The sequence below is a fragment of the Lissotriton vulgaris genome, chromosome 5 (genome assembly GCF_964263255.1).
Source record: "Lissotriton vulgaris chromosome 5, aLisVul1.2, whole genome shotgun sequence".
NCBI lineage: Eukaryota > Metazoa > Chordata > Amphibia > Caudata > Salamandridae > Lissotriton > Lissotriton vulgaris.
Genome location: NC_141693.1, coordinates 1,812,761,674 through 1,812,833,762, shown reverse-complemented (window position 1 = coordinate 1,812,833,762; position 72,089 = coordinate 1,812,761,674).

The following is a 72,089-nucleotide window of genomic DNA, read 5'->3' as shown; positions in this document are numbered from 1 at the left end:
AAGTGAAAGGATGGCTGGATTGGTGAAAGGGTTAATGGCTGAATGCATGAGTGAATGGATGGATGGGATGAAGAGTGGATGGATAAGTGTACAGATGGATAGGGTGAAAGGATGGATGGATTGATAATGGAGGATGAGTGAAAGGATGGATGAGGGGATGGATGAAGGGATGGATGAGTGAAATGATAGATGGAAGGATACATGATGGATAGGTTTGCAAACGGTTGAATATGTTTGGAAATGGCTGGGCTTACTTATATACTATTGCGCGACCTCTGATGTGTCTGTAAAACGTACTTATTGTCCTAAAGTTTTGTCCTGAATTTTGACCTCCTGTCCTGAATTTGTGTCCTGAATTTTGACCCTTTGTCCTGAATTTTTACACTCACTGTCCTGAATTTGCACCTATGCCAGTTGGTCACCCTATGTGCCACGCTAGGGGAAACTCTGGGGTGTGCCGTATTCTTGTGAATATGGCGCATCCCTGCATTTAAAAAATGACGGAGCGTTGTGTTGCCAAATTTGGCTTAGCACCCACTCCGACATTTTTGGGGAAATATGCCCTATGTACGCTGCATGCTAGCAAAAGCCACAAATGGAAACTGTGCTGATAAAAACATTTCGCTTGCTCCGAAGCAGGACTCTGTCTAAGACTACACAAGCCATTTCATGGCACAACATAAAATCATTAAGATAATTCGCTTGTAGGTGTACAGGGCCCGTGCTGTGTTGGAGCAGGGCTTGTTGGCGGCCATGTTGGAGCAGGGAAAAGCTTGACATGTGAAATGAATGGCTTGATGGATTAGTCCAGAGGGGATTTTTGAAACGTAAAATGCTCATTTCCTTCCGAACTCCTAAGGAATTCTGAAAACTCAAGGTGCATGCCAACGTTCTCGTTTGGTCTGACAACTGGCAATGTTTGAGGGGGGGGCGGGGGAGGTTGGGGGGTATATCCGGGCTGGCATTGCTGCCTCGAGGGTTGAGGTGGAGCGGTTGATGAGCGATGGGCTCGGCTCAATTGCTCCTAAATTGGTGGCATGTGGGGCATCAAAGCTCATTAGCCCTAAGCCCCCAACAGGCATCTTCATAAGGCAGGTCTCTCCTGCGCTGATGCTGCCCCGAGAACTCGGCATTTTAATCTCGCTCCATTATCTTGGAAGGAACTTTAATACGGTCTGCATGTCGGAGCCACTCGGCTGATTCAAACCATACGGCGCTGCTCCCCAACACGCGATTTTATTTCTTGAGGATTTTTTTTTTACTTTTCATGTAAACATTTTGAATGCTCTGAGAGTACTTTGCCTGAATTATCGAGGAGAGGGGGGGCTACAGAAGTGGTGCCAGAACTTGTTCTCCTGCTCGGGAATGCAGATTAGAGCTGCTGATATAAGAAGGTGGTATAAAGGTTTTTTGGCGACCGTCCAGGCATGCGACCGGATTTTGCGCACCAGTCTCCGCAGCCGAGGGGCATGTCTGCATCTGCCCGGTCCGTTTGTGATGAGAGACTCAGGAGGTAGCTATTTATTTAGGGCGGTCAAAAGCACTTTTACAAATCGGAAAATTCGTTCCCACTAGTAAAACAACTTTTGCAATCCTTCCAAATAAGTTGCAAATAGGAGAGGGGCACTACGTATTTTCAATTTACAGAGGAATGTGTCACAGCTTAATGGCCGCAATTGTGGTAACAAACCATTGATGAATTTCCGACCCTTGTATAGGGTTGGTAACTGATTTTCAAAGTGGTTCTTTCAGGACCACACCCCCTTTGGGAATAGTTTTGGCATTCTTTGGGGAATGTCTGCCCCACCTGAAGTTTTCCAAAACTGAAAACGTTTTTTGTTGTTGTTCAAAAATGCATCACTGATTCCTTTAAACAACAAGGGCTGGTTTGAAAAAAAAGCGTTCTGTGTGGGAAGGCAGTCATAGATATGGTAGGCCCACATCCCTATTATTGCAACCAGTCACAGGGGTTTGCAAATTGTGACCTGCCTAATGAATATTATTTTGGCAGGTCGCTGCAACCCTCTGCGATTCGATATTCAGGTCAGTTCACAAAATACTATTCCATTGGCAAATATTTTGAGAACAATTTGCCACCACTTTTTGCAAATGGAATAATAGCAGATCTGGCTTTTTTGTGTGTTTGAATCTTCTATCATGAGAAGGGCGGAGTTGTTGCATTGTGAATTTTGGCTAGAAATGGCCAGGTGGACATGAGAAGGTTACAGTGGGAAGTACTAACAGAGCTATGGCCTGAAGTGCCACCAGTGTGCCAAAGGGGGCCTACGTTTATCGGTGCCAAAGTAGGGCACTAGGGCTTGACAGTCTGACCATCTGACTCTGCACTTCTTTGCAACATTTAAACTTCACTTTATCCTGCCCACCTTGCAGATCTCTAGTCACTAGGTACACACTATTCCCAGTATCTTAAACAAATATTGTGAGATCTTCTCGCAGCTTTGTCATCATCAATCACCACATCACAGAAATCACACCTTTCAGCCAGCCCTCTACACCACACCTACATCATCAAGCAAGTACGCTTTCCTCATATCTGACCCTGTAACACCCACGCACTATACACATCACCTAATTCCCCTTTTATGTATGTTCATTCATACTACCCATTGCACACATCTCCTAGCAGGCATTCCACTCCCTCAGCACAGGTAAACAATTCTGGCAATAGTAAACCACAATTCACCTACTATGACACACACACACAATGCCTATGGCAGACAACTTCCGGGCTGCAGCGCAAAACAGAATAGGTTTACGGCGGCGAGTCGTTGTGCACTAAACGGAGCGCGACGTGAAGATTGTGCCCCGCTGCGAGTCCATGCGGCACACTTGACTTACGTGTGTTAGTTGGCTCCTGGTGATCTCTGGGAGTGTTTTATACGGGTAAAACCGTGAGTTTTTGTAATAATTTTGGGGAGGGCTTTCGCAGAACTATTGCCTTGCTCTATCGAGCCCCTTCGGCTAGGCTGCTGATTAATGAGATTTTGACAGAACCCTTTAAGATTACTAGAGGTACGAGGCAGGGTTGTCCGCTCTCTCCCCTCCTTTTTATTTTATACATTGAGCCGTTTGCCCAGGTTTTGCGAGCAGACGAAAATATACCATCATTCAAGTTTAAGGAGTGGGAGAGGCGGACGGCATTATATGCCGATGATATCTTAATCTTTACCTCGGATCCGGTGTTGTCCTTCCCTGCCGTGATTCAGAAGGCCGTAGAGTTCGGCAAGATCTCGGGCTACAATATCAATTCAAGTAAGACCGAGGTCATGGTGTGGAATATTCCGGACCCACGGTTAGGCATAAACATCACCACCTCTATGCGCTATCTCGGGATCCGAATCACCAAAGACATTGGAACCATTGCCCAAACTAACTTAGATCAAGTCTCCAGGGAATGTAAGGGCCTATTGAAATCTTGGACTCACTTGCCACTTTCTATAATGGGTAGGGTCAACTTAATAAAAATGTCTATCCTTCCCAAGTTTATATTTATTTTTGGTGCCATTCCTTTGGGGTTTGATGTGAAGATGTTGGACAGATGTCAGCGAGAGCTTAACTCCTTTATTTGGAATTATAAGTCGACTAGAATCGCGTGGAAGAAGTTGAGGAGGAGAAGGGAGAAGGGGGGTCTCGCCCTACCGGATTTAGTGTATTACGCATGGGCCTTTCAGTTGTCCTACTCCAGGATGTTATTAAAAACACCATCGAGTCTTCTGGAGGTGACAATGTATAAAGCCATGTTAACCGGAGCAAATCTACCAGCTGACGGATTTTTATATAAATTTGGGAGCCAGAAATATTTTAAGAAAATAAGACTGAAAATCATACAGTCATGGGCTAAGGGCTGGCTAGCCATTAGAAGAAGATTGGGGCTGTCTTACTACTCCAATTTCGCTCCCATATGGGACTCCCCGGGTTTACCGGAGTGTCTTAGGGACAGTTTATCTTCTCCACTAGAGGAAGCTGGAATTGCTAGATGGGGAGAGCTATTGGTGGACGGATCGATACTTCCTTGGGATGAATTACATGAGCGTATAGGTCCAGCATTTTCTAGATTTAAATTCATCCAGCTGGAAAGCTGGGGGAGAGCCCAGCGGTGCAAAGATGTATTATTTGGGAAATCAAGCTCCCTGGAGCAGCTGCTACTAGAAAGACCTAGGGGTGGTAAGGAGGTGGCCTTCTGGTATAGGCAGCTTCTGGAGGAAACCGATGGGGATTTCACCCTTCCAGATGAATTGTGGGGAGAGACAATGGGCTTTCAATGTGAGGAGATATGGTTAAGATCTATTGCGCTCCTCTATAAAGTGGTGAAGCCATCATGGCTGAGGCGCAACCATCTGTTCACAGCACATCGGGCTTATATAACACCGCTGAGACTTTCCAAATTTCTCCCAGACAAGAAGTGTAATAAATGTAATTTACCAGAAGCTTCAGATATTCACATGTTCATGGAATGCCCCAACATCGGTCAGTTTTGGGAGGAAGTGGTGTCTACCTTAAATTCCATTTTGAATACATCATTAGTAATTTCATTGCCACTTATCATCTTTGGATTAGAGGACAGTATTTCTGGTAAAGCAAGATCTTTTCTGTTTTATGCCATTCTGTTGGCTAGAAGGCAGATTTGCATACGGTGGGTGGAAAAACTGCTCCAATATATTCGGACTGGCTCACGTCTTTATATGAAACATCAAAGGTGGACATGGCTAGAGCTTGCAATAACCGTAATCTGGCCTTTTGGGATCTGTTGATACAGTGGAGATAGTGTTCCGGGGTTTTTTTTTTCTTTTTTTTTTTTTTTTTTTGCCCCGGGTCCTATGATTATGCCACCAACACTCCTTGGACCGGGTCTGGCCTCGATACGGTTTTTTGGTCCTTCAGGTTGAGACATACCTAGATGGAGTCAGCGTAAGAACTTAAAATCCCCTTCTTCTTGGGACTTCTCTGCCACCAGTAAAATATCTCGGAGTCCAGTTCCAGAGATGGGTATCACATTCTTGGTTCCCTCTCTTGGTCGGGGACACGCAAGGTGGTTGGCATTTCCTAAGCAGGGGGTAAGGCAAATGAGGACAAAAAAATAAAATAATAATAATAATTTTTTTAACCTTTTCACATATATATCCTCACGGAGTGTACGCGCCTTAGCGTGCGCGGACCCCCCGGGGGATTTCACCTTATCGTCCTGATGAAAGCTGAGCCGAATGACGCAATAAGCAGCAGAAACATGTCGACCTTTTGCTACTAGGACATAGTGGTTTTAAATAAAACCACTGCGTAGTCCACACTTGTTTTTAATGTGAACAGCTGGCCCATTAATAAAGTTTTTTTAGGCACAGCTGGGATCTTTTAAACCTTGCACTCACAACACTTGAGCACACACAACCTGACTTCAGAAAAAACCAGCTCCGCTGCAATTGCAGGCGTTGTAGCACACGGGGGGGACACTCGGTCTCCCCTGTGGGAACCCCATGATGAAGCATGTCACCACTAGGGTGAGTGAGGGTTCTTTTAAGAAATAGAGTTTTTCCTTCCCGTTCCCTTTATTTTCTTTGATTCTTTATCTCCTTTTTTGAATACTGTGTAGATCACAAGAAATTGATAGTTATCACTTTAACAGTCGCAGTTGCAGTCACTCTTTAGTTGTTTTATTATAATTGATAGGGGTAGAAGAGTGGCTTCATAACCCTAACTCTCTCGTTGGTTAGATACACACACACAATGTGCACACTAGGTCCTTTTCCAACTGATTACCACATCGTATCCAGTCACCACATACATCAACACTTTAACACTACCAATACCATCTCCAACCAGAAATACCGTAAACTGTATATATGCCCCAGAAATCAATGCAATGATTCCTCTCTACAGACAATGTACCATCGAACACATGAAGCCTTGTGCATCTCCTACCATTACACAGTGCCACCACACTAACAAAATAGCCATGCCCCACCACCCATTCCACACCTTCACACATGGAATCAACCACTGACACCCACACCAGAACACAGACACCATACACCTCCTAATAAACCCCACTGCCTCTTAATCATCAGTGTCTGAAAGCTCACTGAGTTAACAACACCCTATCTACTTTGATACATAGCCATGTCCCAGAGGCTTCCTCCATTTTCTACCAAAACCCCCGTGCATATCACACATCTGTCCATATATTCAGCCCCCCACACCAAAAGGCGAACTTTCCACACAATGAACTTCTAGAAAATGTTCCACATCCCTTCCTTGCAGAAACCACTTCAGTCCATCTGCATATGGGAGCCTTTACCAAACACAAGGACAATATCCACTTAACATCACTTCCTCATAGCAACATTATCCACCACACTCATTCTCTCCACTTACCAGAAAGATAAATCCAACTAAAATTCACCACTCCTAACACACATTTAACCCTTATCTCCAAAATAATATATTTCCTTCAATAGTGAGCCATTCCAACACACACACACATATGCACACAGACACACACACAGCAAAATATTAGTGCCCTCTCCTCACAATCATATAACCAAACCTGAGAATCTAGAATGCCCCTCACCCACTATGATATACACCATCTGGGCATAGGTACATTCCCTCCTCAAATGGAATAACCCACTCAGTGTTACAACCCATTCAATTCACACATGTAAGGAAAACATGAAGCTCCAACACTCCCTGTCAAAGTTGCAGCATCCTGCAACGTTTTGCCTTTTGTCTTTAAATGTTCCTGTTTGTAAGGATTTGAACATGGCAGGCTCAGATCTAGGGACCACCCAAGTGCCAGTAGTTGGGAGTTACAAGGTATCATTCATCTCTGCCTGGATCCCTTACCTCCTAAGCAGGCTATAGGAGTCTGACCGGCTGGTGTCAGCATACTACAGTTTTGTTGGGTACTAATGGGTTACAGCCTCTTTCTGTGCCCATGGAGTGAGGCTGATCATCTTTACAAATTAGATGTGCTCATCCATACCTTAACATTTTCCTTATAAGGGATCTGTATGTCTGTGTGTTGGGTAATTGATTCTCATTCATTGCTGAGATCTCTGTTACCAGTAGAGATACATGAGACAGTGGTTTCACAACTACAAGTACAACTCTTAGTATGTATCCATATGCAATGGCTCAGTTGCCACGGTTCCTCCATGGAGAGTCACTGCTATATGTGACCTTCATCATTAAACACTGGGTATGCCTCTTTTGGTCTAGTGCCCCTATGTCATTCACCCACACCCTGCCTTAGGAAGAAGCTGTTGTATTGATTGGTGGCTCAGTGTGGGAACTAATATTGCGTCTTCTGGTAGTTCAGCCCAGAGAAAAGTCAAACATTCTGGGTTTCTGCTGGCGGAATCCAAACAGAAATGTATAATGCAGCTCAGGCTCTGATTCAATACTGAATATATACTGAACCTCCTGACCCAGTTCTTCAGGAATTGTGTTATGTTATGTTAAGTAGAATTTATAGAGCGCACTGACACCGTGGGTTTCCTGGCGCTATAAGACAGAGGTGAGTCTGGGGTCAGAGGAGGCAGAGTTTAGACGAATGGGGGAAAGAGGAACGTTTTGAGCAGTTTTCTGAAATGAAGGAGGGAGATATTGGATTTGATGGTCAGGGGAAGAGGATTCCAAAATTTGGGGGCAAGGTGGGTGAACCGACGGCCGCCAAATTTGTTGGTTTTGGGGACAGCAAGCAGATTGAGGAGAGCTGAACGAAGATTGCGAGTTGGACGGTGTGGATTGATGAGTATAGTCAGGAAGGCGGGGCTGGAACAGTGGAGGGATTTGAACGTGAGGCAGCCCAGCTTGAAGGCCGCCCTTTGTTCTATAGGTAGCCAGTGCAGTTTGTGTAGCAGAGGTTTGGCCGACTGCCATTTGGGAGTTTTGTAGATGAGACGGGCTGCTTGGTTCTGCACGATGCAGCAGTGATTTTGGGAGTCCGTATTACAGGGAAGTTGGAAAAGTCCAGGCTGGATAGTACCAGGGAGATGATAACCTGGATCAGAGCGGCTGGTGGTAGTAGGTGACTGACTTTACGGATTTTGCGAAGCTGGAACGTACATGAGGAGATCACAGCGCCCACATGAGATCTGAGGGAGAGTTCGGCATCGATGGTCACACCAAGACTTTTTACTGATTTCACAGGGACCGGGGGGGGGCCTAGTTTATTAGGCCAGAACTGCAGACCCCAGTGGGAGGGGCTGGAGCCGGGGAGAAGGAGCTCCGTTTTAGCAGGATTTAATTTTAATTGGTTGTATTTCATCCACTCCTGGATGTGTATCATGGCGGAATGGAAGTTGTTCACAGCGTTCGAGGAGTTGAGTGGGAAGATGATCTGCAGGTCGTCAGTGTAGTTGTACACTGTGATGTCCCAGCTCTGAAGCGAGTGAATCAGGGAATGGAGGTAGAGATTGAATAATAGGGGTGACAGGGAAGAACCCCGAGGGACTCCACAGGTCGTGGGGGTTTTGGACACTGTGTAGGGGCCCAAGCGGACGGCTTGTGTTCTGCCGGTCAGAAAGGACTGGGTCCATTTGAAGGCAGGGCCCTGGATGCTTGCCCGCTTGACACGGTGAAGGAGGATGTTGTGGTCAACCGTGTCGAACGCGGCCGACAGATCCAGGAGTACGAGGGCCTGGGGATCCCTGTGTCAGCGTTCCTCCTCAGCGTGTCCAAGACTGCTAGGATGACGGCCTCGGTGGAATGGGCTGGCCTAAAGCCGGCCTGGTTAGGCTCCAGGTGGCAGGAGGTCTCGATGAAGTTGGAGAGACACCGGGCGACGTGGGCCTCCATTAATTTGTGTAACCTCTATTTTCCCTGCAGGTCTCAGTGGTGGGACTCCTCAAGCTGTGTGGCACCTTATGATGTAGTACAAATATTGGTGATTGTCAGTTCAGCTGAGACAAGTCTCTAGTAAAGGTCTGGGATAGACTACCTGTCTGCTTTAATTTATGTACAAAAACAGCATATAGGAAGAAAGGTAATCCCAGCATGAATAGCCAGAGAAATGCTACAAGCCCAACAACCAGGGTTGGATTGGGAATACAGGCAGTCGGGCATTGGCTGGTGGTCAGGAGCTTCAGGGGCACCTATTGCCTGATTTTTTGGGACCTCTGTAAACCGGACCGAGAGACTTACTGTCTTCCCCAGTCCCCGCCAGGCCTCTGTAATGCGGCATGAGCATCACAGGCTCTCTCCTGACCTGCTGTAATTTGAGACTGGGGGCCTGGTGTTGCTCTAGCCTTTAGGGCATTCTCGACTCAGTCTCCTGCCTCGTGGAGACTGCCTGTCAAGAAGCCGTGGCATCCTCTAACAGGCCATGATCTTATATTATGGGGAGGGTGTGAATATGCAGGGGCCTCCATGGGGGGGTCGAGGGAGGAGGTGATTTTGTGGCCATAGTACCATTCTCACCTCAGTCTATGGTGGGCTGGTAGGGAGGAGGAGAAGCAGCCAGGTGTTGTCACCACAGCCCCAGCTTCTTTTAGGCCTTGTTGGGAGCGCCAGGCTTAAATAATTGGATATGGCATTAAGGGCAGTTCTTAAGCGCCGCACAAAATGTGTGCCTGCAAAAGTACAGAAAGCACTGAGTGGACCAATGTCAGTGCTGTAAACGAGCATTTACAACAATACTTAAAATAAATGAACAGTACAGTACATGAAGATGTCAGCGAGGCCTAAAATAAGGGCACTCATGTGGCAAAACCAGATGGGCCCCTGATTGGGGCTAACCGAGTAAAGCTGAACTATATCATGAATCAATCAATCAATCAATGCATTTATATAGCGCGCTACTCACCCGGAGGGTCTCAAGGCGCTTGGGGAGGGGGGTCCACTACTGCTCGAACAGCCAGGTCTTGAGCTGCTTCCTGAAGGCGAGGTGGTCTTGAGTCAGGCGGAGGTGGGTCGGGAGGGAGTTCCACGTCTTGGCGGCCAGGTAGGAGAAGGACCTTCCTCCTGTGGTGGCTCTTCGGATGCGGGGGACGGCGGCGAGGGCGTGGTTGGTCGATCGAAGCTGGCGTGTGGGAGTGTAGAAGTTGAGGCGGTTGTTGAGGTATCTTGGGCCTTGTTTGTGTAGGGCTTTGTGTGCGTGGGTGAGGAGTCGAAACGTGATTCTCTTGTTGACCGGGAGCCAGTGCAGGCCTCTCAGGTGTCCGGAGATGTGGCTGTGTCGGGGGAAGTCGAGGATGAGTCTTGCTGAGGCGGTCTGGATCTGCTGGAGTCTCTTCTGGAGTTTGACAGTGGTTCCGGCGTAGAGGGAGTTGCCGTAGTCCAGTCGGCTGGTGACGAGGGCCTGGGTGACCATCTTCCTCGTCTCGGTGGGGATCCATCGGAAGATCTTACGTAGCATGCACAGGATATTGAAGCACGACGAGGAGACGGCGTTGACTTGTCTGGTCATGGAGAGGGAGGAGTCCAGGATGAAGCCCAGGTTGCGTGCGTGGTCTGTTGGTTTGGGTGCGCTGCCCAGGGCGGGGGGCCACCAGGAGTCGTCCCAGGCGGAGGGCGACGAGCCCAGGATCAGGACTTCCGTCTTATCTGAGTTCAGTTTCAGGCGGCTGTTCATCATCCACTCGGCTACGTCTGTCATCCCTTCGTGTAGGTTGGCTCTGGCGGTGGCGGGGTCATTGGTGAGGGAGAGGATCAGCTGGGTGTCGTCGGCGTAAGAGATGATGTTGAGGTTGTGTTGGCGTGCGATGGCCGCAAGGGGGCTCATGTAGACATTGAAGAGGGTGGGGCTGATCGAGGAGCCTTGAGGAATGCCGCAGCTGACTTTGGTGGCTTCTGATCTGAACGGGGGGATGCGGACTCTCTGTGTCCTTCCGGCGAGGAAGGAGATGATCCATTCTAGTGCCTTCTCTAGGATTCCGCTGTCTCCGCAGTTGCTGATCCACTTTGTGAGGTTGTTGGCGGCCTGGCTGGGGTTCGCTGAGCTGGCGGGGGGGTCCTGGCTCAGGAATGTGGCGAGCTGGTCGGCTGTAATCTTGTTCCAGCTTCTGCGTGCAACCTGTTGCTGGTGGTGGTGGATCGTGTTCTTTCTGAAGCTGAAGTGGACACAGCTGTGGTCCGTCCAGTGGAGTCCAGTGGCATGGCTGAAGGCGATGTCCTTGCTTTAGGGAAAGACGGGGTCGAGTGTGTGTCCAGCGTAGTGGGTGGGGGTGGTCACCAGCTGCTTGAGACCGAGGTTGGCGAGGTTGTCCAGCAGGGTGGTGGTGTTGCAGTCGTTGTTGTTCTCCAGGTGGAAGTTGAGGTCCCCGAGGAGGATGTAGTCAGCGGAGGGGAGGGCGTGCGGGCTGATGAAGTCGGCGATGTCTTCGCTGAATTGTGTGCCTGGTCCCGGGGGTCTGTAGATGAGGGTGCCTCTGAGGGTGGTCGTGGGGTCGATGTGGATCTGGAAGTGCAGGTGTTCGGCGGCTGTGAGGGTGTCGTCGGTGTTGGTCGTGATGCGGATGGTGTTTCGTGGATGATGGCGATGCCTCCTCCGGTCTGATTGCCGCGCTCCCTCCGGGTGATCTTGTATCCGTCCGGGATGGCGATGGCGATGTCGAGTGCTGAGGAGGCGTTCATCCATGTTTCCGTGAGGAAGGCGACATCTGGTGATGTTGTGTCGAGCAGGTTCCAGAGCTCCACGGCGTGTCTGTGGACGGAGCGGGTGTTGAGCAGGATGCACTTCAGGTGGTTGCTGCTGGATCGCGGCTTCGTGGGTGCGGGTGCAGTGCAGGTCCGGATGCAGGAGAACTTGCAGGAGTGGCAGCTGAAGGGTCCGTGGGTGCGTCTCGGGGTGGCTCGGTAGCATCCTGGGATCCGGCCGGTGTTGAGTGCGTTGAGGTCGGTGGGGTCGTAGGTCCGGCGGGTGGGCTGGTGTCTGCGGGGGCCAGGCGCGGACGGGCGCAGACGGGCTTACCTTTGGCGCGCCCACTGCGCGTCAACGCTGCGCGTTTGCCACTCTGCCATATGAGGAGAGTGGGGGGCGGAGCGAGGGAGGAGCAGCTGGGAGGCGGGAGCGGGGCGGCAAATGGGAAGGGCGGCAGAGGGAAGGGGGCGGGTCCAAAGTCGGGCAGTGGCGGGGAGCGGGGAGGTGGCAGGAAACGCGGCAGGGGCTGGGCACAGCAAGGGGCACCAGGGGACAAAAACAACAAACTACGTAGAGCTAAATAACACAGGGAAGAAATACAATCACAGAAATACAAAGCAGAAACAGCACACTAAAGCGGAACGAAATAAACACAGGAAAAAGTACAATACAAGGCAGCGCAAGCAGCAGCGGTCGGGGACCAGGAGCACAGCTGTGGGCAGCGGCGGCACTCGGCGGGAACGGGGGCAGCCTGGGCTCACACACGGAGGAGTGAGCGCGGTGCGTTGGGTGACCGGCCAAGAGGAACTAAACGTCACCTGAAAGCCTTGAGCAAAAAGACAAGCTTCGTAGATCTAATGATCAGAGGTTCCCATGCTGCCAGACAGGACAGATGTTATGCAGCATAGAAAAAGGTTCCTGGACCAGTGTGCCTCTAGAAGCTTTAAAATATTTAATTTTGCAATAATTTCTAAAAAACATTAGTCTAATGAGACTAACTAGATGGTGATCAATGAAAGGGACCACTTTTTTGGCGAGTGCCCGGGCCGAATTGTGATCCCAATCCGACCCTGCCAACAACACATAGATGGCCAGTGCTGTGAGTGAAATACAAGCAACAGTGGAAAAAGCAGATTTAGAAATCACAAGACAATCCCATTAAAGACATTAGGAAATATAGGCTTGCCATCTCTTGAACAATGACCCTGTCTAGTATTTGCTTACACCCACAGTGGAAGATATTTTTGTTCCTCAAGGAGGGACATGTCTTAATCCACAGCTCCAGATCCATATTTGTACTGTAGGATGTAGAACATCATACACCTGAGCAACGCAGGTATTCAGAGACTCCTGGAAGTCCCAAAACATATTTCAGAATAAAGTTGCGAATGTAATGGTCACACACACATGCATGCACGTGTGTACACATACACACTTAAACACATATATATAAATATGAATATATATATATATATACAAAATCAAAACTGCCCTTTCCAGGGCGAGAGGGCTTTGTGAAGAGTGGCGTACACGCAGGCAGAGCGTGCCGGCAAATAATGTTCTACAAAAAGCACCAATATCGTATGCTCTCTGGACGAATAAACAGGTCACCATTGTATGATCGAAGTGTCTATTACACAACGTGTTTCGACTGTTGACACAGCCTTGTTCACGTGTAATGTGCACAGCAAGTTGAGTAACTAATAAAGTTTACAGTAAGTCATCATCTGTGAAAAGGGACTCCACTTTCCAAAGTGGATACCCAATGGCGGGTAATGGTAGACACACAGTTCATGAACATATGAAATGTAAAATCACAAATACGCAGTCTCAATACTGCACGTAATCGAGTATACATGGCATCAAATAACCGATAAAAAATCGGGAAAATAGTCCACACTCAGACTAACACCGGGCCTGTCTGTAGTTTGTAAAGAGTGGAAAAAATCAGTGAGCACAATGCCCGCCCGTCCATAATCACATCGAGGACATACATCATGGAGCAGCAAAAGTATAGTGCAAAATACTATGTGTGTATCGGAGCCTGCTATTGGCATGTGCCAACTGCTCTCACTCGAACATGACCCGTTTTGCTAATAGCTTTGGTGCAGTAATGGGGGCTTCAACATTTCTGAAACTGTATCAGCTAGTCAGTCAGAGCCCGAGCTCCCACAGGTCTGTTTTGCTCCTGAAGGAGCAAGAGGCTTTTGGGAATAAATAGCTCACATGGACAATAGGAATTTATTTATTTTATTTATTTATTATATTTGCATTGCAGTTTTTCAGTTTTTAACGTCTTTATTTCGAAGATTTCTTCATAAAAGACAACAGATAAGAATGCATACAAAAATACAACATGGTTAATACAAATCTTAAAAAAGGTTCTATGTAACCATCGATACACTTTAAAAAATTGATTAAATAGCATCATAAGACGTTTTTAGAGGTCATTCAAAAAAGATGTACAATTCACAATTCATTCATTCAATCAATGAGTGACTACACTGGGTGTATTCCCTCTTATACAGTTATCATATTGATCTCAGTTATCTTCCTGAAAGGTGCCTAACTCTGATGGTCCACGCCCATCCAAGGTATTTCGCCATACCTATGGAAATCCACTCAGCTGTATTAAATCTCAGTATAAGCAACGCTTCTTCCCACACCCGTGTATTGACCCTTCCACAGATGGGTTTTAGCCATTTCCGACGTGGTGCGCAGTATGCTGGACAAGCAAAAAGAAAATGGCCCATAGTTTCCTTTTGCTCACTACACCAGGGACAGTGCAAAGACGGTTGATTATGCCATTTGTTGGTAAACTCCCTTATTGGCAACGTGCCAACTCTAAATTGGTGATAGAGTTTCTTATCTGCACTTTTAGTAATATTGTCCCAATATGTCTCAGTGTGAGGAACCACTTTGTGGAGAAAAAAAATGCCTGTCAGGTTCTGATTCTGTGAAAGCAAAACCAAATCTTCTTTGACAGTAGCCCAAAACAGTAGTTTAAATTCTTTTTTCGACGGAAAAGCCTGATTTCCCGGATCTGACCACTGCATATGAAGACCCATTCTGTAGAGAATTGCCTTCACGTTTTTAAACCAGGATAGATTCCCTGACCCTGATATCGATCTCACATCCAGAATTTCATTTGCAAACATGGAAAGTTCTGGAGTGGACCAAATACGTCTCCAAAGGGCTACCATCCTATATTGTGCCTGATTTTTGATGGATTGGCAGCCCATGTCTAACGTAAGGGGGAGTGATGGTGTCGATAATGGGAGACCTACCAGACTACGGAAAAACTTGTTCTGGATTTTGTCTAATGAGGCAAGATCTACATTACCCCACAGATCCGAGCCGTAGAGGATGGCTGAACTAATTTTGGCATTGAAAATTTGTAGTGCTGGCAAAACTCTTTTGGTTTGGGAGCAACGCTGTTCTTTAACAAGGTATCCCGATAAACGGGCAAATTTTAAGCAGAGTGCCTCGATCTGCTCCTTCCAGCGCAGCCTGTAGTCTATAACCACCCCTAGGTAGGTCATCACCCCTACTTGTTCCAAGATGGTACCGTTCATAGTTACATGACCCCTTAGTGGTTTATTCTTGGTCAGAACCATGAATTTGGTTTTTGAAACATTAATTTCAAGGTCATTTATTTTACAAAACTCCGCAAACTTATTTATTGCAGTCTGGAGACCCACCTGTGTTTTTGCCAAAATCAGAGTATCATCGGCAAAAATTAAGAGGGGGAATCGTGTCCCACCCAAAACTGGTGCATCTGTCGGGGTGGATGAAAGAAACTGTACTACTTGGTTAATAAAGAGTAAAAACAAGGTTGGTGCCAGGACACAGCCTTGTCTTACTCCACGGGTCACTGGGAAGGGCTCCGTCACCTGGCCCTGGCGTCCCCATCTAACTCTGGCAAAGTTAGATTCATGTAGCCTGATGGTGAGCTCAAGTAATTCGGGCGGCATACCCATTCTCCTTAGGGCTACCCACAACTTCTCTCTGGGGACCAAGTCAAACGCAGATTTAAGATCCACGAACGCTGCGTATATAGGGCCTTCTCCTAGATGCACTGTCTTCCAATAGATCATAATAAATCTGAGCACTTGGTCGACAGTGCTTATACTGGCCCTGAAGCCAGCTTGCAGCGGGGATAGGATATTTTCTTCACTCATCCAAAACTGGATTCTACCCAGCAGCATTCTGGCAATTACTTTCTGCAGGGCGTCAATAAGGCTTATAGGGCGGTAATTCCCCCCAAGGGTCTTATCACCTTTTTTAAATACAGGGAGGATTTCAGCCCCTTTCCAGGAGTCTGGTATTCCAGCTCCTCTGGTGATAGCATTAGCTAGAGTGGTTATATAAGGGACCCAATTTTCTATATCAAGCTTAAAAAGATCCGCAGGAACGCAGTCCATACCAGGTGCTTTGCCATTTTGAATCTGCTTTAATGCAATCTCTGTCTCGTTTTCTTTAAAGACTATGTTCTCGAAATAGCTACCGGAGTAGGAGGCAGGTTGCTCTCCCCTACATTAGGTCTTCCTGTCACCATGCCACAGAATTGGGCCGAAAAATATTCAACCCAGTCCTCGGCTGAAACGTGGTTAACTGGGGTTTGCAAGTCCCATGACCCTCCCCACTTCACTACCTGCCAAAATTTAAGCTGGTTAGTGGACAGACTAGCCTCATAAAGTTCCAGCCAGCGTTGGTCATCCCATGCAGTCCTTGCTTGCTTTAACACTTTCTTATATTTGGCCCTCTCTATTTTAGTGTCCAATGTTACCCTGGTTTTAATAACAGCTATCAAAGAACTGTGTGCTATGCGGCAAGTCTTGTCGTACCATTTAGCACCCAGGGATTTCCTATCAGTTTTCGACGAGCCACCCTGTTTTGTAAAGAAAGATTTAAGTTTAGCAAAAAAGGACTCATGGATTGAGCTAATTTGCTCCAAAGACCCCACTTTATCCAAAAGTGGTTTCGCTTTTTTAGTCGCAGCTGCTACTTCCAGTGATATTCTTTCAATAGTGTCGGGAACTTCCAGAACCCGGCCCCAGCGTACCCTACGACAGTCATTAGTGAGGAATGTCTCGGCTGTGGTATAATTTGTTACGTTTCTTCTGAGCAAGCCGCCATCCACTTTCAGGTTTATTGAAAGGGGGTTGTGATCACTTTCTGGTCTATCGATTATTTCCATATCCCCTAGCAGGCTCTAAAACTCCATTTTAATTAGGAAATAATCTATGCGGCTGGTACCGTAGCCATTATCAAATGTGGCTTTTCCCTCCTTGTCAGATATAGACCTCCCATTTACTGCCCTTAAGTCCCACTCCAAACATAACCCGAGCCACTGCAGAACAGCCACAGTAACCTTTTTGATTGGTGATAAGACCAGGCTGGGAATATTCCATAACTGGTCTGCCTCGCCATAGCAATTGTCTTCCAAAGTTGGTAGGGGTTCAAACGTGCAGTTTAAATCCCCTGCCACTGTTACACACTTGTCTCGGCCAATATTATTCAGTAGGAATTCTAAGTCCTCAATAATTCCGGGACTCTTACCTCCTGATCGACCCCTTGCATATATATTAATTAAAAACAAGTCCCGATGGTTTGCTCTGCTAAGTTTAAGTCCCTGTATGTCAGCACTTGGGACAGATAACTCATGGGTCCTATAACATAGTGATTGTTTAATCCAAATAACAAGCCCCCCAGACGGGCGACCCTTTTGCCCTTTATGTGCTGGTTTATAAAAATTCAGATAACCAAGGCGAAAAACAGCGTCAATTGACCAACTTTCTTGAAATACAACAATATCAAATTGCTCTATAAAGGCCCCCCATTCTATCAGGTCCATTTTCCCCTTCAGCCCCGCAATGTTCCAGGATAATATCCTGAGTGTATTAACAAGAACTACCGATGACTCATCAAGTGAAGCTACATTCCCCCCACTTTTCTCATATAATAAGGGGCTACCCATACATTCCTCTGCCGAATTTGTTACATTAGAGCCATCTCTTGTCTGATCTCCCAAAAGGACTTCTGCAATATTACTTGGGCTATCGGTGCTACTGTCCATCACCTGCGTGCTTAAGAAATGAGGGGACATTTTTCCAATAGACAATCTGGGCACCCTATTATCCTGTTCCACTAACCCCCCATTATGTATTTGCATTGCGCAACAGCTACCCTGAGGGTTTCCCGGCGCATTGGATCTGTTTGACTGAACTAGAAATATTGTGGATGCTACTGATTAAAAAGCCAGGCTTTGACTCCCCTCCGGTATTGGAGGTAGCTAGGTTCCAGACGCAGTTTGAGTGGAAGAGAATTCCACAAGACTGGGGCCAAATAAGTGAATGAGCGTCTGCCCAGGCGTGCTCGTTTAAACCTGGGGACAACAAATTTGGCATGTGACATGGACCGAAGTGTACGAGAGGGCAAGTATTTCTGGGCCAATTTACATAAATAGGTAGGTGCTTCCTTCACATTAATCCGAAACATATAGCAGAGTGCTTTAAATTTCACTCTATTGGCGATCTTCAGCCAATGAAATTTCTTCAAATGTTCTGACATGCTTGTGCGCCCTGGGAGATGAAGAAGCAACCTTGCTGCATCGTTTTGAATAACCTGAAGACGGTTAATAGTATCTTTATTGGATCCTAAATAAAGGATGTTTCCGTAATCTAATCGAGATCCTATCAAGGCCTGTAAAACTGTTCTCTGTGCCCCTTCCGGGAGTTGCCACAGTATTTTCCTCAACCATTTAAGGATTGCAAAGCATGTTGAGGCCGTTTTAGCGGTATGTGCACGCATTGACAGCTTACCATCGACTATTATCCCGAGGTTGCAAGCAGATTGTACCTCAACAGGGGTCGGGCCCATTTCGACCGGCCCATGAGTGGGGCCCCAAAGATCCTTATGATCACCAAAGATGAGTAGCTCTGTCTTTTCCCCGTTCAATTTTAATTTGTTTGAGTGAAGCCAATCGGCCATTCTCAGGAGTCCAGATCGGAGAGGGGAAATATATTTTAGACTTGTCTGTGTTTGCTAGGGAGAACACTAATTGCGTATCGTCCGCGTAGGAATAAATAGTGAAGCCCATTTCTTCAGCAATTTTGGCTAGTGGGGTAACATAAATATTAAATAATAATGGACTCAGAATAGAGCCTTGAGGTACCCCGTAGACGGAGTTCAGAATATCAGAGGAATTGTTTTTGGAAAAGACCTGAAAGGTCTGATGTGCAAGGAATTGTTCTAGCCATCTTAGTGCTTTCCCTCTTACTCCTATGTCCTCTAATGTCTGAATCAGGGTATTGTGAGAGATGGTGTCAAAAGCGGCACTCAAATCTAAAAGAATGAGTGCCGCAGTGCCACCTCCATCCAGTTCTTTTTGGATTGCTTCAGTAACCCCTAAAAGGGTTGACTCCGTGGAGTGGCCCTTTCTAAACCCTTATTTTGAATAATGTAGCAAATTGTTATTACAGACAAACTCAGATAGTTGTTTATTTAAATGCTTTTCCAAAATTTTCGAAAAGATTGGTAGTAATGATATTGGGCGAAAATTAGAGAAAATCTCTGGGTCGCCATCGGCCTTTTTCAACAAAGGGATTACCATAGCACGCTTCCAGTCATCAGGTACCACAGCTTCCTCTAAAGAAGCATTTAGTAAAGATCTGATTACACCCAGGATGGAAGAATCCAGCTGCTTTAGAATGGACGCAGGGATTGGGTCCTGAGGTGAACCTGACCTGATGCTGTTAAGTATTTCTACAAAAGTAGCGTTGTCCAAAGATTGCCAACTAGTTAGTACATTCTCCAGGGAATTTACCCTTTCCACTCTCTCACTAGGGAAAGGGGTGGTTGCTACAGAAACTATGACCTCATAATCTTTGCTAAAATTAGAATATATCTTAGTTAATTTTTCATTAAAAAGTTAGCTATATGGTTGCATTGCGTAGTGGACAGAGTCGGGGGTTCTGGTTGATGAGCCGCTCGTGCCAAGTTTTTTAAAACTTTAAAAAGGGTGCCAGGGTTGCTCTCTGCGGCTAAAATGGTATCTTTAGTATAATTACCCTTAGCTATTTTACAGGATAAGTGGTAGGCATTAAGCGCTTGCTTATAAATTTCCTTATTAGCTAGGTTATAGTCTCTTCTCCACTGCCTCTCTAATTTTTTACAGTTACTTTTTTCTTCTCTTAATTTTTCAGTGAACCATGGGGCAGGGGGGTTACAAGATGTGCGTTTGCTCAAAATAAGCGGAGCTATGGTCTGTGCGGCAGTGGCTAGCCAAGTATTGATGGTTTTGTTGTCACTAATTTTAAGCTCTTTAAGAACAGTGTCAGGGCTAGAGTGGATTAACTGTGCGTTGAGGTCATTTATACTAAGTTTTTGCCAATTCCTGAACCAGACTTCTGATCTAACCAAATTTTTGGTACTATGAGCCCAAATTTTAAAATGGGTAAGAAAGTGATCCGACCGTAAAATAGGGTAGGCCGGTTTACAGATTATACGATGGAAATTTGCAAAAATCGGATCTAGTAAATGACCCGCAGAATGAGTGGGGCCATTGTTCCTCAATTGAACATTAAGTGCTTCTGGGTCAGAAAGAAGATTGAGGATCATAGGGCAGCTACGATCCTCCAAGTGCAGATTGAGATCCCGAAGAATGAAAAACATAGAAGCTTCCATTAAAAATGGAGCAATCAGCTCTGACAAAGCAGCCGCCCAATCCCCAGCCACCCCAGGTGGCCGGTAGATTAGAATTCCAGTAAATGTAATTTGGGGAGTCAGAGTAAGTTTAAAAAGACCAGCTTCGCAGTTGGCAATATTAAGATCTACCCATTTGCAATGATATGTTTTTTTAAATTATTCCTATGCCACCCCCACATTGGTTCAATTGATCTTTTCTAACTATGGCATAATTTGGGGGGAGGGCCGTGGCAATATCTGGCCCTGCGCTAGCATTTAACCATGTCTCAGTTAGAAATAGTGCATCCGGCTGCTCATCAGTTAAAAGATTAAAAATATCCTCTTTATGTTTTGGTAGTGATCTGCAGTTTGTACTGAGTAAATTAAACTGTCTATCATGAGCTAACTTCATATCAGAGATCTTATTCAAGGCTTTTCCATTCTCCCCCGTTATTCCTAAATGGATATGGGAAGCGTAAAACTTTCAGTCAGGGCCGCCAGCTGAAGATTTATCTAGCAGCAGCGTCTCACAGTTGGCATAGCGTTTGGACCTGAGTTTAAGTAGATCATCACGGAAATAACTGTAAACTATAGAGTTTCGAGCAGGGGGGTGGCCCCTGGCTCCGTCCAGGCGTGGACGGGCGCAGACGGGCTTGCCTTTGGCGCGCCGCCGGCGTGCCCGCTGCGCGACGAACACATGCCCGTTTAAGTAGTGCTCCAACAGGGTTGTTCCCGCCCCCCAACCTCTGACCCGTGACCAAGCCCTGTCCCGCCTTCGCTCCCTCCACGTCAAGCGGGAGAACCCGTGGTGGAACGGGGAGCCGGCGGACAGGACAGCAGGCGTCAAAGAGGTGAAGGTAAGCTCATAGTAAATTTAAAATAATTAAAAACAAGAGCAGCATTTAAAAAATACCAGTGCCACAATGAGTTAAAAAGGTTCAGTGCAAACAAGAGTGTGCAAAATAGCAAATATTGTGATTCATACCCGCCACTTCGCCACCTTAGTTAAACAACAAATCCAGCAAGTGCCTGTAGAGCCCACAACTAAGTAGTGCTTCAACAGGGTTGTTCCAGCCCCCGACCTCTGACCCGTGACTCAAACCCTGGCCCGCCTTCGCACCCTCCACGTCAAGCGGGAGAACCCGTGGTGGAACAGGGAGCCGGCGGACAGGACAGCAGGCGTCAAAGAGGTGAAGGTAAACTCATAGTAAATTTAAAATAATTAAAAACAAGAGCAGCATTTAAAAAATAACAGTGCCACAATGAGTTAAAAAGGTTCAGTGCAAACAAGAGTGTGCAAAATAGCAAATATTGTGATTCATACCCGCCACTTCGCCACCCTAGTTAAACAACAAATCCGGAATGCGCTATTCTTTGAATTTGTGGCTCCGCAGGGCTCCCACGAGTTGGGCAGGATAAACTGTAAATTACGAGCCTTAATTCCTCAGAAAACAACTGAACAGATTTGCAATAAAACACAAAATGCACACTTTCTGGGTAAGGATCTAGCTTTCTGCCAAACTTTGTTAATTCTGTTCAGCCAATTTAGCTGTAGCGATGTCTAAAATTCCCAAAAGAAACTGCATGGGAAACAAGCATTTGCAATGCAATAGGTCTCGCATTAGGAAAGTGTGAGCTATTGGTATTGTAAATGGCACTTTTTTTAATATGTGTTGGCTTTGGAAATATATAAATTGATAGCATTGTTATTCACAAAGCCAATAGCTTACACTTTCCTAAGGCGAGTCCTATTGGCTATGGCAATGCTTGTTGGTAGCAAGCAAGGACAGTACTTTTGTGGTGCTGAGTGATTATGTGGTTGGGCTGAGTGATGTAGAGTGATGTGGTGGTGTCCCTGAGTGATGTGGTGGTGTTCCTGAGTGATGTGGTGGTGTCCCTGAGTGATGTGGTGGTGCCCCTGAGTGGTGCCCCTGAGTGATGTGGTGGTGTCCCTGAGTGATGTGGTGGTGTTCCTGAGTGATGTGGTGTGTGAGAGTGTGAGGGGGTGATGGTGAGAGGGTTGTGAGGGTGAGGGGTGTGAGGACGAGTGAGGGTGTGTGAGGGTGTTAGCTTGAGTGAGGGTGTGTGAGGCTATGTGAGGGAGGGTGATGGGGTGAGGGGGTGTGAGGGTGTGGGGGTGTGAGGGTGAGGGTGAGGGGGGTGTGAGGGTGAGTGAGGGTGAGAGTGTTGTGAGGGTGAGGGGGGTAAGGTGGGTGGGGGGGTGAGTGAGGGTGAGAGAGGGTGGGTGAGGGTGAGTGACGGTGAGTGAGGGTGTGTGAGGGTGTGAGGGTGAGAGAGGGTATGTGAGGGTGAGAGGGTGTGATGGTGTGTGAGGGTGCGGAGGTGTGAGGGTGAGGATCCGAAGTAAATGGTGGCAGGGCAGACATCATAAGACAGACAAAGAGACTGCGTGGTGACTGCGATGGTCAGTTTCAGGACCAGGAGGGGCAGAGTCAGCACAGTCTGCGAGGGATCAATGTGTCTAGAGACAAAGCATAGCGGATGTAGCATTGCAGCTAGCAAGTCGAGTGTTTTCTAGCTGAGTGTCCCTAGAGAGATTGCAATACAGCAACAGCATTTGAGGAGCAAGGCTACTGTAAACAAGCACTGTAGACTTTCACTTTCGTCCAGAAACAAGCCCTCTGCTTTGCTGGGCGGGGGCGGGGGAGCGGGAGCGCATTCCTTTGTCTGATGCAGGGGCGTGGGAGCGGCAGCCTTTGAAGTCTGATGCCGAGGCACAGACAAATGGTGGTGCGTGATATACACGCGGGGCGGTTGAGCGGCAGCCTTTGAAGTCTGATGCCGAGGCACAGACAAATGGTGGTGTGTTATGTGGCTGGCGATGGTGTGCATGCGCTTAGATCACATGAACTGTATGCGATCCGCAGCCGTTTTGGTAGACTTTTCTTTTCCTCTTACTATAATCTCGCCGGAGCAATGCGCAAGAGCATTGGCTCAGGCGAGACCTAAGAACATTATGGGTCCCTCACCTTTTTCTTTGGCCCTGCTTGACAAATCATTCCATAACTTTCCAGGATCGATGTGGATGAACTTTTTATTTTATTTTAAAGTTTTGTGAAGATCTGTCTAACAGTGCCAAAATTATGAGCAAAGCAAAAAAAATTTTTTTTCATAGGAATACTTTGAATTAACTATATCTAGATAGTGGTGAATGCCACTGTGTTTTATATATATAACACAATGGCATATATATTTATATATAGCTGTGTAATATATATGTAACTTTGTAAAATATATATACATATACACCAAGACGGCTGGCCAAACTGTCATGTGCACTTTGAAAGTGTTCACCACTCCTCCCCTTGCTCTGCGGGCAGCCCCTCCCCGCACTTTCAAAGCCTTCTGAGAAATACAAGGATAATGTGGAGTTATCATTTTATTTTTCCTGTGGAGCGACGCTACTCTGCCTTTGTGGAGGACCCGCTGATGCTGAGTAATTACCTACCAGGGGGAAACACTGCACACCAGTATCGGAACCTTCGCAGGGAAGGATGCACGTGATACCACAAATACCCTGCAGTACATACGTTCGAGAAAAGAAGCAGCAAAAAAGAAGGAAATGTTAGCTGCTATTTTTGCAAGTAGGAGCGCTGCTTTTTCGGATTCTAGTGAAGTTCTATTGAGTTTTTTGGGTGATAATTCTTTGATGCTACAAGAGCAAGACCAGTGCATCGCGTTAGCCTTTATGACTTGAAATAAACCCCTCTGCTCACACTGCCTCCAAACTGTAGTTCTCTGTCCAGGCATTTTATCCCCAGTGTTTAAACATTTGTCTTAAAATCTGCCTTGAGTTCGAGATAAATTGCAAAAAACGATAACATGACTTGATAAAGAAAATATCTCTTTGGCTGCTTTCCCAAAACCCCTTGACCTTGCGACCTAGTCCGTGATTCACTATTAGCTGAAACAATTCACTATTGTATGTTTCAGGGCATACTTAAGACTCATCTCCTCACTGTTGCTTTCTCTGTTTGAAATGTTTGCTTATTTTGGCCAGACCAGATCAGTCGGGCCTTTCTAGGTTTTCTGGTCCAATAGAAGCTGGACATAAATAAATAAAAACAGAATCTCTTTGTCTCCATCCACCGAAAGTTCCCTTTGAAACCCTTTCATAAACTACCCCCTGAGAGGCGAGCAGTCAGCAAGCCGCTAGCGGAGCAGCACGAGAGGTCTCCTCGCGCCAGAGGCCGGAAGTGAGGTCAGCTTATGCGCCGAGAGTCCTGGGAGCTTGACAGACACGTGCCAAGGATGCAGGAAGCACAGACTAGGAAACATACAGATGGAGGGGCCGCAGTGATTGCTGAAATAATATCAGAGTCCTGCAGATGGTGGCTCGGGGAGGATGCGCAGGGGGTGAGGTAGGAGCAGAGGTAGAAGTGGGCGGGATCGGAAGGGCACGGCGTGCCCCTACTTTTAAAAATTATTTCAGTCCGTTCCCCTAATTCTTTCTTTCAAAAAAGCATCCCGGGACGGCAAGAATAGTCCAACTTAAAAATGACAACTTTTTCTTTCAGCGGCAGCTTGCACTTCTCTGTTGCATTCCAGAGGCTGCAGCAGCCCCTCCCTGAGCGCGCACAGACTGAGATTGTCATTCCGAGTGAGGATGATTATCCCCTTTCGAATGACAAAGCGCCGCCTTCTGCCTTTAGCATATCATGCTGAGTTAGTGATTACAGAGGAGCTTTCCCCAGACAGAGTACTGTGGGGAACTTGACACCATGGGGAATTTGTCCTTGGTACACACAGAGTCAAATGGGCAGGAGCAATGAAGGGACAGAAGAGGAGACAGGAAAGGAGAGGTGATGGAGCAGGAGAGGTGACCGGGCAGGAGAAGTGATGGGCAGGAGAAGTGACAGGGCAGGAGAGGGTAGGAGAAGTGAAGGGGCAGTTAGAAGTGACAGGGAAGCAGAAGCAACAGGGATGGAGAGGTGACAGGCATGAGAAGTGACAGGACAGGAGTAGTGACAGGGCAGGAGAAGTAACAGGGAAGAAGGGTCAACAGGGATGGAGAGGTGACGGGGCAGGAGAGGTGACGGGGCAGGAGAGGAGACCGGGCAGGAGAAGTAACGGATAGGAAAAGTGACGGGGCAGGAGAGGTGATGGGTCAGGAGCAGTGACGGTACAATAGAGGCGACAGGAAAGGAGAGGTGACGGGGCAGGAGAAGTGATGGGGTAGGAGAAGTGACGGGGCAGGAGCAGTGATTAGGCATGTGCAGGAGAGGTAACCGGGCAGGAACGGTGAACGGACAGGAGCAGTGAACGGTTAGGGGCAGTGAATGGATAGGGGCAGTGAACGGATAGGAGCAGTGAACGGGACAGGAGAAGTGATGGGACAGTAGAAGTGATGGGGCAGGAGCGGTGATCGGGCAGGAGTGCTGACCGGACAGGAGCAGTGAATGGGCAGGAGTGCTGCCCGTACAGGAGCAGTGAACGGCAGGAGCAGTGAACAGGCAGGAGTTGTGACCAGGCAGGAGTGGTGACCAAGCAGGAGTGGTGACGGGGCAGGAAGAGTGATGGGGCAGGAGGTGTGCCGGGACAGGAGAGGTGATGGGGCAGGTGAAGTGACAAGCCAGGAGTGGTGATTAGGCATGAGCAGGAGCGGTAACCGGGCAGGAGCAATGAAAGGCAGAAGCAGTGAACTGGGCAGGAGCAGTGAACGGGGCAGGAGCAGTGAACGGGGCAGGAGTGCTAACCGGACAGGAGCAGTGAACGTCAGGATCAGTGAACGGGCAGGAACGGTGACAGGGCAGTAAAAGTGAAGGGGCAGGTAGAAGTGACAGGGAAGGAGAGGCAACAGGGATGGAGAGGCAACGGGGCAGGAGAGATGACGAGGCAGGAGAGGTGACGAGGCAGGAGAGGTGACCGGGCAGGGAGAAGTAACGGGCAGGAGAAGTGACGGGCAGGAGAAGTGACGGGGCAGGAAAAGTGACGGGTCAGGAGCAGTGACCGGACAGGAGAGGCGACATGAAAGGAGAGGTGACACGGCTGGAGAAGTGATGGGGCAGGAGAAGTGACGGGGCAGGAGAGGTGATTAGGCATGTGCAGGAGAGGTAACCGGGCAGGAGCGGTGAACGGACAGGAGCAGTGAATGGATATGGGCAGTGAACGGATAGGGGCAGTGAACGGATAGGAGCAGTGAATGGGGCAGGAGAAGTGATGGGACAGGAGAAGTGATGGGGCAGGAGCGGTGATCGGGCAGGAGTGCTGACTGGACAGGAGCAGTGAACGGCAGGAGCAGTGAACGGCAGGAGTGCTGACCGGACAGGAGCAGTGAACGACAGGAGCAGTGAACGGGCAGGAGTGGTGACCGGGCAGGAGTGGTGACTGGGCAGGATTGGTGACGGGGCAGGAGAAGTGACGGGGCAGGAGAGGTGACGGGGCAGGAGAGGTGACGGGGCAGGAGAGGTGATGGGGCAGGAGAAGTGACGGGGCAGGAGTGGTGATTAGGCATGAGCAGGACCGGTAAACGAGCGGGAGTAATGAAAGGAGAGGAGCAGTAAACGGGGCAGGAGCAGCGAACGGGGCAGGAGCAGTGAATGGGGCAGGAGCGGTGATCGGGCAGAAGTGCTGACCGGACAGGAGCAGTGAACGGCAGGAGCAGTGAACGGGCAGGAGCGGTGATGGGGCAGGAGCGGTGACAGGGCAGGAAAAGTGACGGGGCAGGAGCAGTGACGGGACAGGAGAAGTGACGGGGCAGGAGAAGTGTTGGGGCAGTGGAAGTGAAGGGGCAGGTAGAAGTGACAGGGAAGGAGAGGCTACAGGAATGGAGAGGTGATGGGGCAGGAGAGGTGATGGGGCAGGAGAGGTGACCGGGCAGGAGAAGTAACGGGCAGGAGAAGTGACAGGGCAGGAAAAGTGACGGGGCAGGAGAGGTGACCGGTCAGGAGCTTTAACGGGATAGGAGAGGTGACAGGAAAGAAGAGGTGAGGGGCAGGAGAAGTGATGGGGCAGGAGAAGTGATGGAGCAGGAGCGGTGATTAGGCATGTGCAGGAGAGGTAACCGGGCAGGAGCGGTGAACGGAGAGGAGCAGTGAATGGGGCAGGAGCAGTTAACGGGGCAGGAGCAGTGAACGGGGCAGGAGCGGTGACGGGGCAGGAAAAGTAATGGGGCAGGAGCAGTGACAGGGTGTAGTGTAGTTCCTAGTTTCCCACTAGGCCCTGCGCATTGGAATAACATAAACAGTAGTATCGACGTGGAACTGCGGATATTCCAGGCCTCCACTGACTATCTAAACTTAATTGGGTTGTGTTACCAACTAGCTCAGAGGTCACTGGAAACTTTCTTCTCTGCATAGGAAGTGATCAGCTTCCTTGGCACAGACAAGAAGGGATTCAGTTTTCCAACAACCGTGCAACATGACAACTTTGCTCCTCAGATCAAGAGTCAATCTCTAGGGTCGTGTGAAACAATAGACATGTATTTCACTCAGTCAGTCTAGTGCAGTTTACTTTCACAAGATGTAGAGAATAGAGAGACGGGCGTTTGTCAATAAAGGGTTAACATTTATTGAACAGTCTTTCTTCTCGTACAAGAGAAATGTATTGCCACAATTGCAATAATGTTATTATAAAAAGTACGTACAGTAAGATAAGTATTGCGAAATAGAACTGTAAAAGCATTGATATGGTTTCTTAGCCATACAATGGTTTAAAAGTAATAAAACATATATACAGTCATATATACATTAGGCTAACATACTCAACTGGTGCTTCTAACTAAGCCTACCCCAGTGTGCCTGACCTAAGCCTAACACGTGAAAGGGGAGTAAGTAAGTAGCTTTAAGTTAAGTTGGTTTTGCCAAGGTTTGTTTCAAGAATTCTCGTCTAAGGGTTTAGTCAACACCATACTTCTGAATAGAATGATGGAGGATTGGTATCTCCTTCAGGGGTCTCTCTCGATATCCCAGTCACCTGCGAGGGTAAACCGGAAACGCTGTAGCTGGATTTCTCTGCACGAGAAAGGCAGCGGCTGCTCTTCAGCGCGTCGAGGAAGGAGGGGGGACAGCGTCCGCGGGCAGCTGGAATCTGCTGGATGTCTTCGCAGAGGACGGCTGTTCGGCTCCTTAAGCGTACTGCACCATAGTTCGCGCTTTGGCGGCGATAATGGTATCAGCAGCTTCACCACCACAGGATAGCAGGCTGCAGCGACAGAGTGCTAGATTTACCAACACAGGGTCATGCAGGCAGCTGGCATCAGCAACAGGCAACGAACATTGCTTAAGGCAACGTTGGTAATATTTATACCTGACAGGTGCCGGGTTTGACGCAAGTTTGCTGGACATAAGACGTCAATTAAAGATGTCACTAGGAAGTGATAGTTATCAGTTGCTCATTAGAGTTCCATTACTAATCAAAACATAGCAAGCGGGGATTTCCAGGTTTGCTAAGTTTTTATCTTGTTGAAGAACTCGGAGTGTTATCTAGGAATATCAGATAGGGACTGCTGCACTGTCATTGCACTAATTGGTCGCAAAGGAAGTAGCAGAGAGTCATGCTGGAATGTGGCTCTGTTCGTGTGAGGCCAGAGATGACTTTTCAGAAAATCGCACTTGAACGGTTATGCCAATATAGGGAATAAATGGATTTATAGCCGAATAGGGGCATAAGGTCACAGTATCGATCAGGAACCTAGATAAACACGCAACAAGGGCAGGAGCAGTGACGGGGCAGGAGAAGTGACGGGGCAGGAGAAGTGACAGGGCAGTAGCAGATAATGGCTAGGAGCTGTGAATGGGTAGGAGCGGTGATTGGGTAGGGACGGTGAACGGGGCAGGAGAGGTAAACGGGGCAGGATCAGTGAATGGGGCAGGAGCAGTGGCGGGAAAGGAGAAGTGATGGGGCAGTGGAAGTGAAGGGGCAGGTAGAAGTGACAGGGAAGGAGAGGCAACAGGAATGGAGAGGTGATGGGGCAGGAGAGGTGACAGGGCAGGAGAGGTGACGAGGCAGGAGAGGTGACTGGGCAGGAGAAGTAACGGGCAGGAGAAGTGACAGGGCAGGAAAAGTGACGGGGTAGGAGAGGTGACTGGTCAGGAGCTTTGACGGGATAGGAGAGGTGACAGGAAAGAAGAGGTGAGGAGCAGGAGAAGTGATGGGGCAGGAGAAGTGACTGGGCAGGAGCGGTGATTAGGCATGTGCAGGAGAGGTAACCGGGCAGGCGCGGTGAACGGACAGGAGCAGTGAACGGGGCAGGAGCAGTGAACGGGGCAGGAGCAGTGAACGGGGCAGGAGAGGTGACGGGCAGGAAAAGTGATGGGGCAGGAGCAGTGACGGGGCAGGAGCAGTGACGGGGCAGGAGAAGTGACAGGGCAGAAGAAGTGACAGGGCAGTAGCGGTGAATGGGTAGGAACTGTGAATGGGTAGGTGTGGTGATTGGGTAGGAACGGTGAACGGGGCAGGAGACGTTAACAGGGCAGGATCAGTGAATGGGGCAGGAGCAGTGGCGGGCAGGAGCAGTGCACGGGGCAGGAGCACTGGACGGGGCAGGAGCAGTGACGGGGTAGGAGAAGTGATCCACCAGTGGTGTAATTTCACCAAAACCACAGAGGTTCACAAGTGCTATCGCATGATATCCGAAACCAGTATGGCATTGCAGGAAGTGACATCACATGATCGTTGACACAGCATGGCATTACAGGAAGTGGCAGCTTAGAATCTTTAACTCTTATAACTGCCCGTTTCATGTTTTCTTAAGCAATCTCTTTTAAAAACTTATCACTGCAGCAAGTCAATAAGCAGTGCCTGATAACAGTCACCGGCGTGGGTTCACTAAAACTGGCAACATGACATTTTTAACCTTTTCGATGTGTCGGATGGCCCCCGGCCGTCCGACGTCATGGTGGGCGTGTGCGTCGAACAGACAAGGGTCTTCTGATCTGCACACGCGTAAGATTCGGCCACACCCTGGCGGAATGCCCGCCTCGGCGAATAGGTTCAAAGATAAGCAGAGTGGTGTATTGGATCCCAGTGTTTAGCAAACAGCTCCTAAGGTTTGCAACCAGAAAATTATGGATGGTAGCAATACCTGCCCCGGCAAAACCCTAAACGATCCCAATTGGAAGCACGCCTCTCCACGGCCATATCCAAGGTGGGAGGGGGTTTCAGCCCGATATTAAATCAATCCCCTAATTAAATCTTGGCTGTAAATGCAACTGGCAGCAAACAGGGCTGGCAAGTTAAGAGATTGTTTCAGAGGAAAAGTGTCCCTCTTGTTACCAGTTCCATAACTACTGAGTATGGGCAGCATGCAAGCTAAAATTAAATACCTGCACTGTATTGTGAAATAAACTTCAAACTATTTCTTGGTAATCTACAAAAATACGTGTGATGAGATGGATACTCATAACACTGCTTTAAGTCCATATAATGTGTTCTTTAGAGAAATGTAAATTTTACCTGTTGACAGACCCCGTTTATACAGGACAGACAGTGGCTACTAGTCCACAATCATGGTGGCAGCGGTAGTTAGTTACCAGTGTTTTGTCCCCCTCCCCCTCTATAGCTCTGCAAACTGGAACAAGTACCCCTTCCACACTTGCCTGTCAGGCTATCATGGATTAGCAGTGAAAGGATTCCCATTGAGGTAAAGTGAAGACTAAGGGCCAGATGTAGTAAGGCCATTACCGGTAGGAAGGCCAATAGCCTTTTCTTATGTAGGTGGTAGATTTACCGATTCGGTAAATAACAAATCGGTATTTACCGATTCGGTATTCACCGAATCATCATTTACCGATTCGGTATTTACCGAATCTGTAAATGAGATGTAGGAAGCACTTTAAAGAGTGCTTTTGTGCTTTAAGGATTCGTTATTTACCACCAACTATTAGTTGGTGGTAAATAACGAATACCTGCGTAAATGCAAATCTGTGCATTTACACCTGTGCCATGTGACAGACATACATGCCCTTAGGGCATGTATGTGTGCCACATGTGCACACCAGCACTATTCAGGGGTGCAACAGGGTGTCAAAGTGACACCCTGCCACCCTTGACACTTTCCCAATTTTACCGAATTGGTAATTACCGATTCGGTAATTGACATTCATTCCTATGGGCCTGCAGGCCCATAGGAATAAATGGCAATTACCGAATCGGTAAATACTGATTAGCAGTGGCGGTTCGTCCATTGGGGGCGTTGGGGCGTTGCCCCACCATCCATGGACGACCGTCACTGCTGTCACTGTCTGACACTGTGACACACTAAAAAAAGTAAACTTATGAGCGACAAAAGTAAAATTACGAGCGACCGGAGTCACAAATCGTGACGTCATCCAGTGCGACCGCGGAAGGTCTGGGGGCGGGCCTGCAGCAGTGAGTGGCATGTGGCAGGTTGGCAGCATGTCGTGGCAGGCAGCAATGTGTGTGCGCATTTAGGACAAGTAATTTTTATGACTTGCCCCGGCATGCGCACACACGCAAAAGCCCCTTCCCTCCTCCTCCTCCCCTAGCCGTGACACAGGCAGAGACCCGGGGGAGCCGGGTCTCATTATGGGCAGTATTAGCCCTGCTCTTTAGCCAATCCTGGCGCAGTGGCAATGTTATGCCTGTGCCAGGATTGGCGCAGGCATAACATCACTTCAACAAAAAAAGAGAGGTCTGGTCAGTCATAGGACTGCCACAAAATTGGAGCAAATTTTGGAAGAGTAACACACTCACTCAATTTGAGTAGGAAGGCCCTCACACACCGACCTAGTCAGTGTCATGCTTCATCATCGGGCCCCACCAAAGAGGCCAAGTGCCTCTTTGGTGTGCTGCGACGCCAGAAAGACTGCGGAGCTGGTTGTGTGAGGAGGGCGTGATGTGAGTGAAATATAATTAAAAGTGCCTAAGAGGGTATCAAAAAAAGTTTTTTAATGAGTGATCCCTAAGACACAGGTAAGAGGTATATATGTGTCTGAATTTACATGCCAAGGTTTTTAGGGTTTGGTTAAATTCAGCTAAATACCACAAAATTGATCAGTCAGTCAACATGTTTCTGCCATACTAGTGGTATAAATTTACCAAGGCATTCTTCAGGACTATACCCCGGCGGTATGGACACTCTAATAGTCCACCCTAACCTGGGGGCGTGAAAGTGAAAAAAGAAAAGGTGAAAAAAGTGCTTAAAATTAGAAGAGCGGGAAGCTCATTCTAAAGAAAAAAGACCCCAAAGTCAGGGGTATCTCAGCACTTTAAAACAGGGCGCTACTTGCACCATGGGTCTCGGGAGGAGGGTTGGAGCGCACCTGGCACATCGCCCTCAGCGCTCACAGCCCGCTCTGAACCTTCAGAGTTCCTCGGAACCGGACCCCGACGCGGCACTTTTAATTATATTTCACTCACATCACGCCCTCCTCACACAACCAGCTCCGCAGTCTTTCTGGCGTCGCAGCACACCAAAGAGGCACTCGGCCTCTTTGGTGGGGCCCGATGATGAAGCATGACACTGACTAGGTCGGTGTGTGAGGGCCTTCCTACTCAAATTGAGTGAGTGTGTTACTCTTCCAAAATTTGCTCCAATTTTGTGGCAGTCCTATGACTGACCAGACCTCTCTTTTTTTGTTGAAGTACATTTAACCGGGGACTGAGAGAGTGTCCTTGATTCTCCCTACCTCTCCCTTTGTTGGAATATAGCAGGCATAACATCGCCACTGCGCCAGGATTGGCTAAAGAGCAGGGCTAATACGAGTTCACGCGCACGAGGATGGTGGAGCTGCCCAGTAGGTAGGACTCGAGCCCAGAAAGGGCTATTATAACTTAATTTAAAATTAGAGTATTATGAATACGCACTTTGGGAACACATATATTACTTGCTTCCTCTTTCGGCAGCTTTGGAAAAGATGGGGAAAAGGCTTAATGAAAAAGCAAGCCTGCCTCACGTCGACTCTCATTGAGTGCGTGTCCCCGTCCCGCTAAAGGTATGTTTGTTTTATTCTTTATTTTGAATAGTTATTGTTCTCTTAAGCAGAGCATCAGTACTCTGTCCGTTTGATGTGAGGAGTTTGGGGTGGGGTCAAGTGAGGTGCCCTAGGGACCCTGTGATTCTTCTGGGGAGGGGTAACGTTGTATTGAGGGTTCTTCACTCTGAAGTACTTGATGACGGTTGGCTGTGCTAGAACTCAGTGCTCTGTTGACACTTTGAAGGCTCTACGGAGTACACAAGAAGGGGGGGGCACAGGTGAAGTAAGATGTTCAGAGATCAGCAGGGGGAGGCAGGTGCCTGCAGGCTGTGCTGAGACCTGATAAACATCCCCAGGCAGACAGTATACCTGTGACTCAAGACAGGCATGTGTTTATCAGCTGGCAGAGCTGTGGTACCGGTGGCACCCACAGTCAGCTGCTGGAGTCAGTTTGTAAAGGCAGGTATTTCGGCCCAGCGGGCTGTCAAGGTAGACATGTTAGAAGTGGTCGTTTACTGACCCTTGTGCCATAATAAAGGTGGAGTGAACATCCAGCGCTGCGAAGCGGCTTCGCATCACGTGACGCCTTCAGACATTCCCGTTCTTTTATTCTGTGACCTGTAGTTAGTTTGCATTATGCATGTGTGTCAAGAAGTCGCAACCTGGGCATGCAAGCAGAGGCGAGGAGATGCGCTGATTGCAGGTGTATACCCGGAAATAAGAAGACTTGAGGAAATAGATGCCCAGGGCTGTGTGGGAGTATGTGATAAGGGGAATAGAGACAGTTTATTGGTACTGGACTTTGGCTGCGTGCAGTTTTTAGGAAAGGGCACCACAACATGCTCAGCGCCTTGAAGCTCCGTCTGGGTCATGAGGAGCTCTCTAGTAAATCATGTTTCGGTTTCAGTGTCACGAGGAGAGATGAATGTTATAGATGAACAATTGGCAAAGTAGTAGGTCTGGCATTGGCAACCTGGTGCAACGGTTATGTTTTTTATTACATGCTGCAAAGATCCACCTAAACTGTGGCAGCATGTATACGTAATTGCAATATTCAGTTAAAAAAGGACCATTGTTTTAATAAAACGGTACTGATGCTTTCTGGCAAAGTGGTGTACTTGGAAAAGCGAAACCCTTGTTATGAGTTTAGTGCAGACCAGCCCTAACAAGCAGCACGTCAGAGCACCCAGGCTTGCCAATTTTCAAACCCGTTAAAGGTGGGGAGAGTAATTGAGTAAAGATTAATGAACAGTAGAAATGGATCGAAAATGTGCCAACAGCTAAGGAAGACATGGACTTCCCTACTCTTGTAAACCGTGAAATAAAGTGCTTTTAGAAGCACCTTTCAGAAAAGGACGGAGTGTATCCTCAGTGCGGCGGATGGTTGAAACTGAGACTTGGTGCGGTTCCCTTTTCACCTCTAATGCACTAGCATCGTGCAGAAGAGCAGATCCGTGTGGCATTGCCGTGTGTTTAGAATTTGTTCACATTGGTACATAAGCGTCATTTAAATATCACTATAGGGAGCATATGTGTTAAAGTAAAAAGGACATGGCAATTAAGTTTTATTACCGGTCTGTTTTTTTTTAATAAAGCTATTCTCACCCAATAGTATGCCAACACACCACGAGAAAAGAGGCGCAGGTCTGCATGTCGCCTTCTGCACCCGTCCAAGTAATCCGGGATATAATGTGCAGGGGTGTGCACCCTCGTGTCCATGTGCACCAGTCGTGTCTCATATGTGTGCTGCAGTTTTTTTTACCGCAAGGATAAGATCAGGTTGGTATCAGTGGAGCAGGCAGCATCAAGTATTAAAAGCCATCTCTTTGGGGTAGGGCCTCACTCGCCAGGATGTGCAGACAGACGCACCAGGAGCTGACAAGTGCCCGTTAATCGGATGAGTGCACACAGTGGAGTCTGGACAAGAGGCCAAACACCGCAGGCGCACCCGATTGACGCGGAATTTAGAGACAGAACCGAAATCATATCGGAAGATACAGTGAATCAACAAAGCGACCTCTAAAGACATCGACTCTGTATAAGCACCCCAAAAGGGTGATGCTGCGGCACGTGTCACCTAAGAGACGCTGAAGGCTACAGTGTCAGGCCACGGGGCAAAGGTCACGAATATGAGAAAATGGGCTTTCTCTGTCCCTGGCCCCCACCTTCAGTGTAGAAAAGGGGCTTCTCTGTGAATCTGAGGGTCAGGCCTGGGAGGGGCCGTGAAAGCCCCCTCATAGGATCAGAGCCCTAAGAGGCTGTGACCCCACCCCGTGTAGAGCCCACATCAGACCCCTGTGCTCTTAGCATCAGACCCCTGAGCTTTCAACATACATGATCGATCCCAATTAATCAGGTGCAATTATACATCTATTTCCACAGCGTTTTCTAGTGGCTATGGCCGGCCGCGCTGCAAGAGCCAGAAGGCAATTAAAAAACACAGGCGGAGGGAACAAACGCAAAACCGCCAGGTTTGCCGCTTCTTCCCTTAAAAATTGCATAAAGATCTAGTGAGTCCTTACGATGTTAAAACACAGGAGTATAATTCAGTCTATGTTTGTAGGTCCACGGCTGCATTGTACCCTCATAAAAACGAGACTTCTGAGCCTCTTACAGTGAAAAAGGTAGGCTTTATGGCAATTCGTGCTTTTACAAACATGTTAACTAAAACTCTTATAAACGAGTTGATTCTGCTTCTAACAGAATCTACTACGCTGATCCCATCAACAGGAAACCGTGTGGAAGTATTGGTTACCAGTCTTCTTGATTTGGTAACATTTAAACTTAAAACATTATTAGTATCCTTAGTGAGGTGGTGGGAGCCTTCACATTGGTCTATTTATAATCAATTTCCGTATGTTAGTTACAGACAACACTATCCATTTAAAAGTAAGAAGCGCTGATGAGAGCCCATGTACTTAATGCCCGGGACTCGAAACAATGAGGAGTATTACATTATTTTCCTTTTCCTTGGAGGGTGCCATGCTGGTCGGCAGCTGTTAACTACACTTGCCACACATCAAGCATAGCTTGACAGCAGATTTTTATTATTTCATTTTCACTGTCATATCATTGCTGGTGTGCCAAATCTAAATTCGTTTTACATTTTGCAATTTTCTATGAATGAAAAGGTACTTTCGGTGTGTGCAGAGTGCAGACATATTGCACCTTTTAGGTTGGACACATGGTGATAGATATTAGGTAAACTATATGCAGGGCCGCAAGAATTAAGCAACAGGTGAGGCCAATAATGTGGCAGGGTTGACTAAATAATGCAGCAAAAATTTGTTTTTGCGGTGAAGCAATGCTGCTTTACTAATTTGTAATGGGTTTTACACGTTAATACAATATGTGCAAGCATTTCACAGTATTAATATCAGTTAAACTACTAAATGCAGCAGTCTGCAATGAAATGAGAGCTGCCTCTGTGTGACAAAAGGCCTACAACATGCGTGGCAGTATGTTTTTTAAAACTTTTTATCGATTTTAGCTAGAAACAGTTTTTTTGCTAAAATATGCAAAGTATGCAGAAAGGTGTGGATTAGATGGAACGTGTGGCAAATTTGCTTTTAATTTCGTGCGTGCCAGGTATCATAACAGAAATTTCCCTTTTTGGGCTGGTGTGTGATCGTCAAATTTAAAAGGAGGCACTGCAAAGTTTGCTTCTTTCTCCACAAAGTATTCTGAATTATTTTGTTTGCAATATTTGCTTGGTAAATTAGAATACTGTTGACTCCCTTTGAAAACTGATGCTTTTGTTCGATTGTTTGCGTTTTGGTTACCAAAACAGAAAATGGAGTCTATTTCCGTCCCAGCAAAGGTCTCCAGTTTGTTTATAAATGTTTCCAACACATCAGTCACAAAATTTAAGAGAGGTGAAGAAACACGTTGCTCTAGCTCATCTTTTCTGTTTTGAGAATTTTGAAATGACAGGTTAAATTTATTATTCGAGTTATTGGCCACTTTTTTTATTAATTTCCCATTTAAGACTTGGTTTAGTAGGAGATTGTTTTATTCCTTTGCATGTTTGTTCACAAAGACTATTTAACTGCTCAATAACAGTTCCATGAACGGGGTATTTATATTCTTCTAAATATTGTCTGATTACGTTTCTGTTTATATCTGGGCAGTGATGGGGATCTCCCCTGAGAGAGTGTGACTGCGGAGGACTGGGAGAGAACAAAGAGTGCTAGAGACAGTAGAGAGAAATCACGAGACAGACACAGAGAGTGAAAGAGGGTGGAAAGAAGAGAAAGACAGACCTAAAGAAATATGGATGTAGATAGAGATAAAACGAAAGAAAGAGATAAAGGCCTAGAAAAAGAGAAAACAGATACTTGGAGATAAAGTCAATGGAAAGCAAAGAGAAAAGAGACACAGAACGCACCTGTGAACCAAAATGTCATGCCTGGTGTGTAATGGAACTAAACTGGATGTAATTGATAACATAAGAGAGAGAATAGATTGATAAATAAAGCAAGAGAGGTGAAGTGAAATTGAAAGAAAGATGAAGAGCCGGAATGGGAGAGAGGAGAGAGAGAGTGTGTGTGTGTGTGTGTGTGTGGGAGAGAGAAGCAATGGATTGTTAGAGAGAACGAGAGGGAGGGGGTGAAACAGAGAGAGATGGAGCTAAGCAGAGCCAGAATGAGAGTGCGGCAGAAAGAGAGAGATGGGTATAACGAGTATTCCTACTTACAAAACCTGTGTGGCTGTGATATCTCTAGTATAATCAGACACTGGAACAGACCATTGAATGTTGGAATGTAAAATCTTTTCCCGCTTTGGGGTAACTTAAAATTTTGTCTGCCACAGGAATTTGTAAATATGAGAGAATGTTTATTTGCTTTGGCAAGTAATGCATTGTAGACTGCACTTAGCCCACATGAAATGATATGTGGGACTGGAGGCCTGCTTTGGCAGTGAATTGAATCTGGAATTTCTGAGTTTGAGTTGCATGGTCAATATTTATGTGTCACTTTCATAGTTATTTAGACTGTGTTTCTGTTTTATATTGTTTTTGCCAATATGTAACCTTGAGCCACAGTTTTGGTTGATTTTGATTGCAGTGGCTCAGTTTATTTGGTGATTCACAATTCCAATCATGGGTAAAACATGGCTTGTTGAACATAGATGAGATGTACTTGCAAATTGTTGGATTGCATATTGCATTTCAGGTTTTCAATTTGACCAATCTTTTGACTTCTTACCAACGAAATATGAGTGTCTTCCTGGTCGAGGACCACACTGCTTTTTCTCTTGTCTGTCTTTTATCAAGACCCTGCAGGACTATGGGGTGAAAGAAAGCTTGAATAAGCAGCTACCTATGTTATAGGACATCTCTTTATTAATGTAATAACTGAACTTTCACAATTGCTTTATTAACCTTCCTGCTTTCTCAAATTTGCTTGAAAATGCACCATTTGGCCACTAATTTTTCAAAATTTTCTCGGGGGGAATACCCCCCGAACCCTCCTTAGGTTGTTCGGGCTCGCTCGCTGCGCTCGCTCGCTACGGTGCATAATGACAATCATTTTACGCCACACCACTTTCAAATGTTACCAGCCGCCACTGCTGATTAGGTAATTACCGAATCTTAACAATTCGGTAATATTTACCTAATTTTTAGCTACACAGCATTTACCGATTCGTAAATACCGAATCGGTAAAATTCGGTATTTACGAATAAGTAAATACTATTTACCTACATCTAGCCCTAAGAACTGAAGCAGTCAAACAACAGACTCAATAATTCACCATACAGCCCAGTGCTTATGTTATCAAAATAAGTAATACTTTAAAATGACACCAAAACGAAATACTACTCGCATTAAAGGGAAATCTGCTACAGGGTTCTACAAAACGATTTGGGGCTCTAGCAAAGGTCTCACACCAAGCTATTGAATTCTATCACCAACGAGGTAGATCATAGGCAGGAATCAAGACTACCAGAGCTCATAATTGGACTGTGCTAGCATCTACCCTGTTCAGTCAGCATTAGTTCAATTTAAATCTTATCATGATCAAGCATAGTTCCTCATGGCAACCAGTAATCTTCCTAACATGCAGAGTATCTTTCAGAGTTCAAGACACAGCCTCTAAGTTTCTGGATTCAAGTCTCTCATGATCCGCTCAATTGGATGTGGTCTGGCTTCCTGGTTTGGTTGCTCACCCTTCTCTGTTGCACAATAAGCACCACAGGCAGTGGTGTGGGGACGCTGGCAGTGCGCCCGCCTCTCATATCTTGATTAAATTTGAGAATGGCATAGCAGGCCTCCACGGTGGTCGCTCATCTTCATCAGTGGCTGCCTCCATGCCAATGGAGGTCCTCAACTATCCTTGCAGGACTCGCACGTTGAGGACAGCAGCAACACCGGTCCTCTAGTCACATGATGGTGATGCCAGATGGGACGCTGTCACTTGATGTTGATGATGCTTCATATGGTTTGCCATATTAACCGGGCAAGGAAGTCTGGAGACGACTTGTAGCTCGGGTAAGCACTGGTTACACTGTTATTAGCAAATCTGCTCTTCTGGATGCCACATAGTCCAAGAACATGGCTAGGCTTTCCATCTTGCTGGGTTAGGAACACTCCTCCCCCCTCTGAGTAAGCAGGCAGATTTCTAAATGTTAGTCACACCCCATGCTCTCTGTTGTGTTGGTGCGTAGTTGTTTTGTTTTTTTGCTTTCACTTCTTTGGATGTAATTCTTCTATTGTTTCTTTTGTGGGAAGGGGGAAGTGTTGTGTTGGTGCTGGAGCTTGTGCTCGAGCCATCCTGGCTTGTGGGAATTCTAGAGTTGGGTTGAGCTTGGGGTTGGAATGTGGGGGAGTGGGTCTTCGAGAAGGAACTGGAGCTGACTGGTGTGCCAGCTTTTCTCTGCTGTCCCGGGTGTGAGTCTACTGAATAAAGCTTATTCGAAACTACTCTACTTGCTTTATTCCTTCTTATTACTCTCCAGCAAGTTGTGCACTTTTCAGGTGATGTCCCCTCATCTCTGAGAGATGGACTGTTGGACAGACTCCAGCCCTGGATCTATGAATACTCTCCTTGGTCAAGAGAAATGGGAACTGGAAATAATGTGGAATGGTTTGGGTGCCACCTTTATGATTTTCCAGACAGGGGATGTCAAACCATTGTCAGATGTTCAGGAACCCGTTCGGGTGAGTCCTTTTCAAATGTAATTTTCTGACTGCAGTGCAGACACTGATTTTTTTTTAAAGGTGATAGCTCACACAGTAGGTAGTGTTTATACTATAAACAGAACACAATATCCCACATGACCTGTATTTCTTCTACTGCTCCTGAAAGTGCATTATGTTTATGGCTCCCGGTTTTATGTTTTTTTTTATTTTTACCATTTCCGTCTGTATTTATCCATATTTATTTTTTACAAATTTTTCCTGTATTTATCCATATTTAGTTTGGGTTTTTTTGGAAAAAAATAAGCTGAAATTAGTATATTTCCACATGTATTTAATCGGTAAATATGCACTCATGCTTGAATGTCTGTCAGGTTTCAGTGCTGTGAACACCTGCAGAAGATAAATCAGTGCACTTATATGAAAATAAGCAAATTTCAGTATCAACCTTTTGCATATTTTTTTCTTTCGATATTAGAGTTTTATATAGCGCAATCTAGACCCGAGACATCAGGTATCAGAGTGCTTTACATGAGCACCAGTTTTATTACAGATGGACACATTAATTTTTAGGTCTCGCAGTGACGATGCAGCGCAAAGCGCTGTCTTGCCTGCGAGACCTACAGTCATCGGCTATGCTTTCAAGGAGACAGGAGATGGGCACGCGCAGCATGCCGGAATCGGATCAGGTCACGCGCGTGAACACGCGCTCCATTGCGACCGGGAACAGCATGCCGGAATCGGATCAAGACACGCGCTTGAACACGCGCTCCGACTGTGAACTGTTGCCGTGCACACACGCACACAGACACACGCGCACACAGACACACGCGCACAAACACACACGCGCACGCACACATCCCCCCCCCCCCCACTCACCGGGCTCTTTCCGCTGCTACAGGCTCCGTCACTCCGCCGCATCACCTGGCACACGCTGCTCTTCCTGGAATGTAAAGGTACAGCCTACCACGCTGGTTATTACGTCAGCCCGCTCGCGCGCGCACCCAGCGTTCTTATTATCTTTATTCAATCTTTATTTCGGCCATATGGCCATAAAAGATATACAACAATAAAACATGTACAACCATGATAAAATCCACAACAATAACAAAACAGCACATGCTATACACTATAAAATCATTCCTGAAAGTTAAAACTACCGGAGTTACATTTTAAAAGGTTTGGGATTAACTCGGGGCCTGTGATTTCAGAATGCGAGTGCGGGTATGCCATACATTGGTGAGGAATTTTGCCAGTACAAACACGGTTAAACTCGAAACATCGGTTTTTAGAATTCTATACATTGGCAGGTACTCCCTACAACCAAAGTTCCTAATAAGTGGCAAAAGCCAGTACTTCCTAGCTTTCATATAGGTTGGGCAAAACAGGGCCACGTGTAGATCACTCTCCTCCGCATAGGAGCATGTCGGACACTGCTTAGAAAGGGACGGGGTTGTCCAGGAGCTGGTAAAAGATCTGAAGGGCAATGTTCCATATCTCCATTGGAGAAACAGCTTCCTGGCCAACACGGGGGACATGGCGTCCAAGACCCTTTCCAGCCTATATGAGTTCTTGCTCAGCATGAATGCAGATGTTAATGATCCCTCCCTCTGGCCATCCATGGCAGATGATAATTTCTGGTCGTGGAAGACCTTGACCAAAGTTCTGCGTGGGATGTTTAATGAGGCGTTTGCAGGGTCGGACCAGAGATCGGGGAACCCAATGTTGTGCATGATCTTTGGATGTATTTTACCCAGGGGATTTGTGAAGCTTTGGGATGAGTTAGAAGCTCACTCAGTTCCGCCCTATAGGCAGATAGTTCTTCACTACTCCACAGTCTTCGCCAGAAGACTATGGGTCTGAGACCTATTTCATCAGCTATTGGTCTCAGTCCCAGATCCAGCCTCAGAGGAAGGAGCGGGGTGCTGGCCGGAAGTGCAACTATCTGTCTAATAAAATTGTTCTCAGTTGCCGACAGACTACGGGTTGATGTGTGTCCCCACAATTCCGCCCCATACATAGTGGCGCCCCTAGCCTGTGCTTTATAGATCTGTATGAGCGGTCCCAAAGGCCGGTATGTCGAACTCTTCATCATCCGCACAATGCCCCCAGTGGTCTGCACTAATTTGAGGTTAGCTCTGGTCTGATGTGGCCCCCATGACATAGTCTCATTCAAGGTTACACCTAGATATTCAAAGGTGGAGACTCTCTCTAGCCTTGACGCTCCCAGTAGTGGGTTCGGGCGCAATTTCTGACTAGGATTCAGGACCATAAATTTAGTTTTTGTGGCGTTGATTTCTAGACCCCTATCTGTACAAAAGGCCACAAAAGAGTCAAGAATCAGCTGGATCCCCATTGGGGTTTTGGACAGGAGCAGGGTGTCGTCTGCAAACATAATTGCAGGCACCCTGCTGCCGTTCAATTTTGGGGCATCAGTGTTTTCAGTACCATTCAGGTGGGCGATTACCCCGTTGACAAAGAGGCAGAACAGGGTCGGTGCAAGCACACAGCCCTGCCTAACCCCTCTGTCAACGGGGAATCTATCCGTCAGTTCCCCAGACTTCCCACACCTCACTCGGGCATAGTTGTTGTGATGTAATCTCTGTAAGATTATCAAAATGTCCGCGGGTACACCCATCTCTGACAGGACACTCCAAAGTTTACCTCTGGGCACCAAGTCGAAGGCGGCCCTTAAATCCACAAATATTGTGTATAAGCTGCCGCCATCGAATATCGCTGCCCTCCAATAGATCATATTTAATCTAAAAACCTGGTCCACTGTTGAAACCCCCTTTCTGAATCCTGCCTGATAGGGGCTAAGGGCACCCGTTTCTTCCTCCCACTCCTGCAGTCGATTCAGCAATACCCTACCAAGCAACTTCTGTGGTACATCAATTAGGCTGATTGGTCTATAGTTGGCTAGGAGCAGGGGCGAGCCCTTCTTATATATGGGAACCACCTCTGCCCCCAGCCAAGTGCTTGGAACCTCCATACCGCTCAAAACTCCGTTAAACAGAACAGCAAGGTAGGGGGCCCAGACATCGGGTTCCTGCTTGAACAAGTCCCCAGGTAGGCCATCCAATCCTGGCGCCTTGCCCGATGTCAGACCTGCTATTGCTGCCCTAACCTCTCCCACTGTTATTGGTTCCCCCTCATATACTGCCTGGCCACCCCCAGCATCATTCGTGGTTTCTCCCAACTCAGAGCTATAAAGGGATTGGAAGTGGGTCTGCCATACCCCTGGTGCGATGTTAGGCTCAATAGCTGAGTGGAGATTCCCGACCCCCCATTCACTACTCTCCAGAACGTCCTGTGGTCTCCTTTCACAAGGGATTTATTTATCTCCTCCCATTGATTCTCCTCCCATTCAGTTTTAGCATGGGCCAGGAGTTTTTTATATACCCGTCTACTTTCTCTTACCTTCTCTCCTCCTTGACCCTCCTTAATATTTCTAAGGAGTTCTTCCTTTACCTTTTTGCAGGCTTTATTGTACCATGAGGATTTATGTACCTGCCCCCGTTCTTATTAGCTAGGGGCACCGTCATTCAGAAAGGTGACGATTCGCTGCTAGTTTTTCAAATTCCAAGCGATGACACTTGAACGAACTGCAATAACATTCTTTTTAGCCTATCAGTTAACGGAATACCGGAAGGGTTATGTACAGAGGTGCTTCATGCTTATCATTGAAGAGAAACAGTCACTGCTGTCTTCATACCAAATGATTTGAGCAGGTCTCGCAGGCGTGTATTTTTTTTTTTTACATTTCACTGCCGCTTTTTTTTTCCGAGGTCCTTCCTTTCCTTCTCGCAGCCGCTTTCATTAAAAGGCAGGAGCCGCGGCAGCCTGCAGGGTGTGTGTGTGGTATTCAGTTCAGGGACAGAGGCGGGAGCTCTACGGGCCGCGGCTCTGTCAGAAGAGGCGAACACCGCTCCCTGCCCCTCATCCCTGTCTATATGCGCAGAGGTGCGGAGAGCGTCTTTGTGTCTGAGCATCTGCCGGCACAGCCCTTGCCCTTCCCCGCCTGGGCTCTGAGCGCGGGATGCTCCCTCAGGAAACGCGTTGAGCCGGCTCAGGTATGCAGCAGGAGGCGCAGCTGTTTACCTGCAGCGAGGGGAGGACGGGGAGAGGCACACAGCACCGCAGAGTTCCGGAGTAGCCGCCGCACCAGCAGCATGGAGGAGCCGGGCTGCGCGCAGGCCCCGCTGGCCCCAGATGAGGGGGAACTGCTTGCCGTAGGTGCCGGCGACGGGCCCAACCTGCCCCTCGGACCCACGCCCAGCCAGAGCCGTTTCCAGGTGGACCCGGTGACGGAGGGGGGAGCCCAGAAGCCCCGAGACGATGAGGCCACGGCGGGGTGAGCTTTCAGAATGGGGACACGGCGCTGAGCCAGGCCGGAAGCTAGCACTCGGGCGGGCAGCATCACTACTACTATGACACGCACACAAACACCTACTATATGCATACCTTCGGACACCACACCAGCGATGCCTTGCCCCGCATTGACCTCTACCGGCACACTGCCGCCGACCTGGGCAAGAAGCTGCTCTGTTCCAGCTTGATGAGCTGGAGAAGGTGAGGCTGCGATCGGGGCATGCTGAGGGTGGAAAATGGAGGGATGTTGAGAGCGATGGGGAGGTCACCCTATGGAGACAGAGATGTGGGTCAGGTCTGTGCGCATTGGATGCTCCTGGAGCATTGTGTGGGTAATGTGTAGAGTGAATTCATGATAGACAAGGGAATAGAGGACAGGTGCAGAACGAAGAGACACGGCAGGCAAAGGTAAGTAGGATGCTCAGTAGTAGAGGCACAGTACAGAGTATAGCGATCTTTTGGTGTAGGTTGGCTAGAGGACGGCAGTGCCACGCAGAGGGTATGAGTCATTTATAGGTGGGCATGGAACCCACCCTAATCGTGGCGGGCCACCTTTTAACCAAGACCCTAACTGCCAGGAGCTATCGCCAGGAGGTGAACTTGCCTGTTTCTGTCACCGGCCCTTGGACCTCGCCGCACCCGCTCCGCGGGTGCCGCATCGCCTGGGTGTGAGAGGGGCTGCACGTCGGAGCTCGAGGTAGGAAAGGAATGTTGGAACTGGGTTGAGGCACACAGCGGGGCTGCGAGCGTTGCAGGGACTCCATTACCCAGGAGTCCCTGCGTGACCGATTGCCAGCTTCCGGTCCGCTCTCCCTGTTGTCCCGCCCACCGCCCACTGGAGGCTTTTTAAATCCCTATCCTCCCTGTTACTGTGGGACCACCTTTTAACCAACACCCTAACTGCCAGGAGCTATCGCCAGGAGGTGAACTTGCCTGTTTCTGTCACCGACCCTTGGACCTCGCCGCACTCGCTCCGCGGGTGCCGCATCGCCTGGGTGTGAGAGGGGCTGCACGTCGGAGCTCGAGGGAGGAAAGGAACGTTGGAACTGGGTTGAGGCACACAGGGGGGCTGCGAGTGTTGCAGGGACTCCATTACCCAGGAGTCCCTGCGTGACCGATTGCCAGCTTCCGGTCCGCTCTCCCTGTTGTCCCGCCCACCGCCCACTGGAGGCTTTTTAAATCCCTATCCTCCCTGTTACTGTGGGACCACCTTTTAACCAACACCCTAACTGCCAGGAGCTATCGCCAGGAGGTGAACTTGCCTGTTTCTGTCACCGACCCTTGGACCTCGCCGCACTCGCTCCGCGGGTGCCGCATCGCCTGGGTGTGAGAGGGGCTGCACGTCGGAGCTCGAGGGAGGAAAGGAACGTTGGAACTGGGTTGAGGCACACAGCGGGGCTGCGAGCGTTGCAGGGACTCCATTACCCAGGAGTCCCTGCGTGACCGATTGCCAGCTTCCGGTCCGCTCTCCCTGTTGTCCCGCCCACCGCCCACTGGAGGCTTTTTAAATCCCTATCGTCCCTGTTACTGTGGGACCACCTTTTAACCAAGACCCTAACTGCCAGGGGCTATCGCCAGGAGGTGAACTTGCCTGTTTCTGTCACTGGCCCTTGGACCTCGCCGCACCCGCTCCGCGGGTGCCGCATCGCCTGGGTGTGAGAGGGGCTGCACGTCGGAGCTCGAGGGAGGAAAGGAACGTTGGAACTGGGTTGAGGCACACAGCGGGGCTGCGAGCGTTGCAGGGACTCCATTACCCAGGAGTCCCTGCGTGACCGATTGCCAGCTTCCGGTCCGCTCTCCCTGTTGTCCCGCCCACCGCCCATAACGTCCCCTACATCTAAGGTCTAATCTCCCGCAGCGCGGGACGCAGCTCGGGGCGAAGACCGGGCTAAGAGCGGGCCGTTTGAGGCCGTTCGAGGTCTGAAGAGTCTGGGCTGGGCCCCACCCCTTTCGCCCTCCTTTGTGCCTTTGGTACCATTTATCTGCTTTATCACATTGTTGCTATTGTTTGTATAGCCTTGTAGGATATGTGCACGCGGGCAAGCCGCAGCAGGGCTGCTAAGGGGAGTCTGAAGCAAAATGGGACCCTTGATGATTTTATCACGAGAACAAACATTGCTATAGACAAGGAAATCACTAAAATGCAGAAACGTGTTTCCCTAGATCTGGAGGCTGCTAGAAGATTGTCTCAGGACATTGCTAAGTCCAAAAAATCATCCCTGGGCCACATAGCATCCGCAATAACCCCGGAGCGATTGGCCAAACCGCAGTGTATTATAACGCAGGCTGACGTCCATCACACTCCAGTCACGCCCCCTGTGCTAATACCAACCCCGTGTTCCACTCATCAGCTCGCCAGGCAGATCCCACCCGTGGTTATTTCTGAACCATACCATGGCCAACTGAATGTTAATACATTGCAAATCACGGAGATTCATGATAATTCATCATGCACTAACACTAAGGGCACAATACATAAAAGAAAACGCAACTCAAGGTCTGCCTACTCACGCAAGAAGGCTAAAGTTGCCAGGACTCACCAACTTAATGTTAGCAATCTCCCTGTGATTAGTGCTGAAGGTGGGACTGTTCTTCCTGTACAGGTGCCTTTAGGAGCAGATGTGGATGGCGCAACCCTGGAAATTTCCAAGGAAAACGCAACAGTAGAGGACATTGGGACACAATTAGATGAGCAGGAAGGAAAGGACGTGGAATTTATAAAAATAGTCTGGGAAACCCTAATAAAGCTGCTATCTCCCCTGGACCTAAGACTCTCACGTTCTGAGAACCATCTCTTAGAGGTGGAAAAGAGTATTCTAGCTCTAGCAACCCTTAGCCTGCGAGGTCAGGAAAACAATGGTATTCTAGATGGCAATTCAGCTCCACCGATACCCAACACCTCCCCTCCAGTACCACCCTCAATTAGGCCAGTACCCAAACCTTGTACAAAGGGATACGACCATAAAACCCCCAAACCCCCACCAAAGTCGCCAAAGCACCCTATTTCACAACCTATTACACAACACAAAGCAGGAGCCGCCCCAAGGCTGCATGCCAACAAGGCTGTTTGTCCAACCCCCTCAGGGTCCACAAAATTTTCGCGGGGGTTATATTGATCTCCCCCCAGATGCAAAGCCATATGTGGTGGTATTGACAGGTGTACCGGAAATTGAGAATGACCATCAAGAAAATCACTGGTCCCTGAAGAACAAGGTTATCCACTGGCTGAATGTGAACAGACCGATCCCAAACGGAACGAGAAATAGAATTCTAATGGTGCGTAGAGTTCCTTGGGTAGGTCCTTCTCGGAAATCCACTCCAGGTGACTGTATAGTTGTGTCCTTTGAGGACCCACATACGGCTCACCACATCTGCTCGTGGACCACCTATGGGGAAGACTCATCCATTGTAGCCAGGCCTTTAACATTCTTTTACCCCCCACTTGCACGTAACATCGACACTCCCGATTGGAATTCCCTTGTGGAACCCTTTGGGATTTGTCTTCTGCAAGAACACTGGTGCCTGGAACCTCGACACAGGGTAGGTTACACAACCTATTTTGTGCCTGCATCCCAAGCATCTGGTAGTAAAGGTCGCCCTTCGGGCGGCCTTCTGATCTGGGTTAGTATTACGTTGGGGCTCACCATAAGGCATATACCCACTAAATCACCTGATCTGCAGAGACTATCAATCCAATGTCACGGGGGGAAAAAGCTAGAAGTGTTTAACCTCTACCTAAGGGGGACAAGGGGTGGTGTCTCTATGTTATCCTCAACAGGAATTGAGGAGGAGCTCTGATCCTGTAATATAGACTCTTTTGTTATTCTGGCTGGAGACCTTAATTGTTGTTTTGAACCACTAGCCAGTGAGGACATTTTAGACATCTGGGAAGATGATGTTAGGAGAGGTATCCCCCTGCTCTCTCTAAACCCGATTAAACAATGGACCCAGAGTGCCATAGACATTAATGCCCTCTGTATGGAATATGACCTTAGAGCAACCAATGGTAGATCCAAGTCTGATACCAGGGGAGTACATACTTACAATAGGGTGGGGCACACTTCAAGAATCGACTATATATTGTTGAATCATAAGCTCTGGGTATATCTTCAAGATATGGAAGTCCTATCGACTTCCGATAGTGACCACAACCCACTAGCCCTGACCCTTACCCCCCCATGGCAAGGCATGATCCCAACCCCGCCACCTCACATATGGAAATCGTCCCACGAACTAGTCCCCTCGAACTGTGGCAGGCGGCTAAAATGGAATAAAGTTGCAGCGGATGAGGGAAGGATGGCTCAAGCAAAGTCCATAATGACAGCTGTGAAGATGCGGCTAGACTCTCCGGATCTTAGTAATTCTGATGTCTCCAATGTCTTTATAGAAACAACCTCAGCATTAAGTGAGTTGTTCGTTGTCCCGCAGGGAAGAGCAAGGGCCACGAATAGAGTTACGTCTAAGGGTAGAGCTAAATGGTATTCCCCCACCTGTTGCGCTGCTAAACGAGAACTTATACTAGCAGTGAAATCCAAGGTTCCCGGTCACATTAGCCACGCTAGGAAAAGCTATAAAAAAGTCTTATCCGCGGCTAGGGGCGCCTACGAAACTAAATTCTGGAACGATTTAATGACGGCTAGTTCCAAGAAAGATTCGAAGGCGTTTTGGGAACTGTTGAGAGTTAGGGATAAACCCGCTGATTCTCAACTGACATGTAACATCACGGGGGAGGCGTGGTTTGCCCATTTTTCCAAGCTTTACTCCCTTCCTGTGGGTTCTTTAGATACCATGACGGGCCTGCCACACCGAGTGTCTGTTGATCATCTAAATAAGGACCACCTTTTTGTTGCCAAGGAAGTTGAAGGGGCAATTAAGTGCCTGGTTGCCAATAAGGCTGCAGGTCCAGATGGCATCCCAGGTGACTTAATACGGGCCAACCCAGAGGTGGAGAGCAAACTTATTGCCCTACTTCTGAATGCGGCCCTGATGGGTGGATGTCTGCCTGACTCTTGGAGGGGCGCGGAGGTCGTCCCGATCTTCAAAAAAGGATGTCGGGACGACCCCGCTAACTACCGCCCAATTAGCTTGCTAGATTCCACTCAGAAGGTAGCTGGCAAGGTAGTCTTAGGCAGGATCCTACAGTGGGCTGAAGAAAACCAAGTACTGTCAGACTTCCAGGCTGGTTTTAGATCCGGAACGGGGACCATCGAACAGACATTCCGCTTATTAATGTTATACTGGAAAGTGGTCGTATTGGGCAAGGGCAGTCTGTACCTCGCATTCATAGACTTACGGACTGCCTTTGACCTGGTCCCACGTGCCCACGTGCCCAGCTGTGGAGTGTCTTAGAGGGCTTGGGTATCCCTTCTTACCTACTTAGCATGCTTATCAAGCTTCACGAGAGTAACTTTGCACAGATTAGGTGGGGAGATCAAGGTCAAAAAACACCACGTATCCCTGTAGATAGGGGTGTCCGCCAGGGTTGTGTGCTAGCCCCCACTCTGTTTTCACTATATGTTAATGGAGTGGTGGAGCACCTGCTTAAACATCCAGCAGATGCACCTTCCCTGGCTGGCAGAAAAATCCCTACCCTCCTATTTGCAGATGACACCCTCCTGATCTCAAAAACCCCAACAGGCCTTCAATCCTTACTCTCTAGTTTTAAGAAATTTTGTGACTCTAGGGGTCTTGCTATTAATGTAGGTAAAACTAAATTCCTGGTCCTAAACCCCCCAAGGAAAACTGTCATCCCCCCCACCTTGGACTCAGTCCCACTCGAAAGGGTAAAAGAGTTCGATTATTTAGGTATCCGTCTCTGTGACTCCATGAACTGGAAAGCCCACCATCTAAAGATCTTTCTGACCCACAAGAGGGTAACAGGGGCCTTGTTGAAGGAACAACGTGCCTCGTCTCTCAAACCAATTGGTGCTGTACTAGATATTTACAGGGCAAGGGTGGTGAGTGCAGCTCTGTATGGGTCTGAATTGTGGGGTGTGCAGAAATTTGACTTCCTGATGCACCTAGAAAATAAATTCCACAAAGAGCTAATGAGGCTACCGTATAGTACCCCTTCCCTTCCACTTCTACTAGATGCAGGTACACGCCCAATAAGCGAGCAGGCTAGGCTACGTCCCCTTCTCTTGTGGGCACGAATATGGAGGGTACCAGAATTGTCCAGTTACGCTGAAGCCCTAAGGGAACTCCTCCTAACACCCGGCTGGCACCAGGTCCGTTGGCTTAAAGAAGTTAAGCGGCTTCTTTATGACCTGGGCCTTGAAGACGCCTGGGTCAATAGAACTGCCCCGCGCAAACAGACTCTAAAGAAGCTATATTGGTCTTGGGTGACAAATGGGAGGAACAGTAATTCTAAACTATGTAGATCCACCATAGAATTCCTGATGGTCAAGGAGCTCACTTTTAGAGAACCATACTTAGATATGATTCATAAATCATGGGATAGGACATTATATTTTAAATTTAGGGTGGGTTTATTGCCACTAGGGCAGCTGACAGCAAGCTGGAAGCCACCGCTGCAACCTACACCATATTGCCCTTTTTGTGACAATAGGCATGAGTCAGTTGCCCACCTAATGTTTGAGTGCCCAGCCTATGCAGCCCCGCTGCGCACTTGGCTGAAACCTCTATGTAGGAATCTTGGCACTAGATCCCATTTGGAGGCCTTACGCATCTTAAGATCTGATGCCCGTCCTTTGTTTGCCTGTTGTCTGGCAAAATTCTTGGGTTGGGTATGGCGGATTAGATCCGCCAGGCAACTGAGTCTCTCTTAATATGAACTATATTGGCTCTATTGTTATCCTCATGCTGTCAACAGATTCTCATCGCAAATGAGTTTCCTTTAAACCATATTGTGTTTGTTTATTGCCAATCTATATGTATTTTAGGAATGGTCAATTTGTATATTTTTAATTGATGAACAAAATGCCAAAATGTATTGTATTTTTTTTATTTTTTTCCCGTATTGTAATGCTTTTATGATATGATTAATATATCGAAATAAAGCTACTACTACTAATCGTGGCGGGTGCAGAGTTATCTGGTGGTCAGGAATGTGATATGTCTAACAACTACATGTGTGAGGACACCTCAAAGTGTGTTTGAACCTGCCACATATCTCCAAAAAGAGAGAGTTTCCCAAAAAAACAGAAAGGACTGGGTAATACAAGTTATAAACAAAAAAGATTCCTTTCTGTGTTACTCAATTCAAGCTATACTATGTTCATGACCATCTCAGACATTTCAGTAAAAACTACACATTTAGTTACAACAACACATAAAAATTCATATGTTATCTTGGTTTTATTTTCTTAAAAGCAAGCTCATTGCCTAAATTCAAAAGATTTGTATACAAAATGCATTAAAATACATTAATTCTTCATGGTGCTTTCATTACAAAAGATCATTGTGTCTTCCTTTTCCAATTAATTTGTGTACCATACGGTACCTTCTCTTGTATACAGCACATAAACAGTATTTACACAAAATTTCTTACAATAAAGATGAAAAAAACAATGATAAAAATAAGTCCTTATGTCGACGCGTTTCGGTGTCTTGTTTTGATTGTATCAACACCTTCTTCAGGACAAAACAATATAAGACAACATATCTTCCATCGAAATTACGTAGACTCGCAACAGTAAAGGTTAAATATGTGGTTTCTCTATATATATATATATATATTCACGATTTTCTCTCAGTACATTGGCTCATTATGTGCTCCTATATATGGGCTCATTATATGCTCCAATATAAGTCTGTTCTCGATTTCTAATATTGATATTTGGAGAAATACAGCTATACATCAGAAGCCTATTGTTATGCTCATATTTAACCTTTACTGTTGCGAGGCTACTTAATTTCGTGGCAGATACAGAGATGTATGAAAAAAACTACAAACATGGCCGCTGTTATTAGGTCTGAACTGGTATCCGCATATAACTTATTTATGGTGATTGAACACAGATGAGCCGATACCTAATAGAATCTTGTCCTAAAAAATTTCAAAGATAGTGGGAGTAGAGAGATTAACATTTGTTATGCGGCGGGCGTAAAATGAAGAAAAAGAGACCGTGCGCGTATGTTGTATCGCAAAAACCTAATAATAAACTACAAAAATGGTGGGCGATTATCACTACTTCCTGAATCATACACTTATCTCGAGAAATTCCTCATAAGAGCAGTCACGTGGTGCGGAACTATCTGAAGAAACTACAAATATGCTGGGACAATAGTTAATCATATTATTAAAAAAGACTAATAGACGCCAATTATGCAATTAATAGGCGGGCGTTTGTGTATATATTGGTTCGACTGAACCGTTGTATCCACACCACAGAAAACCTGGGAGACGGAGGAAGCAGACGCTCGTTGCGACTTGTAGGTAAGGGAATATGCTGATCTAATGCGGTTATCGAGGGCCGGCTATGGGGGAAGGTCCTTAATAGCTAAGTATTTAAACTAGACATAATGTCGATCGGAAAGCTGGGGGACTATTAAATTCTTGAAATGTGGGAAAATGTAATTCTTCTGTGTAGTGCACCTTTTAGTATTACCGTCAGCTACGCATGACAATCCTAAAGGATGTTGGTATTTGAATAGCGGTGTCTGACGAATCAGCGTTTATATATATGGGAGGAATTGCTCTCACCTTAATGGCTAAAACTCTAACGATACAGTCCTGCAGTGATACCAGGCAGAGTACAAATGACTAAGGCGGAGCAAATCCAGTAGCTGGGAGTCGTGGGAATAGAACCCAATATTAATAGTAGTAAATTAGTATTGCCTGAAATTAAGTGAGTTAATAATGTGGACACAGCAATCCAGTCAAGGATGTTATGAAAGAACAGGACTAAACATATAGGAGATGTCTTAATTAAGAAAGATATCTATTAGATTAGACATGCTCATAATAAGATTATCTTATTACAATAGGTGCCAAGAAGTACCATATGACCCACATAAAGAGGTGGCACATTACGGATGCAGGTGAATTGAAAATAACACTGAGCCGTGAAATAAGTCTCCAACAGGAATAGGAAAATAGATGATCTACCTGTTGAAATAAATAAATGGGACGATATAACATCGGTCTGCACGAAGTAAGTGCATTATTAATTGAAATAACAAATGGAGAGGGTTGTGATAGAGTTAACCAACACAGTAACTGTAAATGCCTACTTTATATTATATTTTAGAACAATAGGAGGACGTCTCTCTGAACTCCTGAAAGAAGGACCTTAAGTCAATCATTGGTCAATCAAAAGAACAGTGGGAAGTCAAAAACACTGAATGTATGTTATGTTATGTTATGTTAAACTCATTTATTACGCGCACAGATGCTCCAGCGAAGGAGCGTCCTGGCGCCCGACAAGGTAGCAACACAACACAACAGGACAGAACGGAGCAAAAGGAAGGAACTAAGGAAACAAGAAAGTTTTTACAGCTCGACGAAAAGAGAGCAAATCCTTGAGGGCACGAATCTCAAGGGGAAGGGAATTCCACAACACTGCGGCGCGTACTTGAAATGAGCGGCCGCCAGCCCGGCAGCGCTTGAAACGGGGGACGACAGCAAGTTCTAGGTCCGAGGATCTTAAGGCACCGCCCGGGACATAGCGGGACAAAAGGTTGGAAAGAATCAAGGCAGGGGATCCCTTGAGGATCTTGTAAGCTACACAGAGGATCTTGAACTGGATCCTTCGCGCAATCGGTAGCCAATGCAGCGTGCGCAAGGTGTTAGTTGTATGACAGAATCTAGGTAGGCCCACAACAGCTCTCGCCGCTGCATTCTGTACACGCTGCAGGCGGGTGATTTCGGCCTGATTTAATCCCACTAAAAGGGAGCTGGCATAATCGAGCCGAGAAATCACTGTTGCCTGAATCACAAGTTGCCTGGTGGTAGCATCAAAGAATTTTAATACGGGCCGTAATCCACACAAGATGCCAAAGCAGCAGGCCGCCGTGCGCTTAGTATGGCAGTCAAAGGTGAGAGTTGGGTCGAGCTACACCCCGAGGTTTTTTAACTCAGCGACCGGAGTTGGCGTAGGACCCAAATCCGACGGCCACCACCTGTCTCCCCAGAGTTCCGTATGCTTGCCAAAGATCATAATCTCCGTCTTACTTGCGTTCAGCTGGAGACAGTTGGAGGTCATCCAGCTGGCGACCGCCCGAAGTCCATTCTGGAATCTAGGTGCATCCGCATCCCCGCTGATCGTAACCGCTAACTGAGTGTCGTCGGCATATGACACCATGGTCATACCCCAATGCCTGACAACCTCAGCCAGCGGTCTCACGTATAGGTTGAATAACGTGGGACTCAGCGAGGAGCCCTGGGGGACCCCCAGATCCAGAGGATGGAATTTGGACTGATGGGGCGGGACGGCCACGCAAAAAGAACGGTTGGCAAGGAAAGAACGGAACCACTGGAGTGCAGGGCCGGTAACGCCAGCTTCCTCCAGGGGTAGCAGAAGGATCGGGTGGGACACAGTGTCAAAGGCGGCGCTCAGATCTAATAGCACCAGCGCCGCCGTTTGACCCGCATCAAGCACGGAGCGCAAATGCTCCACCATATAGAGTAGAGCTGTCTCCGTGCTATGCCCTGCACGGAATCCATTCTGCGTGCTGTCTAAGATGTTAGTCTGTAGAAGATGGTCCGAGAGGACAGAGTTGACATGCGCCTCCGCAACTTTGGCAGGCCACGGGAGAAGTGAGATTGGGTGGTAGTTCTCGGGTTTACCAGCATCCAAAGTTGGTTTCTTGAGGATGGGCATGACTACCGCCTGTTTCCACTTCACTGGAACCACGCCGGATGCTAATGAGGTGTTGATCAAAGAGCAAACCGGCGAGAGACCGTAAGATGTTAGGTCTCTGAACAGAGCTGGCCGTAAAGGGTCAGCCGGAGACCCTGACTTGACCTGCTGGGCCAGTTTACCGAAACTTTCCGGTGTTAAACTCGGGAAAGAATGTAAAGCATCCAGAGTTAGGGGCTTAAGAGGTCTACCGACAGAGGGTACGACCGTGGGAAAGGCTCTATAGATGGCATAAACCTTTTCCAAAAAGAAAGCCGCCAAGGTTTCACAGTGTGAAATGGAACCCTGATGAATCACAACCACCTTTTTAGCTATAAGGTCTTTCAGGGCCTTACAAATAGTTTTGGAGGGGTTAGTACTGGTACGAAATTGCAGGGCGTAATAAGCCGCGCGGGTTCTGCAAACTGCTCGGTGGTAAAGTTTTACAGCGGCCAAATACAAAACTTTTTTATCGCTGTCATAAGTTTTGCGCCAATCCCGCTCAGCACGCCTACAGGTGCTTTTGAGCACCCGCAGCGAATCATCGTACCAAGGACTCGGGTCCCTTGACCCACATTTACACTAAACTATCGGAATAAGGGACTTTACAATTTGCCGAAGCACTCTCATGTGAGTATACAGATTGTTCGGTAACAATTTACATAAATCTCAACACCAATTATGACAGAAGTACAAGAAATCCAAAAGATGAGTGAATCTTGGAGTCTTTAATGGAGATTACAGCCAGCCGACACGTGTTTCATCGCCTTCGCGATTCATCAGGGCTGAAACAGACAAATAAGTAGCGTCTAGCATGTTCTTAGAACAGATGGAATTACATACAAGACCATAGTGTATGGCCGTAATAAACATGCAGTATAGCTTCCTCCTGCAGTGAACATCTAGTGATTGATTCATTTCATTGAATTCATCTCACTCGTGCAACCACAACGCATCCGTGTCGGAGTTACGGTGGATATTACCAATTTATTATAAAGACGTGAAGTTGTGTGAAAGTGATAGTGGAGAGTACGTGTAGGGACGAGATAACCGTAGTGTATCTCTGAGACAGGCAATGACACATGCTCTATATCTTGGCAAGAGTGTTCTAAAAGTGCGCGGCTCTTTCATCCTACATGCTAGTCATTCCGTGCAAAATAGTGAGAAACAAGTGTCATTGTGTGAGCATACCTAGAAGGCCGTATCGACGTCAAAAAAGGTCTGTATATTTTTGAAAAAAGGAAGACAAAATGGAAAAAACCTCATCACTAACTCATATTTCGTGATATTCGGGCAAAATGTCACCAAAATGAGACTGTTCGCCCCTGGTAGTACATCAGCTTACCGCTTAGCTGGTGATATTTCCGACCCAGCCGGGCCCGTGACCTATGAAAGCTGGTTCGAGTGCGTCCAGCAACAGTCTAAAATCTTATTTCTGTGTAAAGAATATAGTGAGTTTTACTACGTGCTATTCTGAATATAGGCACGATAAAATGAGATAGTACTGTTCGTTCTATTCTAATGTCACAAGAATATTTGTCCTAGAAACCCTGTGCTCTAGAGCACCAAATTAATTGCATATCTATGGGGAGTTCCCTACCTCTATTTCAACATAAAATTACGTTTATAATGTGATTTACACTCATCACCACTCTCTGGCATCTTATTCAGTGCCACAAAGTTCCTGTTTGTCAAACTTACATGAATAATCAATCAGGGCGTATTATAATGTACTCGGAGGCGACCCAATATAGTTGTTTACGTATGCGTTTGTTTCATCAGACAAGTACTGTTCAGGGAAAAGAGACAGCTATGTTATATATATGTATACATATATTAGGAGCATGTCCTTGATATGCGAAATATAATAAAACAGTAAAATAATGTCCAGGTTTTACCTTTCTTTCTAAGAATTATGGCGGTATCGATGTCGGTTTCAAGATATGAACTGCACGGAGCTGGAGGGAAACGAGTAATAATCGGGTTAGACTCTGTAGGTGTACAGAGAATCTCCAGATAGTATCTCCGTGTACATGGCAGAGTCCGTGGTAAACTTACCCGTGTGTTGGCTCTTGCAGCGTGTTCGGCGGGTGCGCCTCCTCCGAGTTCAGTTCCTGTTTGGACACGTGGTTGTGTCCAAACAGGCGTATATGCGTTTACGGACGTTACGTGCTTCAAGACTAGAGCGCGTTTGCAGTTCTGTCGATCGGCCATGTTGGATGGTCGTCCGCGTTGTGATGAAGTCTTATCACAAAATACCAGTGGAATTGCGATATTCTAGACATCGGGTGCGATGTCTAGAATATCGCAATTCCACTGGTATTTTGTGATAAGACTTCATCACAACGCGGACGACCATCCAACATAGACATCGGGTGCGATGTCTAGAATATCGCAATTCCACTGGTATTTTGTGATAAGACTTCATCACAACGCGGACGACCATCCAACATGGCCGATCGACAGAACTGCAAACGCGCTCTAGTCTTGAAGCACGTAACGTCCGTAAACGCATATACGCCTGTTTGGACACAACCACGTGTCCAAACAGGAACTGAACTCGGAGGAGGCGCACCCGCCGAACACGCTGCAAGAGCCAACACACGGGTAAGTTTACCACGGACTCTGCCATGTACACGGAGATACTATCTGGAGATTCTCTGTACACCTACAGAGTCTAACCCGATTATTACTCGTTTCCCTCCAGCTCCGTGCAGTTCATATCTTGAAACCGACATCGATACCGCCATAATTCTTAGAAAGAAAGGTAAAACCTGGACATTATTTTACTGTTTTATTATATTTCGCATATCAAGGACATGCTCCTAATATATGTATACATATATATAACATAGCTGTCTCTTTTCCCTGAACAGTACTTGTCTGATGAAACAAACGCATACGTAAACAACTATATTGGGTCGCCTCCGAGTACATTATAATACGCCCTGATTGATTATTCATGTAAGTTTGACAAACAGGAACTTTGTGGCACTGAATAAGATGCCAGAGAGTGGTGATGAGTGTAAATCACATTATAAACGTAATTTTATGTTGAAATAGAGGTAGGGAACTCCCCATAGATATGCAATTAATTTGGTGCTCTAGAGCACAGGGTTTCTAGGACAAATATTCTTGTGACATTAGAATAGAACGAACAGTACTATCTCATTTTATCGTGCCTATATTCAGAATAGCACGTAGTAAAACTCACTATATTCTTTACACAGAAACAAGATTTTAGACTGTTGCTGGACGCACTCGAACCAGCTTTCATAGGTCACGGGCCCGGCTGGGTCGGAAATATCACCAGCTAAGCGGTAAGCTGATGTACTACCAGGGGCGAACAGTCTCATTTTGGTGACATTTTGCCCGAATATCACGAAATATGAGTTAGTGATGAGGTTTTTTCCATTTTGTCTTCCTTTTTTCAAAAATATACAGACCTTTTTTGACGTCGATACGGCCTTCTAGGTATGCTCACACAATGACACTTGTTTCTCACTATTTTGCACGGAATGACTAGCATGTAGGATGAAAGAGCCGCGCACTTTTAGAACACTCTTGCCAAGATATAGAGCATGTGTCATTGCCTGTCTCAGAGATACACTACGGTTATCTCGTCCCTACACGTACTCTCCACTATCACTTTCACACAACTTCACGTCTTTATAATAAATTGGTAATATCCACCGTAACTCCGACACGGATGCGTTGTGGTTGCACGAGTGAGATGAATTCAATGAAATGAATCAATCACTAGATGTTCACTGCAGGAGGAAGCTATACTGCATGTTTATTACGGCCATACACTATGGTCTTGTATGTAATTCCATCTGTTCTAAGAACATGCTAGACGCTACTTATTTGTCTGTTTCAGCCCTGATGAATCGCGAAGGCGATGAAACACGTGTCGGCTGGCTGTAATCTCCATTAAAGACTCCAAGATTCACTCATCTTTTGGATTTCTTGTACTTCTGTCATAATTGGTGTTGAGATTTATGTAAATTGTTACCGAACAATCTGTATACTCACATGAGAGTGCTTCGGCAAATTGTAAAGTATTTAGCAGTAGTTGTCTCTACTCTAGGGAGTGGTTTAGGTTGGTCCACTCGCCGAATAGCACCTAAGATATCCACAATTAACAGAATTGCATGCGTATAAACTGGCAGTGCACCCATCTAGAACTGAGCTAAAAACCTTGTCTTCCTTATCGGAATAAGGGAGTCAAGGGCCCTAGTAACCCACTCACAGAAGCAGTCGTAGCCCACATCCACGGTTTCAACTGGGCCTAGCGGGTCAGTGGACAAAAGATGGAAAAAATCATCAAGTTTTAATGTATTCCAACGCCGTCTAGGGATAGAGCGAACCGTGGGTTTGCGGTGCGGCTCATACAGTGGACACTGGATACGCACCAAATAGTGTTCAGTCCAGGCCAGAGGAGAGGGAGTGGAGATACTGGCTTCTGCTAGATTAGTGAAGAAAGGGTCTAAGGTATGACCGCCTACATGGGTGGGCTGCAACACCAACTGAGCTAACTGAAGAGCCTCGAGATCGGCAACAGAGCTGTATACCGCAGGTATAGACAGGTTGTCGTAGTGGAGGTTTAAGTCGCCAAGAATGGAAAAATTGGAGCAGCCTGCTGCCAACGTGCTGATAGCATCTGGGAGGGACTCCCTGAAAGCCACATCGCTACCAGGGGGACGATAAATCAAAAGGCCCGAGAAAGCAAAATTGGGCATAATTGAAATCTTAAACAGCGCGCTTTCACAGCCAGTGATTTTTTGCCCTTGCCAGTCACACGGGTAGCAGGACTTGACCGCAAGCGCTATTCCCCCTCCTCTAGAGGCTCGGTTAAGAGTGTAAACCGAGTACTCGGGCGGGAAGGCCAAGTTGATAACGGCTGTGTCGGTCTCCTGTAACCAGGTCTCCGTCACACAGAAAACATCCGGCGACTCCTTACCTATCAGGTCAAAGATATCTTGGTGATGTTTTACCATCGACCTGACATTCAGGTTCCATATGCTGAAAAATGGGCGGGAGCTGTTTACAGCAGCAACAGAAACGTTGCTCAAGCATGTAGTGGGGGCGGAAAGGTCCAACATCCCGCAGACACATGAGTAAGATAATAGTGCAAGTAAGGGGGGAATTAAAAACAGGGAATACTAACCCAAGAAGAAATCAAATAGTAAAAAGGATATTAAAATGCAGTTTCAGCAATAAGGCGCGAAGCGCTCCAGCAGCAATGCGCTACCTTGTCAGGACGAGGCTACAGGGGGACTCGCCTTAAATAGGTGTCCCTCGCTGGCTCCTGCGCACTAAAGCGCACGCAGATAGTGGCGCCTAAACGAACACCCACACCACTCCAAGATGGCGGCGAAAATGGATCCCACCCCAAGAACCGGACCCGCTCAAGCGGCGGTGCTGTACCGATAATAGTGCAAGTAAGGGGGGAATTAAAAACAGGGAATACTAACCCAAGAAGAAATCAAATAGTAAAAAGGATTTTAAAATGCAGTTTCAGCAATAAGGCGCGAAGCGCTCCAGCAGCAATGCGCTACCTTGTCAAGATTTCTAATGACCTTCACAGCAGACTCACATATATTAAAATTAGTTTGAGATAACACATAAAAATTACTATGTATTTATTTCAGGATGGAAGATATGTTGTCTTATATTGTTCAGTCCTGAAGAAGGTGTTGATACAATCAAAACAAGACACCGAAATGCTTCGACATAAGGACTTATTTATATCATTGTTTTTTTAATCTTGATTGTAAGAAATTTTGTGTAAATACTGTTTATGTGCTGTACACAAGAGAAGTTACCGTATGGTACACAAAATAATTGGAAAAGGAAGACACAATGATCTTTTGTAATGAAATCACCATGAAGAATTAATGTATTTTAATGCATTTTGTATAAAAATCTTTTGAATTTAGGCAATGAGCTTGCTTTCAAGAAAATAAAATCAAGATAACATATGGATTTTTATGTATTGTTGTAACTATATGTGTAGTTTTTACTGAAATGTCTGAGATGGTCATGAACATAGTATAGCTTGAATTGAGTAACACAGAAAGGAATCTTTTTTGTGAACCTGACACATAGCCAGAAGGACAAGGGTGCATTAGACTTGCATTGGGAAGTATGTGCATAGCAGCGACACAGTGTATGCAGTGACAAACGCAGTAAGTGCTATGGGCAGGAGGCACCAACCTGAGTTTGTTGTCAATGCAGTCCTGTAATTGCAGGGTCATGTCCTAGAATGTGAATGATCCGCATGTAGAAGTTGCAGAATAAAACAAGCACTGGCGTTGCCAATAGGTCTCGCAGTAGGAAAGTTGGAGCTATTACAATTGCAAATAACAATGCCTTTTATTTTTGTTTTCATTTTAAAAACATAAAGGGCTTTGCCATTTACAAAACCAATAGCTCCAACTTTCCTACTGCGAGACCTATTGTGCACTGCACAGTGTGGGTGAAAGTGGCACTGCGTGTGTGTGAGTGGCTTTGAGTGAGTTGCGTTGCGTGGGTGAGTGGCGTTGCATGTGTGAGTGGCGTTGCGTGGGTGAGTGGCGTTGCGTGGGTGAGTGGGGTTGCGTGTGTGAGTGGCATTGCATGGGTGAGTGTGGCGTTGCGTGTGTGAGAGTGGCGTTGCGTGTGTAAAAGTGGCGCTGCGTGGGTAAAAGTGGCGTTGCGTGGGTGAGTGGCGTTGCGTGGGTGAGTGGCGTTGCGTGGGTGAGTGGCGTTGCGTGTGTGAGTGGCGTTGCATGTGTGAGTGGCGTTGCGTGTGTGAGTGGCGTTGCGTGTGTGAGTGGCGTTGCGTGGGTGAGTGGCGTTGCATGGGTGAGTGGCGTTGCGTGGGTGAGTGGCGTTGCGTGTGTGAGTGGCGTTGCGTGGGTGAGTGGCGTTGCGTGGATGAGTGGCGTTGCGTGGATGAGTGGCGTTGCGTGGATGAGTGGGGTTGCGTGGGTGAGTTGTGTTGCGTGTGTGAGTGGTGTTGCTTGGGTGAGTAGCGTTGCTTGGGTGAGTGTGGCATTGCGTGGGTGATAGTGGGCTTGCGTGGGTGTGAGTGGCGTTGCGTGTCTGAAAGTGGTGCTGTGTGAGTGAAAGTGGCACTGCGTGGGTGTGAGTGGCTTTGCGTGAGTGAGTGAGTGGCGTTGCGTGGGTGAGTGGCGTTGCATGTGTGAGTGGTGTTGCGTGGGTGAGTGGCGTTGCATGTGTGAGTGGCGTTGCATGGATGAGTGGCGTTGCGTGGATGAGTGGGGTTGCGTGGATGAGTGGGGTTGCGTGGATGAGTTGCGTTGCGTGTGTGAGTGGTGTTGCTTGGGTGAGTGGCGTTGCGTGGGTGAGTGTGGTGTTGCGTGGATGATAGTGGGCTTGCGTGGGTGTGAGTGGCGTTGCGTGTCTGTAAGTGTTGCTGTGTGGGTGAAAGTGGCACAGAGCCTTTGATGTGGCCTGGCGCAGGAGAAATGCTGCTGCTGCTAATTAAATATAAAAAGTGTTTAGGGACTCACGGCTGCCGAGGGTAACAAGGCAGTGCTGGGAGGGGGCTGCGCACCAACTGAAGTGCTCTGGTTGCACGGCCTGCGGCTGGCCGTGTGAAGTGATAAGCCTTTGAAGTACACAGGCATGCTGTGACGGAGGTGTGAGAGGTCTGGCAGGGAACAGATGGCCTGGCTGTGAAGCAGGGGGCGGGGCAGCGCTGGGGAAGCCTGTGGGAGGGTGATTGATGCCTTTGATGTGGGGAGGGAGGAGAGCCTTTTGCGAGCCTGCAGGAGAAATGCTGCCGATGCGCGTGCATGTTTAATCACGTGATTCACGTGAACTTAAAGAAAACCGCGGCTGAAAGCCCGTGGTTTGAAGAGGATTTTGGCCACTTGAACTCTCGTTCCCTCAATGAGCTTGCGCGCATTGTAGGTCACGAGACCTAAAAAGGGTACGCTCGTGTTTTGCTGATTGCATGGGGCATGAAGGACAGTGATGGTGGTCAGGACAGCTATCCTGTCAGTTGAGTGTAATGGGATGTGCAGACTTATCGCATTAATGACCAAGCTTGTGCAGGGTCACGTGTGTGTGTGTTTTCATCAGTTGGAGTTTGTTCATGGGCTGCATTTGTTATAAAATTGCACGGTGTGTGCAAAATCCTCAAGGGACAACATAGAGGAATTGAGATGGATGTTTAGTATTTGTTTAAAATGACTAGTGAGAATTCTACATTGTTCTTCCTTTCTGAAATGACAGCACAACATGGCACCCAATGGCTCGTTTACTGTGTTACCTTAGAGTTAATTTACAGGCAATAGGTCAGCAATGACCATGCGATGTATGTGATTGCTGAATGGTCATGGAATTAATCCCAATCTAATTTTACCACGCATGCTTTTACATCGCAACTTTTACAACGCATGCCTTTACAACGCATAGTGTTGAGGGGTGCTGGATAGTGAAGAGTTTAATTTACTATTCCAACTCCAGTCCCCGTGGATAGTAGGGAAGGTGTTGGATAGTAAATTAAATCTATTCCCTATCCTAGAGCGCCCCCAGCGCAATGCGTTGTAATGGTTTGCGTTGTAAAAGTTGCGATGTAAAAGCACTGCATGGTAAAAGTTGCGTTGTAAAGGATGTCTCCCCTGATGCATACAGGTTAAGTGACTACTTAATGAACGCTTCTAACTTGATACCCGTTGTTGGTGCTCAGGCATTCATGCTGTTTGCCAGTGGTTTGGTGCATTTTGTTGTCTAAGTTTGCAGTTCTGTAATTTTTAATTTTTTTTTTACTTGATATGCACATTGCCCATTACTCTGTTATTACTGCCTGATGGAGTTAGGAGATTGCAGTGGAGCAGATAAAAACGTCATCTGGACATTTGCATTTCCCTAACCCTATTGGGGAGTGACATATGGGTCCCTGAAGGGACGACATTGATGAGTGATGCAAAGACGGAGTCCTAAAACCCAGCTGGCTTGTGTCCGTGCAGTTTTTCTGAAGCCTTTGTACTTTGCCTCACACACAACCACACACAACCACACAGAACCACACACACAACCATACAACCACGCACACACAAGCACACACATAACCACACACACAACCACACCGTCGTTGCACACTTTCACCAGGCACAGACACCATCAGTCATCAATGCACGCTTTCACCGGGCACAAATACCACCAGCCGTCAGTGCCCACTTTCACCAGGCACACACATACCACCAGCAGTCAGTGCACGCTTTCACCAGACACACACACACCACCAGCCGTCAGTGCACGCTTTTACCAGGCACACACACCACCAGCCGTCAGTGCACACTTCCACCAGACACACACACCACCAGCCATCAGTGCACAATTTCTACAGGCACACACACCACAAGCCATCAGTACACACATCAATTGTTACTTTACTTTTAAACATATTCATCTAAAGTGCAGCATGCCACCATTGCTATGAAAATAAATACACATTATTTTTGCCTTCAATTTATAGACTTTTGCTGCAATTGGTGTTGCAATATTTAGCAATGCCAATAGCTCAAACTTAATTAATGCGATGCCTATTGCTTTGCAAATGCTTGTTTTGTTAGGCACAGGAAGATTAAGTGATTTGCCCAGAATCACAGGATGTTGAGCGTCATTGCTGAGACTCGAGCCCTGTTCCCCAGCTTCAAGGTCGACCACTCTGGCCGTAAGGACATCCTGTTCAAGACTCTTTACAAAAATTCGTTTTTTTTAACCCCCTTATCCATCAATCTACATATCTATTGGCCTGGCAGTCAGGGCAGACAGAATTTTTAATTACTCAAAAAGCAACAAAATTTCTGTTTTTATCCACATTTAAAAATAAATACAGACAGGAATATGAATGTTTTATGTCTTTATCACATCTCCACAATTGCATTTTTCCCTGAGTTATTTCACATATATTTTTCCATAAACAACTATAGCTGGACAAATTGTAACACACTCTTGTACATATAAAATCATTTATTCCCCCATGATATATCCACTCACTCACTCATACACTAAAAGACACCACCTATCATACCATCCACTCATAACTTACCCAGCCACTCCACACATACGCAAAGAAATAAACAACAGGAAGAGATGTTCAATTTCAGCCGTTGTTTTGTGAGCTGGGATCTCTCCTAAAAATAGTTGACACACGTTTCGAGCTAGAAGGTACGTTCGGTGATCCCCTCCAGATCACAAAACTTGTTCTGGACCCAAAAATCATCATTTCCAGGCCTAGGCCTTAGTCTGTATGCCAGATTTGTTTGCTGGACCAAAGAGATGGTAGCATACCAGTTTCTATGCACTCAGGGGAGGACTACATGCCTGTTTGCCATGTAGGGAACATTCCTGTCCCACAACTTGTCAACTCTAGCAGAGAATGCCGCCACGAAGGGGAGGCTCGAGAGCTGGCGCCATAACGGTCGCCGTGCCCTTCTCCAGGAACAAACAGGATAGCGTGCCAAATTTTGGCGCGCAACTCGGCAAGGGCGCGAAACCAGTGGGCGTGCCTCCAACCCCCCCCCCCCCCCCCCCCCCGGCTTTGCGGCCCACCGGGGCAAATAAGGGGGAGGCGAGGTATGAACCCCCCAATGAGGGGCTTCAAGGCCACAGGACAAAGGCGAGGGGGGGATATAAGGCTGCTCGCCCAGGCCAGCTCCATGTCCACGGTCGGAGCAGGAGGAGCAGCACCGAAAGCAAAATTTGGCGAAGCCCTGCAGCAGAAGCAAAAACTTGGAGTAAGGTGCTGTAGCTGAACCACGACGCTATCGTGCCCAGGAGTGACTGCGGCACTGCGAAGGAGGCCGCGTTGCATCGACACCGGAGCCCACCCGGCGGACGTGCGGGGGCAGCGGCGTGAGGTTGACGAAGATCGTGTTGAACCGGAGCCCACCCGGCAAGCGTGCAGGGGACCACACCCGGTGGCTGTGACGGACTGTGGAGAGGTAGCCCGGAGCCCACCCGGCAAGCGTGCAGGGGACGGCGGCGGAGCCTTCCTCCGGGTAGCTTCGACGGACTGTGGCAAGCGAAGCCGGAGCCCACCCGGCAATCAATCAGCGTGGTCGAGAACACCGCGCCACTCCCCCGGGCCGGCAGCCGGAAGCGCTGTAGGCGGTGTCATCGTACGGCCCGGGTGCGCGAGCCGTATTGTACCTAGCATCCTCCTTGACCCGCTCGCCGAGCGGGAGGGCTGGGGGGCCGATCCCGGGCGGGCAGAGTGTGTCTCCCTCCTTCTCCCCGCAAAGGAACCCACAGAAGCAACGGGGACCCGTCGGCAGCAGTCCTCGCGGTGGGGGCACAATTGGGAGCGCATCGGCGCGTGCTGGTTACTGGCAGGCTGTAACCCCGGGGAGCAGGGGATCGCTTGGTGCATTGTGACGTTGGCTGCACCCCGCAAAAACTCAGAGGGCTTTGGTACACGATCTGGGCGGCAGTACCCCGCCGAAGCGCAACAACTAAGCGCCCCAGGTTAGATTCCCTCGCCACCAAAGACACAGTAGCAGGCACAGAATTGGTGCATAGGAATAAGCGGCAGCATCCTGCTTGAGCAGCGCCTGGAGCAGAGGGCTCCACAATACCCCCCCCCCTTCGGATGCACACCACAACTCGCCGAGGGGGCGCAGAAAAGAGCCCAAGGCCCAGGGAGCGGACGGCGAGGAGCAGGGCGAGCAGAATGGCGAAAAGGGGAAGAGGCAAGGGACAACAGGAGGAGCTCAATGACCTGCTGCAAAAAATTTGGGAGGCATCAGCGGTGCACGGGAGCGACTGGCTGCAGCCCCACCTGTGGGAGAATGGCGGAGAAGGTCCCAGCAACGAGAGTCAGGAGGAGGGCAATGCACCACCAGGCAAGAGACGGAGGAGGTTGCCAGCAAAACTCGCAGAGGTGGCGAATTACAAGAGAGCACCCCCAAAGATGGCCCGGCCACCTAGACCTTCCACGGCGGCGGCTGGACCAGACAGTGGGGACTTGAACACACCGGCAGCGGGTGAGCATATAAGTGCAATAGTAGCAGAGTGTATTAGGACAATGGCACCAATGTTTATGAATGTGAATGCGCAGGGCGCAGGGATCCCAGTGGGGGAAGGCAGCCAGGCGCAGGAGGGTCGGGGGCAGTTGGGGACACAGAGGAAGAGGAGGAGTCATCGGGGCTGCCGTGGCACCTAATCGATCTGGGGTGGACGCGCCGGGCGGCACTATCAGGCCACGGGGCTACAAACAGTAGAGCAAGAGACGAGTCACCAGTGGTAGCATGGGGAGCAGGCATTGATCCCATCCCGCTAGCCCCGGCGCCTGACCAATATGCACGACTCTCACCTCTGACCACCAGAGCCACAGGGCTCGCAAGCTTAATACCGCTTGCAGTAAAAGAAACAATTTGGAGGAAGAAATTTGTAGATATATTCTCTCTACTAGAGATACAGCTAGAAGGGCTAGACCTAACAACGTGCGATAAGAAAGAGGACAGGAAGGAGAGGCGGAAAGAGAGGAACTTCGATAACTGGCTGGACGCATTTCGAATGATGGCATGCATAATTGTGGAGAAATTCCCGCGCTGCGCGGCGGATCTGTGGCTTTACGAGGCGAGCAGCCACAACGCGCAAAGGCAATTCCCAGGCGAGGCGTGGCTCGAGTTCGACAAGGGTTTTAGGCTCAAAATGCAGACCCACCCAGAAATGGAGTGGAATGAGGAAGATGTGTCCGGTTTTATACATAAGATGATGGTAGCGAAGGAGGCTAAGACATGGTATGGCAGGGGCGAGCAGTCCTTTCGCGGGCACGCCCACGGGGGAAGGGGAAACCATTTCAGAGGCACAGGCAGTATGGCACATAATAAATAATAATAACCCACATTTGTAAAGAGCACAATCACCCTTAAGGGTCTCTAGGCGCTGTTGGGAAGATTAAGCAAGGTATTGCCCAGAGTCACATGGTGCTGGGCTAAATTGCCGCCGGTTCCGGGGATCGAACCGTGATCCCCAGATTCCAGTCCTAGCTGCGGCGCCACACCTCTTCCGTTACAGGTAAACCCACGCACAACACCGGTCCACCAGCCATTTGCTGAAAGTTTGAAACCAATGAATGCACATATGGCGCGGCATGCAAATTCCAGCACACATGCACCACGTGCGGGGGAGGACACCCGGCAGCGGGATGCTGGCGCCAGAGAGAGCAGAAGGGCGAAAGAAAAGATAAGAAGAAATGAGGGGGGGCACATGGGGGGCGGTGGATCCAGCGGGACACCTGAATTTTGGGCTAGCAAGATCCCCATCAGAACACCAGAACTGAACAGACTGGCCAACAGGTACCACAATAAGGCAGACGCAGCGATACTAGTGCGAGGTTTCAAGGAAGGCTTTTCCATCCCTTTCAAGAGCCCTCTTCCCATCGGCAGCAAAACAAATCTAAAATCCACTGCACTACACCCAGAAGATTGAGAAGGAGAAGATGTTAGGGAGAATCGAGGGCCCCCTTCCCACAGAGATGGCAGAGGGTTTGGTGATCTCTCCGTTAGGGGTGGTTCCCAAAAAGGAAAAAGGACAGTACCGCCTCATCCACCATCTATCATTCCCAGAGGGCGCGTCAGTGAACGACGGGATTAGCTCAGACATCTGCTCAGTGAGCTACTCCACGATCGAAGATGCCATAGATCTAGTGAGGGCAACGGGGCGGGGGACCTTGATGACAAAAGCAGACATGAAGTCCGCTTTCCGCCTGCTTCCGGTTCACCCGGAGAGCTTCCATCTGTTAGGCTTCCAATGGGAAGGGAACATTTACATAGACAAAGCCATGCCTATGGGGTGCTCAGTTTCATGCGCCTACTTCGAGATTTTTAGCACCTTTATAGAATGGGCACTGCACGACAGGCCCCCAACGGGAGGGAAGCTCCATTACTTGGATGACTTCCTCTTCACGGGCCCAGCAAAATCAACCGAATGCGCGAGCACGCTGGCAGCATTCAAAGGATTGGCTGACGAGCTCGGCATCCCCCTATCGAAAGAAAAAACTGAGGGGCCCGTCACCAAGATCACCTTCCTAGGGATAGAACTAGACTCGGTAGCAGGCACTTCCAGGCTGCCCCCAGACAAAGTGGAGGACTCCAGAAAAGAGATTAATGGCCTATGCTGGAAAGAGAAGGCGACTGCGCGGGAGCTCCAGAGGCTAATAGGCAAATTGAATTTCACGATCAAGGTCATCCCGGCAGGCAAAGTATTCGCTAGAAGACTGACACAGCTAACGCGGGGGCTCCCACAGAAACACCATCACGTCAGGTTGAGTGCGGAGGTAAGGATGGATTTAGTGATGTGGGATTCCTTCCTGTAAGACTTTAACAGCACGCTCATTTGGCGGGAGGGATGGATAACCAACAGACAGATCAGTTTGTACACGGACGCATCAGGTAGCACAGGCTTCGGGGCTATCCTGGGGGACAAGTGGTATGCAGGGCAGTGGCCCGCCAGGTGGCACAGGCAAGGCATTACCAAAAATATCACCTTCTTAGAGCTGTTTCCTATCATAGTGGCGCTGACGATATGGGGCGAATGAATGCAGAACTTGAAACTAACTCTATGGTCAGACAACAAGGGGGTGGTGCACACCATTAACAGGGGGTCAGCCAGGTGCTCGGACACGCTGCGGCTAATGCGTAGGTTGGTTACATTACAGCTGGAGGGCAACATGGAGGTGCGGGCGCGCCACGTCCCGGGGGTGGAGAACGACGTGGCGGACGCCCTGTCCAGACAGCAGACAGACAGGTTCAAGAGGCTGGCACCCGGGGCGGAGCAGAGCATGACCCCCTTTACAGAGCAGCTGTGGAAACTAGCAGGACAGATCTGATGGAGCTGGTTCAACAGGCTCTCATGCTCGAAGCGGCCAAGAGGCACAGGAAGTACGCAGAGACAGTGATGAGGGTAGGCAGGATCACCTCACTGGGCGATGTGGGCGCGACACGCGGAGCAGCTGAGCAGTTTATACAATGGGCGTACAAGGCAGGAAAGTCCAGGTCTTGGGCGCAAGCCCACTTAGCCGCCATGGCTCATTTTACTAGAATAGAGACGGGCCAGGATCCCGTGGCATCTCACTACATCAAGGCGGCAATGAAGGGGTGGAAGAGGAAGGAAGGTCCTAGAAAGGACTTCAGGCGTCCCATCGATTTCACAAGACTGCGAGTACTACTCGGCTCACTTGGGGGAGTGGTCACAGATCAATTCGAGTTAGTACTGTTTCGAGCAGCCTTTGCCACAGCCTTCTTCGGGGCCTTCCGCCTCAGCAAGCTAGTAGCGCCCACGAAATGGGGAACAGCGGGGAAATGCACATAGGCGAGTGACGTGACATCCACAGCAAATGGGGTGGAAATTGTGCTGGAATGGTCAAAAACCGACCAGGCGGGGAAGGGAGCCAGGATAAGACTACACTGCATAAAAGACCAAGGGTGCTGCGCGGTATGCTACCTGCTCGCCTTCATGGCAGTACGTCCGGCGGGGGAAGGCCTGCTATTCATGCACAAAGACGGCACACTACTAAGCAGGTTCCAATTCACGACAGTTGTGCGCAGCGCACTGGGCAAAGCAGGACTGCGTCCGGCAGCCTTCGGGTCCCACTCATTCAGGATTGGGGCGGCCAACACAGCGGCAATGCACGGGATGACTGAAGCAGGCATCAAGGAAGTAGGGAGAGGGAGGTCACAAGCCTACAGAACGTATGTAAGGCCCCAGCTACTTTGACCCCCAAGACAGGCGAACCGCGAGTGACTCAATTTCCTTCCTTTGACAGGACGGAGACTGCGCCTGGTATGGGTGGTGGGGCACTCGTTCATATCCCGGATGCAGACCTGGTGGCGCGAAGGGGGCAGTAAGGTAAAAGGCGGACCAGTGGACACGTGCATTCGGTGGCACGGTCGGCCGGGATGAGATGGGAGCAGCTCCCGGCGACCCTCGAGGATATTGAGGGCGGACACCTGGGCGGCAACGACCTGGCGCAGCTCGGGAGGCAGACGCTCCTGCACAATGTTCAGAGGGAGCTAGCAGAGATAGCCAGGACATTCCGGGGCTCAGCGATAGTGTGGTCGGAGGTAATCAGTCGGCACGTGTGGCGCGGGGCGGAATCACCAAAAGCAGTCGACAATTCCTGCAAAAAATAGAACCTGGCAGTGAGCAAATTCTGCAGGGCCAATGGACTGGCAACCGTCCGACACCGGCTCATCCACACAGGCCGCCCCAAACTGTACACCATGAACGGCGTTCACCTGACAAGCGAGGGCATGGGTCTGTTCTGGAGCAACCTCTGGGGCGCCATGACGCTGGCCGGGTGCAAGTAGCGGGATACGCGGCGTAGTTGGAGGGGGGAGCCGAAGGGAGACGGAAGCCTCCCGTTCAGCTCGGCGTAGAACTACGAGGATTAGGGTTGGTAATCAGGCACACCGGAGGGCGGTGTGCCAGGAAGGGACCACTAACCTTGGGATGCCTCACGGCTGGGAGAGCTGGCCAAAGGGCAAAGGTTAAGACCACTCACCTTCAGATGCCTCACGGCTGGGTGAGGCGGCTTACCGGAAAAGGGGGATAGCAAAAAGGAGATGGC